A 64,344-nucleotide genomic window follows, 5' to 3' on the forward strand; every position below is an offset into this window, starting at 1 on the left:
TTGAGGTGTTCTTGTGCGTGGCTAACTTGTGCGGGTGAGAGAGTGATCTAAGATGCCGTCCTCTCGTCCTCTCCCCTTCTCTTCGTTCTCTGTCCTCTGTCCCTCTCTTTCTTTCTCGTCCCTTTCTATGGTGGTAGCTAGCCTTACTTATAGAGGCCCTGGTCCTCTTCCCAAATATCGAGCGGGAAGGGAGCCAACAACGGCGGGCTAATTTGAAGGGGGACAGCCAATACAAGCCATCCTGACAAAAGGTGGTCTGTGCCTGCGAAAGGCTATGGTGGTGACGCCGTCTTGGGCTCCACGATGACCTCCGTCTTGTCGTCCTTCTAGTCTTGGTATTATTGCACCAAAATGGCAACCTTTGCCTGATGCCTCGGTACTCCTCACCTGCGCTAGTTTCCTCAGCACCAAAGAGGAAACAAGGACGCTGCGCGCGCTGGCGCCCGCCTGGTGTCGATCGTCATGGCTCACGTCACGAGAGCCTCGTGAGGTTCACCTCGCCTTGATATCTCCGCTCCTCGTGAGCCTGCCTGACTAGGACGCCCCGGAGGAGGTCTCGTGTCGTCCGCCTCGCGAGGCTTGGACCCTTGCGAGGGTCTTGGGTGCCTTGTTGGTGAAGATGGGCCGTACGTCCTGCTGGCACGGCCACGCAACAAGCCGTAGGCAGGCAAGTCTGGGGACCCCCGTTCCCAGGACGCTGACAGTAGCCCCCGGGCCCAAGGTGCGCCCGGGCTTGGCTTCGTGACGAAGCCAAGGGCCATGCACGGAGCACCGCAGGCCCCCAAAGCCTGCGGCCTTGGTTGACGTGTGGCGGTTGATTGGTCGTGGGCATCTCCGCTTCCCCACGCTGCCTCGGCAACTACACGACTTAACGAGTCCCTGCGACATGCAAGGGAAACCATCATTACCTGCGGTCGTGGGAGGTGCTGGTTGGCCTTCTTTTGCTATAAATGGTTAGGGGGCGGAGCCCCCGTCGCCCATCTCTTCCTCGCTTGCTGCTTCTTCTTCCTCGCTCCACTCCTAGCTTCTTCTCCCTCGCTTTGTTGCTCGTTGTGCCACCAATGGTGCCATGAAGGAAGTTCTCTGCCGCCGAGAAGGGAAAGGCCCCTCGCGAGGAATCCAGCTCGTCGGAGCCCAGGTGCGGACGTGGCCGTCCGTGCAAGCACGCCGTGTCCCCTGTCGCGGCCCATTGTCGGAGTGGTGCCACGGCACGCGGATTGGGTCGTCCCAGCCACAGCGATCCAGCTAACGAGGGGAGGCGTGCTCTGGTGGCGCGGCCCCCCGTCCGCGCTTCCACACAGTGGAAGTGTCGCCGGAGTTTGTCGTCTGGTCGGAGAACCCGGCCGGCAACTGGCTCTAACTTCCGCGCTTCTTCGCCAACGAGCTACCGGCCACCGGTCTAGGCGGACTCTGGCTGCAGGCGGGTGGTTGCTGCAGCAAGGCCTCTTGGGTTGAAATCGCGACTTCCGCCACGGGCAACATAGCCCTGGCCCGCGGTTGGCAGACGTTCGCCCGCGCGCGGGGCTTGGGTCGATGGTGCGCCCTCCACTTCAATACGACGACGAATCGACCCTCTACGTGAGGGTGTTTGGGGAAGATGGTTGCCACGCCGGGTGCTGCCCCGAGGCGAACGATGGTGAGGAGGTGCTCGGCCTCTGGGACGGTCGCGGCGAGGATGGGGGCGGGCCTGCCCTCGGGGGCGGCTGCGTCTTGTCCCATTACAGCGGCTCTTCCTCTAGTGACAGCTCCAGCAGCAGTGGCCATGGCCAGCCGCCGCGCCCGCTTTGGAGGCGGCAGTGAGTCATCTCGTTGCCGCGCCCCCGTGAAGCGCGACGAAGGATCCGGCTAGGTTTGGGGTGCCGCTAGGGGCCTGCCTCCGCAGATTGCTGTGACGCTGCTTTTGTTTTACTCTTTTTCTTGCATCAAGAATGTAACCAGTTCGGGCCCAGGGGGCGTGTATTGAACTATGGTTCCTCGATTGTGGCACCTTGCGTGTTGTGTCGTTATTTCGTGCAAAGATAACATAACCTGGTATATCCGGGACGCCCTCTTCCTCATGAGGTGCTCATTTCCTCGTGCCCATCTTTCCTTGGTGGCCTGCACTTGCTGGGGAACTGCGAAAGCTCGTTAGGGAGTGTGTTTAAAAGATTTGCCGTTCGCCCTGGTCCTGGCCTGGCGCCTTGTATCGCGGTACCCGAGGGGCACGGACTAGGAGAGGCATGCCAGCTTCTGGGATCGAACGAGGGTGGCTTGCGAGAAGGCAGAGAAGGGAGAAAATGCTCGCGAGGGCACCTGCCCAGCCCCCTCACGAGGCATGCGAGAGAGAGAACGCGAGCTAACCCGAGCCAGAAAAACGCAGAGAGAAGCGAGAGGGTCAACTCAGCAAGGAATGCCAAAAGCAAATTTCGATTAAGGAAAAAGGGAGCCAAATACGAAAAGCAAATGAAAAGCCGCGTCCGGCACCTAATCTAGTCTTCAAATCTTCTCACCAACGCGGAGCTAAGTGTTGTCCACTAGGCGTGGGCGGGAGCCCCAGGGCCTGAGGCCGGCACCCCTGAGACTCCGGGGCGTGTACACCCCCAACTCATTATTACGTGAGAGTGTCACGGGCGGCGTTCTTCACAGGCTCTGGGCCTTTCTTCTCAGGCTCTGGGCCTTGGTTCACAGGCTCTGGGCCTTGCTTCTTAGGCTCTAGGCCTTGCTTTATGGGTAAAACCTCCGAAGGTGCTGGATGCTCCAGGCGTTTTAGACTGGTACTCCGTCTTGTGTCTCCAGGCGCACGGCACCAGGCATGTACACGTGGACGACCTTGAACGGGCCCTCCCACATTGGTGAAAGCTTATGCAGCCCTTTCCTGGAGAGGACCTGCCTCAGGACTAGGTCTCTCGTCTCGAGTGTCCCGGAGCGGATGTTGCGGCAGTGGTATCACCGCAGTGCTTGCTGGTACCTCGTCGCCCGCAGCGCAACTCCGCGGCGATGTTCCTCCACTAACATGAGGTCCATCCCCCGCGTGGCGTCCTGCTGTGTTTCGTCGAACGCCAGGACCCGTGCGGAGCGATGCTTGACCTCGTGAGGGAGGACCGCTTCAGCTCCGTAGACGAGGAATAATGGAGTCTCTCCCGTTGGCTTGGTGGCGGTGGTCAGGATGGACCACAGTACGGACTAGAGCTCATCATGCCAGCCCCTGCCGCAGGCCTCCAGCTTTTTCTTGAAGGTCCTGGTCTTGAGGCCCCTCAGGACCTCCGCGTTAGCACGTTTGGCCTGGCCATTGCTCCTGGGGCGGGCCACCGAAGCGTAGCAGATCTATGTTCCAAGGTTAGCACAGTAGGTTTTGAAGAGGTTACTAGTAAACTGTGAACCGTTATCTGTGATGATGCGGTTCGGGACCCCGAAGCGGCTCACGAAGCCCTTGATGAACTTGACAGCAGAGCCGGCTGGGATGGCACGGACGGCTTCCATTTCCGCCCACTTGGTGAACTTGTCGATGGTGACGTAGAGGTAACGGTAGCCCCCTGGCACCCGAGGGAACGGGCCTAGGATATCTAGCCCCCAGACCGCGAATGGCCATATGAGTGGGATTGTTTGAAGGCCCTGAGCAGGTTGATGGATTTTCTTGGCGTGGAATTGGCAGGCTTCGCAAGACTTCACCAGCTCGGCTGCGTCGTTGAGTGTCGTAGGCCAGTAGAATCCACTACGGAACACCTTGCCGACGAGGGTCCATGATGACGAGTGGTGTCTGCAGTCCCCGTCGTGTATGTCAATCAGCAATTCCCTTCCTTGGTCGCTGGATATGCAGTGCAGTGTGACATCGTTCGGTCGTTTCCTATATAACTCGCCGTCTTGGATACAGTATGCCATGGCATGCCGGGCCATGCGCTCCACCTCCTCTTCCTTTTCGGGGCAACGTTCCGTGCGTTAAGTACTCCTTGAATTCCTTGGTCCAGCATTCCTCCTGAGGTTTGAGTGCCAAGAGCAGCCGAGCTCCAGAGGTCGGTCCACAGGTCGGGGCTCCCGTGGCTGGAGGCTGGGGGAGCTCCTCCTGAGACTGGGTCATGCTTGAAAGAGGTGGCGCAGCTAATGGCTTGAAGAGCCGCTCCTCAAAGACGCCCGGCTCCTATGGTTGCCGCTTGGATGCTCTCCGGGCGATGTCTTCGGCTTCCTTGTTGGTGCCCTGAGGTACGTGCTGCAGCTCCAGGCATGAGAACTGCTTCTCCATCTTGCGCACCTCCGCAAGGTAGGCCTCCATATGCTCGTCCTTCGGCTCGTACACCTTGTTGGAGAAGTTGATGAGGAGTTGTGAGTCGCCTCTGACAGTGAGGCGCTTCACCCCTAGGGCCGCTGCAGCCTTCAGGCCAGCTATGAGGCCTTCGTACTCCGCGATGTTGTTGGAGACCTTCTCACCGTGCTGAAAGCAGAGTTGCACGGCGTAGTAGATCTTGTCCTGGGTGGGCGAGATTAGCACTGCTCCAGCCCCCGCACCCTGGTGTGCGAAGGCGCCATCCAAATGCATGACCCAACCCTCCGGAGCCTCACTTCCTGGGGAGGTGGACCGGTCTTCTCTTTCTTCTAGTGTCGGGGCATCCGTCCATTCTGCCACAAAATCAGCAAGTGCGGCCCCCTTGATGCCCTGGTGGCGCTGAACTCCAACTGGAATGCTTGCAACTCGATGTTCCACTCTGCGACCCTGCCGGCTGAGTTAGGGCTCCTGAGTATCCTTTCTAGTGGGTAGGCTGAGACGACCTTGATGGGGTGGCCCTGGAAGTAGTGTTGCAGCTTGCGGAGGCCACCAGGAATGCGAGCAGGAGCTTCTGGGGCATGGGGTTGCGTGCTCTTGTGTCCCGCAGCACGGTGCTGACAAAGTACACCAGGTGTTCGATGAGGGCTGGCATGCTATCGAGGCTCGGGTCCTGCGGAGATCGGGACATATCCTGAGGTGGGAGGGTCCCTGAGACCCTGGTGTCCTCAGGAGCTTCTGTGACGCCGCCCTGCTGAGCTTTACCTTCCACCGCTGGTGCCTTTGCTGCGCCTTCCTGACCCCGCGCTACTTCAGCCTTGGCCTGGCAGGGTGCACCCTTGACTTGGCGCTCCTCCCAAACCACCACCAATGCCGCGCTGGCGGAGTACGGGGTGGCAGCAAGGTAGAGTACCAGAGGCTCGAGGGGTCGCGGTGCCACCATCACTGGGGGGCTAGCGAGGTATTTCTTGAGGTCTTGGAAGGCCTGGTCGGCCTCCGGGTTCCACTCGAACGGGCCCTTCCTCTTCATGAGCTTGAAGAATGGTAAGGCGCGCTCTCCCAGTTTGGAGATGAAATGCCCCAACGCGGTCACCCGCCCAGCTAGCTTCTGCATCTCTTTGAGGGTCCGCGGCGGGCTCATGTCCTCGATAGCCTTAACCTTCTCCGGGTTCGCCTCGATCCCCCTATGGGATACAAGGAATCCTAGCAGCTTACCGGAGGGGACACCGAACACGCACTTCTCCGGGTTGAGCCTTAAGGTCACTTGGTGCAGGCTCTCGAAGGTCTCCTCCAAGTCTTTAATCAATGTCCTTGCCTCACGAGACTTGACCACTATATCATCGACGTAAGCCTCGGCGTTCCTCCCGAGCTGCCGCCCCAGAGCGATGTGCATCAACCGCTGAAAGGTTGCGCCCGCGTTGCGCAGTCCAAAGGGCATGCAGGGGTAGCAGTACACCCCACATGGTGTCAGGAAGGCCGTCTTCTCCACATCTTCCACTGCCATCTTGATTTGATGATACCCTGAGAACGCGTCCAGGAAGCACAACAGGTCGCACTCGGTGGTGGAGTCAGCAATCTGGTCGATGCGTGGGAGTGGGAATGAGTCTTGAGGGCAGGCTTTGTTAAGATTGGTGAAGTCGACGCACATCCGTTCCTTCCCGCCTTTTTTCGGCACCATGACAGGGTTCGCTAGCCATTCGGGGTACCGGACCTCTCGGATGGCACCTGCCGCTTCCAGCTTGCGTGTCTCTTGGACGATGAAGGCCTTCTTCTCAGTGGACTGCCGTCTCGCTCGTTGCTTCACGGGGCTAATGTTGGGGCATATACTTAGATGATGCTGGATCACCTCCCTTGGGACCCCTACCAGCTGATTTGGCTCTCACGCGAATATTTCCTTGTTCACGCGCAAGAACCTCACCAGAGCTTCTTCTTGTTCCCGGTCGAGACCGGCTCCTATGGTAAAGGTGGCTCCTGAAGGCCCGTCCTCGCTGACCGGTACCATCTTGGTTTCTGCCTTGTCTTGAGTGAATAGCTGCTTCTTCTTGGTGGGCGCGGCCTCCCTGGCCGCGGGGGCACCGGCGTCGGCGGGTTGTGCTGCTGCCGCAGTCTTGAAGGCGAGCCTGAGCGCCGTCACGGCTTCCTTAGTGTCCCCCTTGATGGTGAGGACGCCCTTGCTCCCTGGCATCTTCATGAGGTTGTAAGCCGGGTGAGTCGCCGCCATGAACTAAGCGAGAGCCGGGTACCCGAGGATGGCATTGTACGGGAGGCCGATGCGAGCGATGTCGAAGTCCACCAGCTCGGTGCGGTAGTTGTCGCGTGTGCCAAAAGTGACTGGGAGGCGGATCTGTCCCAGGGAGTAGGCAGCTCCACCACCCACTCCTGAGAAGGGCTTACTGGGGCCGAGCCGCTCGAGTGGCACATGGAGAAGGCTGAAGGCTCCACAGAAAGCAAGTTGAGGCCGGCACCGCCGTCGATGAGGGTCTTGGTGACGGCCATGTTGCAGATGGTGGGCGTGCAGAGCATCGGAAGCACTCCGAAGCCGGTAGTGGAGTCGGGGTGGTCTTCTGAGCCGAAGGTAAGGTCGGCCTTTGGCGCAACCCAACCCGGCAGAGCCCCTGGGCGCCTGGAGGTGGCCCCGATTCGGCGGATGAACGGCTTGGCATGGCGGTCCGACAGCGGTGCTTGAGAGCCGCCCAGCAGGGCCGCAACTACGTGGTGCACCGGCACCGCATAGCAAGCAGTGAAGAGGTCGCGGAGCTCCTCCCAAGATGCCACCATGGATCTGGGAAGGTTGAGCAGCCAGGCGCGTGGCTCGCCGGCGAGGGCCATGGGAAGCCAGTTGGCCATGACCTTGTCATCGCCCCTGACTTCGAGGACGGGCTCCTCATATGCCAGGAGGAAAGCTGACGGGTCCGCCGCGTCGTCGTAGCGCGGCGGCATCTCCGGCATGAACTTGGGCGGCCACTGCACCCACCGCAGGATGGGGGCCAGAGCTCGAAGCCCCCTGGCCCCGTCGTCGATGCTGACCGTCAGAGTCGGCGGTAGGGCGCCTGCCATGTGGGCGAAGCGCGGTGGCGACGCAGCACAGATCGGCGGAGGGGAAGCCGCGACGCACCCCCTATCTGGCGCGCCAAATGTCGAATGTGGGGTTCCGGCAAACCCTAAAGGTTCGAACACTAGGGTCTGCGCGAAGTCTTTCCCTCCTATCGATCTATGCCCTAGCTAGCTAAGATCTCACGGACGAACTCAACGAACTCGCAACATAGAAAGACACAAGATTTATATTGGTTCTGGCCACCGTTGTGGTCTAACACCCTACTCCAGTGTGGTGGTGGTGGATTGCCTCTTGGGCTGATGATGAACAATACAAGGGGAAGAATAGCCTCCCGAGGTTGAGGTGTTCTTGTGCGTGGCTAACTTGTGTGGGTGAGAGAGTGATCTAAGATGTCGTCCTCTCGTCCTCTCCCCTTCTCTTCGTTCTCTGTCCTCTGTCCCTCTCTTTCTTTCTCGTCCCTTTCTATGGTGGTGGCTAGCCCTACTTATAGAGGCCCTGGTCCTCTCCCCAAATATCAAGCGGGAAGGGAGCCAACAACGGCGGGCTAATTTGAAGGGGGACAGCCAGTACAAGCCATCCTGACAAAAGGTGGTCTGCGCTTGCGAAAGGCTCTGGTGGTGATGTCGTCTTGGGCTCCACGATGACCTCCGTCTTGCCGTCCTTCTGGTCTTGGTCTTATTGCACCAAAATGGCAACCTTTTCCTGATGCCTCGGTACTCCTCGCCTGCGCTAGTTTCCTCAGCACCAAAGAGGAAACAAGGACGCTGCGCGCGCTGGCGCCCGCCTGGTGTCGATCGTCATGGCTCACGTCACGAGAGCCTCGTGAGGTTCGCCTCGCCTTGATATTTCCGCTCCTCGTGAGCCTGCCTGACTAGGCCACCCCGGAGGAGGTCTCGTGTCGTCCGCCTCATGAGGCTTGGCCCCTCGCGAGGGTCTTGGGTGCCTTGTTGGTGAAGATGGACTGTACGGCCTGCTGGCTCAGCCACGAAATGGGCCGCAGGCAGGCAAGTCTGGGGACCCCCGTTCCCAGGATGCCGACACAAAGGAATATATTTTATTTAACTACAAAGTTTGTTGAAAAACATTGAGAACTGTAACCCCATCTCAATCCCAAATTAAAAGTTAACAACCCAACAAATTAATTAAGTAAAGTGATGAGATCAACATAGAAATTCAAGCACCAGATACTCAAGAATTCCAGAACCGGGGACACGGCTAACCATGATTAGTTTATACACACTGCATAGGTTTGCGCACTTTTCCCCACAAGACTCGATCTCCTCCGTTGAATTTTGTCGCACTGCATGATGTTTGAGAAATGGATGACCGAGACACAGTCTTTCCGAAGAGGTCACCTTAACCGATAGATTGGCCGATACACCTACATTCCCCTACATCTGCTAGCCCATCATGGAAAGGTTTCCCGCAACTTACTCAACTATGCCAGAGCCCATAGTGGCTTGTGGTTGCACACGGAAGTTTCCAACATGAATAACAGAATGATCCCTTTGAGCCTGGGTGGCGAACCATAGGAAAAATCACACGGATACCTTGGGATTCTCCTTTGGACAACACTGGATTTCCCTAGGTTCTCACAGACCAATCCACCTAGATGTGTGTTAAAATAGCCACCTTAAGTAAACCCTTAGTTCATAATAATACTCACAACTGTCATGAATCACTCAAACCAAACCACGTCTACGAGCATAGTATAGCAAAGTATAATAACCGTAACGTAGTAACTCCCAAGGTTTGAATAAAAGGGCAATAGGTACTACCTCAACAACTACTTCCCAGTACCCACATGTTAAACAGATCCTACTCATGTAATGTTTGAGGATTGTAACTAATGCAGAAAAAACTGGGTAATAAGAGATATGATCAAAGTGTTACTTGCCTTGCTGACGATCTAAAAACCCTAGTGACTCATAGTAGCATGCTTCGCACTCCGGAAACTCTATCGTGAACAAAGAATAGCATACATAAGCACTCAAGCATAAGATGCAAGGGTAAAACTTCAAGGGAAAAGATCCAAACTGGAAGTTCAACTGAAGAGCTTCGATTTGAAAAAAGAATCAACCGAATCGGAGCTATGAAACTCAAACAGCGATAAAAAAAGTTTAAATTCAAATATGCTTGCAACCAAATTTTAATTTGTCAAAATCATGTTCAAGTTGATTATCTAGAAAGAGGGAAACAAGATGAAGATTTTGGCATTGGTTTCACTGGATTTGGACGAAACGAGCAAAAAGTTGCGAAGGTTTGAAGATCAGGGACTAATCTGTGAGAAAAATATTCGTGGATAGGTCCCTGACCGAAAATAAAAGAAAAAGAAAAAACCTAACGAACAAACGTTCGCTACGAAACCCTAACGAATGAAAACGTTCACTACCGCAGATTAACGGACGAACGTCCACAAATTAGAACCGAACGTAAAACCGAGAAAAAACCCTAACCCTAAAAAATAAACTGGGAGAAAACCGTAAAAATTAACGCCGGATCGGTTTTTTCCGGTTAACCGGACTTGACCGGCGGCGGCAACGGCAACGGCAGCGGCACGGCGGCTCCGGCGAGACGGCGGGGCGGGGCGACGCGGGGCTGCAGGGCAAGGTAGCGGAGCGGCGGCGAGGCGGCGGAGCGGCGGCGAGGCGGCGGGGCGGCTCGGGTTGCAGGCGGCGGCGACTTGGCTCGGGGTCCCAAGGGGGGGGGCGGGGTTGGTATTTAAAGGGGGGGTGGCTGCCTTGGGCGAGGGGTGGCGCGACGGGAGTCCGCGCCGGACTCCCTCGGCGTCCGTGAGGCGGCGGGACTCCTCCCGCTCGGGAGGAAGGCGGTGGGGCGAGGTGGGCTGCGGCCCGGCTCGGCTTAGCCTTTGGCCCAATCGGGCGGCGAACTTTTTTTTATAAATAAATTTCGCCCAAAAGAAAAATCCTAATAAAATATAGAAAATTCTAATAATATCAAAAACAATTTTTTCCGTCTAAACCTAATATTTAGAACAAGGTGGACATTTTTCTGGCCTAAAAATGCAATTTTCAAAAATACATATTTTTTTGATTCAAATAAAATAGCGAATAAATTATAAATTTGATTTTAAAATTTCTTCTCCAATATTCCTTTCTTTTGAAGAAGTCATATTATCTTCTCTTATTTATTTTTATTATTGGAAATAATTGGAGAGAAATATTAAAATCAAATTGATCCTTTTTTAAAATTTGAGAAAAATTCAAATATGAAAATGAATGAAATCTCGAACTCTCTCCTTGGGTCCTTGAGTTGCTTAAGATTTCTAGGATTACAACCATAATGCAAATAAAATATGATATACATATGATGACCTATGTATAACATCCAAATTAAAAATTGGGATGTTACATAAAATTCCTTTAAATCAAAAATGCCCGTAGCTTTTATTATGGACTATACACAACACTCGTGGTGGGCATCCAACACTGCACCAGTGCGAGGACATGACGCATCAAGGCACAATGCTTACCAGGAGGAGCGTGCATAGAGATGACCAAAGATTCACATCGCGCCATGCAAGGGAGCGTTAGTGCAAACGTTCTCCCTTTAAAATATCAGTTTATAATATTGTCGAGCCAAGCCCAAACTCAGTTGAGCTTTCACTAGTAGAGAAATGGCTAGCCACAACTTTTGTTAGTGCGCGCCAATTTCAATCAACGCCACCACCAAAATTTTCAAATAGTAGTGGTGTTGGCATATTTGGTATGACATTACGAAGACTATAGTGGTGGCATTTGAATTTTTTTGAATGTCAGTTATTTGTGGGATCAACAACTGGTACAATGCGCCATATAGTAGTGATGTAGCATAACCAGAAACGGCGACACTATTAGGTTTTCATATGGCGTGATATGTGTTGATACCCCACCACTATATTATTTTGTAACATTTTTTACGTTGATTTTTTATAATTTTGAGTTGGTGGCGCCTATTGTAGACTCAAATTATATTATTTCTGTGTTGATTAGAAACTGCCACGCCATAGCTATTAGCTTTTATTTTTGAGTCTTTTATTATTTTATAACCTTTTATTACTTTGAGTCTTTTATTATTTCCCCGTCTTTTATTATACTGAGTCTTTTACATTTTGTGTATTTTTTGTCTTATTATTTTATAACCTTTTATTACTTTGAGTCTTTTATTATTTTCCCGTCTTTTATTATACTGAATCTTTTACATTTTGTGTATTTTTTGTCTTTTATTATTTTTAGTCTTTATTATTTTGTGTTTTTTATAATATTTTAGTTATTATTTTCAATTTTTTATTACCTTGAATCTTTTTATTACTTCGAGTCTTTTATTATTTTAAATTTTTATTACTTTCAACCTTTTATTATTTTGTATCTTCTGTTATTTTGAATTTATTTTTGGGCCTAGCCAACATTGCATCCCCGGTTCGGCCCAGCCCAATGTCGTCGGGTCGAAACATTGGTGGCCACAACCCCCTCCCCCACTCGATGCCTTTCTCTCTTGATCCCCTTTCTCGTCGCCTTTCTCTTTTGTCGATTCTGTTTTGCCGCCAGCTGTCGTTGGCCGATTTTGGTCATCTCCAGCGTCCTCCGGTGATGTGGTACACTTCTAGACCCCCCCTGCCATAGATCTATATCTCACATGTCACTAACGTTTCTCTGTGAGGTTTTGGCGACGACGACGGTTAGCGTTACAGCAATAGTGATGCTCGCAGGTGACGACGACGGAGAAGTGGGAACACGACGATGGTGAACTCACCTCCAATTCTCTGTGAGCACCTCAATATCTCTTATTTTTTGGTATGGCAGTGCCAAGATTAGTTAGGGTTCATGATTTGGCAGCTCTGGCAATTTTTGCAGCTCTCAATTCTGGTGTAGTAGAATTAGCTTGCCAATTTTGGCAGTTCCTAATTTTTGGCAGCTCATAATTAGTTATATGTCCTTGCCATTTTTGGCAACTCATAATTATCTTGTGTACATTACCCATGTGTGCCCAACTAGTGTACCAAAGCTTTGACACTGCCCATGTTTGCCAAATGTGTATGTTGCCCATGTTTGCCAAATGTGAACTGCAATTTATGTATATTGTCCAAAATGTTACCAAATCAGTGCCAAAACTTGTGTTAAAATAGTGCTTTGACACTGCGAGAAGAGTGCCAAAACTTTGAACTAGTTAAGTTAACAAAAAAATCGCTTGCCAAAGCTTTGACATTGCCAAAACAGGGCTGAAACTAGTGTTCAAACAGTGCCAATAACTAGTTCATACTCTAGTGACATTCATACTCTAGTGGCATTCATACCCTAGTTCTGATAACTAGCTACTGTAAAAACTTAACTAATTCATCCTAGGCATAAGTAGGATTCTTTTAGTTGTACTCTATTGGCATTCATACTAGTGTCAAAACTGAACTAGTTCATTCTCTAGTGGCATTCATACTCTATTAGCGTAAGTAGGATTCGTTTAGTTGTACTCTAGTGGCATTCATACTCTATTGGCATAAGTAAGATTCTTTTAGTTGTATTCAATTTCAAATATCACATTGTAAGCATATGTTGTCTAACTTGTTATCATTTTGTAGTTGTAGTCCATGAGTACCTACAACAGCCACTACCGGTCTTCTTGCAACATCGCGGCGTATGCGACGTCGACGGAGGCTAAAGGAGCACCAACCGCGTAAGATTACAAACACATCCATGGGTATTGCAAATACATGCATATATCTAACCATTCATGATGATTGCCAACACACATGCATATCTGAAGATTTCAAACATTTGACTTGGTGGGATATGTACCGTCTCCGACACCCATTGAGGAGAAGGTATGATGTGGACATGCCCAACCACGAGCTGATAGAGTATCACGAGAGTACAAATAAGGTCCCTCAAGGAGGTGAATGAGGTTCGAAGGAGGATAGGGATCAACTAATCAACGAGAAGGCTGACCTCTTTGATAACATGCTTAGGCTGGAGGAGTAGAGGGGTCAACTGGCTGGGGAGAGGGGTCAACTAAAGAAGGAGAGAAAGCTCCTCTGGGCAGAGAGGAATGAGCTGAAGATGGATAAAACACATTTCAGAAAAGAGGAAGAGAGCAGTAGGAACAAACTACGCCAGATGAAGTCAGTACTTGAACAAGAGATGTGATGACTTGGTTGAAGATGCGCATTTGTGAAGTTGGACTTGTTTAGTATTAGAACTACTAACTGTTGGAAAGTTGAATTGGTTAAGTTGATGAGTACCCATTTGTGGAGTTTAACTAGAAAAGCCTAGCTGCATTTTTTATAAGCGAAAAATCAATTTGCTGGCATTGGCCAACATGGCACGGCAGTGGTAACATATACTTACTAGTGGCATTGGACACGTGGCACACCATCAGTATCTAAAATACTGCTGACATGTGCTCCAACGCCACCAGTAAATTTTGCCACTGGCGCCATATTGGTGGCTTCGACCTCCCACGCCAGCAAGGCCAATCATGTCACGCCATAGCTAGGCTTTTCCGCACTAGTGTTTATCTGACTCACTTTTTTGTATCATCGATTTTTTTCCTATAGCACAAAGATACTTTGTTAAGTCGAGCTTGAGCTCAACAAACTTTTCTTTACTTCTCCCCATGAGCGAAAGTTGAACAGAGGTACTTTGTTAAGTCGAGCTTGAGCTCAACCAGGTTTTCTTTACTTCTACCCCTGAGTGAAATTGAACTTCATTCGTGATTGAACATTTTTTTTTGCAACTTTAATGAGCTTTCTTCAAGCCAAACTCGAGCCTAGGAACAAGCCTGAATGCCATTTCAGGCTTGCTCAAGGTTCGACATAGACACTACTAGGGAAAAGCCTAGCAGTAGCGCGGGTTTTAGGCCTATCAGTAACGCGGGGCGATGTGCTACTGATAAGGCGCTACAGCTAACGTATAGCAGTAGCATGCCTCTGCTGGGGCTACTGCTAAATCGACTTAGTAGTAGCGACTTCGCGGTGGAGCGCTACTGGTAATTACTAGTAGCGCTTCTCCCAGCCCGCGCTACTACTATTATTCCGTATTTTATTTCTTTTTTATTTCATATTGTATTCATACACCTCTATACAAGTTTTCATACAACAACAATTTGGAGATTGTTTTTACATCATAATGAGTTATTACATCATTGGGTGAAAGAACCATGGACTAGTTTCAAGTGGATGGACATCCACTTGAAACTAATCCGCGGTTCTTTCACGCAATGATATAATAAATATCATCATCATATCATTAACAACGTATCATCATAATACATCATTTTCATATAACACCTCCTCATGATCATCGTTTTGATCGATGAGACATCACATAGCAAGTTGGTCACTAATCATAATCACAACTACTCCTCATCATCAACTCTAACACATTGTACCACATAATAAACCTATTATACCTCATAGGACCTACTACATTCTCTTAGGACCTACTATATTCTCTAAGGTAAAATAGAAAAAAACAAGATAGCCCCTGGCTCTCCATTATGGAGAATGCAGATTATCCTGTCTCCAATTCTTGCCTTTCGCTTAATGTTGCTTCCAAGAACCTCCTTACGAATGTCCAAACATTTTTTCCACTCTTTGATTAGCATGTGTTCACCGGTTTCAGAAATCCGATATGCACAGGTGAGATCCGTAGGATGACCTGGCTGTAGGTTCAGAACTTCAAGGCGACCATTGTAATACATCAGATGGGGCACACAATCCATCGGGATTTTCTGTTGAAAAATTGAGTAATAACTTCGTAGTTAACAATGATGTACTAGTTTTAGAAGTATGTAAAAGATGAACGGATGTCGTAATAGTAAAAAATCTTACCAGGGTATCTCCATAGAAGTTATCGTGGTTCAACACGTGCACTAGTGGCACATATTCACCATAATTTGGAGGAGTTCGATAATAGGTATTGTAATTCTCAAAGAAAGTACAAAATGCGATCAGATGATTTTTTTCCTTATAAGTTAATTCGGAGCCATCAGTGTAGTGGGTTTTGTCTACCATCTTCTGCACATTATTTGAAGATTCAAAATAAGTTGTCAATGGAAATAAGTTGTCAACTATTTTGAACTAAACAATATAAATTAGTTAATAACTATGTTTGAGAAACTAACATTGAGGTAGAATCGGAAGCGTATCAACAAGGACCCAAATGTCCATATTGTTTTGCTTAATGTCAGGATCACCAAGATCCATGGTGACAATCATACCCTCATAAAAACCATACATTTTGCAAAGTGCTTCCCAGTTTTGGCAACCAAAATGGGTTACGCTCTGAGAATTGTACAGATTTACTTCAAAATCGATATCATGATGGGTCCTTAGGTGTATTTTCTTTGTTTGAAAATTTTCATGGTCTTCAAAACCCATCCTCTCCAAGACATAGCGTCTTGCATGGCATGGGATAAACTAGTCAAATTGTAAAAGATGAAAATTAGACGTTGAAATAGTTGAAGTCATGCTTAATTATGAAAAAAACACTTGTCATTGTTGCGTACCGTTTCAACATCGAAGGTCTCCTCGAACTTAATGCTGAAGCGCCGATCTTCGTCCAGCTCAACGAACATGTCGCACATACCTCAATCATCGTGGCACCAGCTACACTCCCCTGGGAGACTGTCGTCGTCCGAGTATGACATTTCCTACGTTCATAATTCAAAGATTAAACTTGTACAATTAAATATATGTACTAAAAAACCTAAATTAGATCATTATTTTTCGAGAAAATCCAGGACACTCGATATTTCCTACATATTCTAGCACAAGTCATGCCAGAATTCACAGCAAAATCCGGCATGACCTTTGCTAAAAAAGGACATATCGAGCGCCTGAAATTTACTGGAACGGAAATTAATCAACACTTCGGCAAAACATAGGCCACTTGGAGGTGTAAACTGAACATGAACGGCCACTTGGGCAACAACATATCCTATTTGAGCAAATATGACATGTTCAACTAGTTTTATTAATTCAACTAGTTCTTACTAAATATAAACTTACTATAAATAGAAAAAAACTAGTTCTTTCTAAAAGTAAAGTAGTTCAACTAGTTATATTGATTATCTTACTAAAAATACATTAGTTCTATTAATCGAACTAGTTCAACTAGTTTATTAATTTACTTACTAAAAATAAAATAGTTGCTTTAACTAAAAAAGTAAACTAGTTCTATTAATTTTCGTACCAAAAATAAAATAGTTGTATTAACTCAACTAGTTCAATTAAGCACTTACTATGAATAAAAATAAACTAGTTTTTACTAAAAATAAACTAGTTCAACTATTTATATTAATTTTCTTACTAATTCTATTAAACACTTACTAAAATTTAACCCTAACTAATTTGATGAACTCTAAAATTTAATCCTAATTAATTCGATGAACTCTAAAACTAATTCTACTTAACAACTACTATCATAATTAGCATCTAATTTGATGAACCCTAACTAATTAGATGAACTCTGAAATTTAACCCTAAGAACCCTAGCTAGGCAGAGGTAGGGGAGGAGGAGGAGGAGGGCGTGCTCACCTCTGGCGTCGGCGGAGTTAGGGAGAGGGGCACGCGGCGTCGAGGTTGGGGACGGGGTCGGGGCGGCGGGCGCACGGAGGAGGGCGGCGATGTAGGGGGGTGTCGAGGTCGGGGTCGGGGGCGGCGTCGAGGTCGCGGTCGGGGGCGGGGTGGCGTCGAAGGTGTGCGAAGAGCGACGGGTCGCGCACGGCGGCCGACGACGATGTAGGGCGGCGACAGCGGAGGAGTAGGGATTTTGGGGAAATGGTCGTGGGGAAGAACGAACCACGCGATTAATTAAGTTAAAAGTAGCAGTAGCGCGTTCCAGGAAGTGCGCTGCTGCTACGGTAGCTATAGCGCGTTTCCTAACAAGCGCTACTACTATTCCTTCTCTTTTTTATTTGCTTTCCATTTAATATTATTTTCATTAGCAGTAGTGCCTTTGTCCGTAAACGCGCTGCTACAAAACAAGTAGCGGTAGCGCGGTTCCACGTAGATCGCTACTACTATGTGTAGCCTATCGGCTAAGCCGTGGGAATTTTAGTAGTAGCGCTTTTGTACTCGGGTGCGCTACTGCTATAACTGTATCTGCAGCGCGCTTTTAAATACCGCGTTGCTGCTAATTAGCACCAGCGTGCGTTTTTATCCCGCGCTACTGCTAATGTTCTGTGTATAGGGTTTTCCCTAGTAGTGTAGTAGTGGGATCACATCTAGAATCCAAAGTCCATGATAGTGGGAATGAGGGAAACCTCGGCAGTTCCATAGAGTAAAAACATAATTGTTGATCATATTTACAGAGAGTTAATAATAGAACAAGAATTTACCCCTCTATACGAACATAGACCCTTTTTCTTGATCTACATCTAGAAGTAAAAGTCAAGATCAACAAGGTGAAAGAAATCCGCTCAGTCCACACCCCCTAGCTTCCAACATATGCTACTGAAGACGGTGACATCCCATGTCATGTGTCGTTCGAGAATGACCACTCAAGCTAGGCGATCCCTTAGACAAGGAAATAAAAGTTCTTTCCTAGGGCATTTATTATTGAGGTCCAATTTCTATGAATTAAAGGTATTCAAATCTATCATCGTAGGCCCAAAAGTATAGAAGGGTCATGCATCCATATATGAATTAGGGGAATCATATCATCACTGCATAAATTCTGATAAGTTGGGTTAAATTTTAACCAACTAGGGTTGTCACTGTTACTTTCAGCATAGAGTTGTGACATTATGAGCAGCGTGTGCATCAAACCAAGAAACAAACATGGTTGCTTATTTCACTACATATCTATTACAATAAGATACTACTCCCTCTGTTTCTAATTATAAGATGTTTCAGATATTGCAACATGGACTACATGCGGATTAAGATGAGTGAATATACACATTAAAACTAAAGGAAATATGCCCTAGAGGCAATAATACAGTTGTTATTTTATACTTCCTTATTCATGAAAAAGGTTTTCATGCTAGAATTGTATTGATCGGAAACTTAAATACATGTGTGAATACATAAACAAATACAGTGTCCCTAGTAAGCCTCTACTAAACTAGCTCGTTGATCAAAGATGGTTAAGGTTTTCTAACCATGGACATGAGTTGTCATTTGATAACGGGATCACATCATTAGGAGAATAATGTGATGGACAAGACCCATCTGTTAGCTTAGCATAATGATCGTTCAGTTTTATTGCTATTGCTTTCTTCACGTCAAATACATATTCTTTCGACTATGAGATTATGCAACTCCCGGATACCAGAGGAATACCATATGTGCTATCAAACGTCACAACGTAACTGGGTGATCATAAAGATGCTCTACAGGTATCTCCGAAGGTGTTTGTTGAGTTGGCATAGATCGAGATTAGGATTTGTCACTCCGAGTATCGAAGAGGTATCTCTGGGCCCTCTCGGTAATACACACCATAAGCTTGCAAGCAAACAACTAAGGAGTTGGTCACGAGGTGATGTATTACGGAACGAGTAAAGAGACTTGCCAGTAACGATATTGAACTAGGTATGAAGATACCGACGATCGAATCTCGGGCAAGTAACATACTGATGGACAAAGGGAATTACGTATGTTGTCATAACGGTTCGACCCATAAAGATCTTCATAGAATATGTAGCAGCCAATATGGGCATACAGGTTCTGCTATTGGTTATTGATCGGAGAGGTGTCTCGGTCATGTCTACATAGTTCTCGAACCTGTAGGGTCCGCACGCTTAACGTTCGTTGACGATATAATATTATATGAGTTATGTGATTTGGTGACCGATTATTGTTCGGAGTCCCGGATGAGATCACAGACATGACAAGGAGTCTCGAAATGGTCGAGAGGTAAAGATTGATATATAGGACGATGGTATTCAGACACCGGAAGTGTTCCGGAGGGTACCGGATACATATCAGATCACAGGAAGGGGTTCCGGGCACCCCCGACCAAAGATATGGGCCTTATGGGCCAAGAGGGGAAACACACCCCATATGGGCCGGCCAAGGTGGAGAAGGAAAGGGGAAGAAGGGAAGGAAAGAAAGGGAATGTGATTCCCCATTCGCCCTCTTTCCTTCCCCCTCTGATATATATGGCAGGGGGCGCACGGATTGGGAGGAGCCCAAGTAGGATTCGGTCCTACTTGGGGCGCCTCCTGGTCTCTCCCCTCCCCTTCCCACCTATATATATGGGGGGGGGGGGGGCTTAGCACACCCCAGATAATTATTTAACCGTGTGCGGCGCCCCCTTCACCGTTTACACCCTCGGTCATATTTTCGTAGTGCTTAGGCGAAGCCCTGCGAGGATCACTTCACATAACCGTCACCACGCCGTTGTGCTGACGGAACTCATCTACTACCTCGACGTCTTGCTGGATCAAGAAGGCGAGGGACGTCACCGAGCTGAACGTGTGCAGAACGCGAAGGTGGCGTGCGTTCGGTACTTGGTCGGTTGAAGCGCGAATAAGTTCGACTACATAAACCGCGTTGTGAAACGCTTCCGCTCACGGTCTATGAGGGTACGTAGACACACTCTCCCCCTCGTTGCTATGCATCTCCTTGATAGATCTTGCGTGTGCGTAGAATTTTTTTTATTTTCCATGCAACGTTACCCAACAAAAATGTGTCTAGATGCATACAAATATGAGAAAATAGAGAAAACGTAAAACATCTTATAGTTAGGAACGAAGGACCAATAAGAAAAAAGTGACCATCTTTTAAATGAGTTAAGCTAAATGACTTTTCCACAGATCAAGGGAAAGGTACGCATGTGATACCCATGACCCGCTGAAACTAGGAGACTGAAAGAATTTTCCGACAAAGAGGAACATGAAAAGATATATCTATCTGGCTAAGAAAGAACCGATAAACAGGCAATGTCAAAAACTCAATGACAAATCCTTCATTTTTTGTGAATACTCTAGAATTTTTTATTAGCTCACTGATATATACTCTATAATATTTCATTAATTTTGCAACAGAAAATTCAATTAGCTTCAGAGTCGTCGGCCATGATATTTGATGATACCATGAGATAGATATGAACACGTACAAATATTGCAATGCATCTACATGACATAAATAAATATGTGAAGACTTGCTTTTTTCTTTTAAAAACTACTTAATCTAGAATATTTTCCTAGAAAAATATATTTAAGGGTAGCCTTTCGAAAAGTAAAAACACCGTACATTATTTTTCCTTTGTAATGTATCCTCTAAATTTGATGTTATTTTGCATTATGCATGATATACATTAAAATTGTGGACTAAAACATTGTATCAAAATTATGTGGTTTATTTTGCAAAGAGTAGTAGAAAATAATATTGGGTCAAATTATAAGTCAAAGAATGAGTTATAATGAAATAAAAAAGTTTAGTACAAATAATTTTACCCATTCATTCTAACTTGTCATGGGGCGATTAATTATTTGTACTACTATTCATCGTTATTATGATTAGAAATTAATTAAACACAATACGATAATATCTCAAACTAACTCCAAAAGACTTAGTGATGTAATACAGATAAACAGAAGAACCGACGGTTTCGGCAAAACAATATAGCATACACATTTAATAAGAAAAATAGACACACAATTCATGACTGTTAACTATAGTACCGCTCAAACTGAAGTCTATGATTGGAAATGTATTGTGACACTCAATGTGAGTTTGATTATTTTGAAAAGAAACTAAAATAATAATATTTTCTAAATGGTGATTAACTTTTTGTCAAACTTATTTCCACTTCTACATTAGTGTACAATGATCTTCATAATCACTGAACTTTTCTCAACCTTTACAAACTTTATTCAATCCTGAACTCAAGCCTAGGATCAAGCTCAAATGCTAATCGGACTAAGTTGAGCTCATGTTGAGATTTTACGAGCTCGAGCTTGTTACAAAGCTATAACACCAATTTAATTTTGATTAAGCTTCCATCGATCTTGGTCAAAGCGTCAGTCGAAATGATCTCAGCCTCGCAACAAGCTCTAATGCAAATTTAGGCTCACTTGAGGTTCTTCAAGCTCGATCTTATCAACAAGCTCAAGTGTCAATTTAAGGCTTGCCAAAGCTTATAGCCAGGCATAATAATTAATTGCAGTTCAGTCTCACTCAAGGTTCTACCAACCTCAATGAAGTCGCTCTTGATTCTAGCAGCAAACTGGAGTGCCAGTTTAATCTCGATTGATCCAGTTGAGCGTGATCCTAGCAACAAGTTTGAATGCCCAATCGTTACTTGCTCGAGGTCTGCTCATGCTTCTACGAAGCTCAGTCTATCAGATCCTACCTCGAGCTCGAGTATTGATTAGAAAAATTGGAGTAGAAAACTTATGGACGTAGTTAATACTAACAATGAAATATGATTTACAGTAAATGGAATGATGTACAACAGACTATAATAAATGTTAGGAACTTGTTCTGTGGAAAGTTATATAATTATATTTGCACATGTCACATATAGTAATGTCTTAAATGAATATTTGTAATGACGCATTCCCACCATTTTTTTTAACGAAATCCTAAGATTTAAAATGCAATTTTGGCTAGCTTCATAAGAACGAGCTCATACGTGCACAATTGTTGCACTCTTGTTGAGGACATGTTTTCTAGAGAGAACGCAACTATGTGGACCGAAAGAGATATACGTTGTTCCCCGCAATAAAAAAGAGATATACGTGCACGGATCCACCCTCAGCGGCTCATACGTGCACAATTGTTGCACTCTTGTTGAGGACATGTTTGATTGGCATGAATTGCATCCACGGATCCAGCCTCAGCTATAAAAGCGTGCACGCACCCAACAAGAGAGTTCTGCATCCACTCTCAGCCATAGTGTTAGAGGATGCGAGGCGATATGGCTCAAGTACTCACCATCTTCTCCCCGGAAGTTCTGCTCTCACTCTTGCTCTGCTTCTTCGTACTACGCCGCTACTACTTGGCAAGACGATCTGCGAACAATTGCAGTGATCATGGCCGCCGTCTCCCGCCGTCGCCTCCGAAGCTCCCTCTCATAGGCCACCTGCACCTCGTCGGCCCCGACCCGCACATCTCCCTCGCCGAGCTCTCAAGGAAGCACGCCGGCCGCGACGGCCTCATGCTCCTCCGCCTCGGCCAGGTGCCCAACCTCGTCGTCTCCTCCCCGAGCGCCGCCGAGGCCGTCCTGCGCACGCACGACCACGTCTTCGCCTCCCGCCCGCCGTCCATCGTCGCCGGCGTCCTCCTCAGCGGCCCCTCCGACGTCGCCCTCACCCCCTACGGCGAGTACTGGCGGCAGGCCAGGAAGCTCGTTACCACCCACCTGCTGAGCGCCCGGAAGGTGCGCGCGCTCCAGGGCGGCCGCGAGGAGGAGGTGCGCCTTGTGGTGGCCAAACTCCGGGCGGCCGCGGCCGCCCGCTCTGCCGTCGACATGACCGAGCTGCTCGGCGGCTTCACCAACGACGTCGTATGCCGCGCCGTGTCCGGGAAGTTCTTCAGGGAGGAAGGCAGGAACGAGCTGTTCCGGGAGCTCATCGCCGGGAACGTGGCTGCGATAGGGGGGTTCAACCTGGAGGACTACTTCCCGAGCTTGGCCAAGGTAGGTCTTCTCCGGCGAGTGGTGCTCGGCAAGACGAGGAGGCTGAAGAAGAGATGGGACGAGTTGCTCGACAAGATCATAGACGACCACGCGACCAAATCACCATGGCTAGTAGGAGTACATCAGCATCAACCCAATGAGCAAGAGCAAAACCAACAAGATGAAGACAGAGACTTGGTAGATGTTCTCCTCTCTCTTCAACACGAGTACAATCTCACTAGAGACAACGTCAAGGCCATCTTGTTGGTAATTCGCTTAGCTTCCTGAACGTTTCCCTCTGAACTAAACACTACTCCCTCTTAAAAAAATATAAGAACGTTTAGAACAGAGGGAGTAATTTTTAATTATTTGATTAATATTTCTGATGGTTAATTTTCATTGATATATAATTCCAAATATGTAAACAGGACATGTTCTCTGCGGGCACAGACACGTCATCCATCGTCCTGGAGTTCGCCATGGCGGAGCTCATGCGGAAGCCACACCTCATGGCCAAACTCCAGGCCGACGTGAGGAGCAAGACACCCAAGACCCAGCAAACAGTCAAGGAGGACGATCTGGGCAACATGTCCTACCTCAAGGCTGTGGTGAAGGAGACGCTCCGGCTCCACCCACCGGCGCCGCTCCTCCTCCCACACCTCTCCATGGCCGAGTGCGACGACGTCAACGGCTACATGGTCCCGGCAGGGACACGCGTCATCATCAACGCGTGGGCTCTCTGCAGAGACACCGAGTCCTGGGGGATGAAGGCGGAGGAGTTCTGGCCGGAGAGGTTCATAGACGGGGCCAAAGCAGCTGCCGACTTCAAAGGGAGGGATTTCCAATTCCTGCCGTTTGGAGCCGGGCGGAGGATTTGCCCCGGGATGGGCTTTGGGCTCGCCACGGTCGAGGCCATGCTTGCCAACCTTGTTTATTGCTTCGACTGGGAGCTCCCCGATGGGATGCGGGAGGAGGACGTTGACATGGCCGACGTGTTTGGAGTGACGATGCGTCGGAAGGAGAAGCTTGTTCTTGTCCCAAGAATACCACAAGATGCAAACATATAGTGCATGCGCACCATTCCATACTATCAGTTAGTATAGCCGCAATAAAAATTTAGACCAACTCAAATATGAACATCTCCTAGTTATGCTTCTCTCCTACAGAATGTAAAAAACGCAGGAACTGTACTTTTTGCAGGAATTGTTTCTTTAGGAGAGATAAAGACACATGTTGCATTGGACTTCTCAAAAGAAGTGAAAACACAAGGTTTGAGCAAATGTTGAGAATCCTCCAACACTGGAAGGAAAAGGAAGGATTCCTATAGGATTTTTTAAAGCAAATCCTACAATCTATAGAGTACATAGGAAAGTTTTCCTATATGAATTCATTGTTACGAAATTCTTGTAAAGTTCTTTTGTTCTAAACTGGGCCTAAATCTAGGCCTCCTTTGGTCCTTCCAAACATGATCTAGTGGTCTGCATTGGAGGCTTAAGTGGGTTTACGACATAATGTGGAATAACGGCCATCATTACTAATGACCCAAACAGCCATGAATTAGTTGAGCTCAAGATTAAATAAGAGTGTAAAATTTTAGCAAAGAGAATACTATTGAACGCCAATCCCCGTATAGAACCAAAGAAAACAACTGTGCATTTTCCATGCATGAAGGCCTGAGGATGTCAAAATGATTAGGCAAGTAAACAATTTAGAAGTATGTTGCTAGCCAGCATGCCTTGATCTTGCATTGCCGCTTAAAACAAGGTATGGTGTCTTGTTGCGCGCTTGGGCCTCCCTCATCTTCTCCGCGGACATTAAAGGCGTGTCGGAAGATTTCATCCGCTTGGTTTTCAACTCATCCTGGTACTTCCTCTGCCGTTTCTCCTGCTTCGTCTTGCCAGGGCCCTTGCCATGGAATTTGCGTGAAAGCTCCCGAAATGCCTCCTTCATAGTCATCTGTGGACAAAATCATCAGGCTCTGAGAAATGTTATCATTGTGTGTCATCTATTATTATTCCTGATGACAAATGAATGCAGACAAAAAAACATTTGGATCTAGTACTTACCACTCGACCAAACTCATCAGTTCTCTCTATGTTAATTTCTTTTGGTCCATCCTTGATACCAACAGGCTTGCTTTTCTTCTTGTCACTGATTTTTTCACCACCCTCATCAAGTGTCCCTCTGTCCTTAAGAAGCCTCAGAGCACCAGCCAAACCTTTGCCAATTTCAGCTTCATGCAGAACCTCGTCCGGTTTGACTGCTGCATCTTCTCCATCCTTTACTTGGTCTTCAATTCCAGCTGTCATTTTCCTTGCCGCCGACCCGCTTTTGTCATCTTTTGACAGAGTGCCTGAAGACGCCGCACCGTCATCTTCGTCCGCAAACACGTCACGCGCTTCTCGCTTGCATGTTTCTACAAAACAAACGATACGCGACATCAGTACACTTGAGTTGTTAGTCAAGTCCTGTGCAGTCCCAATTCATACAGAAAGTAAATACGTCAAGCAGGTTACCTGCATTCAGTTGTAAGCCCAACACGAACTCATCCATCTCTGTGATAAGGATCTTACTCCGCGGAGCGTCGCCTCGGCCCTCATTTGCGATGGCCGGTCCTGCGACAGCCAGAGGACCGCAAGCCGCAGCGTGTTGCTGCTTCCTTGGAGCCTCCTCCCGGCCCTGGCGCAATGATTCTGACGCCTTTTCACCCATACCAAATTCAGTTATCCTCCCTGAAAATACGTACTATGACTTTAGGTTTCCGCTTAGGTTTTCCGCGATCGGATGGCGCCGACTGATTCTCCGAAGCGATGCAAAGGCAGAAGCAGAGCAAAACGAACAGCAGCCGAAGGAATCGGGCTAGGGTTTGCTTACCAACAGCAGAAGGGATCGCGTCGCCGGTTCGAGGAAGAAGGGTCTGGGTCGCGTCAGTGGGGATGGTAGTGCACGGTGTCGGTGTGGGGGAGGGTGGCTATGTGCGGGCAGAGGCGGCGACCCCCGCGCTGTCGCTGGCGCCGGCGAAGAGGATTTGTTGCGAGATCCGGCGAAGAAAGGCACGAACGACACTACGGGGGCGAAACCATTATATATATTTTTCTTGGCTTGAGAATTGCGAAACCGTTTATGTTTGCAACCGAACCGAAGTAGTGGCCCACGAGACGGTGAGATGGGCCGGCAGTGCGCCAGCTCTCGGCCTAACCAGGCCCGACCTAAGGCTGGTCCACCTGCTTAAAAAATTCCCTAAAAACTGTACGCCACATCGGATTTGAATTGTCGGGTGTGAATTCCATCAGGTTCATATTGCGTCTCACTGTCAAGTTTTGGTTAGAGGGATCAACAACCAAGATCGAGGGCCATACAAGGTCATGTCCATATATAGATCATCGGAGACCAGGCCGGGCCGGCAAAGTCCGAGGCCCTGTGCCAAACTCTAAAATAGGCCCCGGCACACTAGAGAAACTACATAACTATATAATAATATAAAGATCACAATTTTCTTGACCCTCAAAGTTATTTTCTGTCTTTGGCCATCTTTAGGGCTAGGAGCATTGTCATTATTATTATCATGTGCATGCTCTTGATCAAGTGACCGATTATCAGATGACACTTGTGGTTTTTTTTATATAATAAACTTATCTGTATCTTGTCTCGAGATCAAGTTAAAACCCCGAGTTTTTGTTTCTTCAAACGATTTTAACCAGAGTCTTGTTTTCTAAAAAAAAGACATGACTTAGATCTTGCAATACTACACACCTAATAGAAAGAACAAAACTAGCAATACAAGATTTTAGCGAAACTATATAGGGAACGAAATCGGAACAACTCAAAGTGAAGATCAAGGGCTCACGGAATCACCGGTTATCGGAGATGAATTGAAGCAAACCTTCCCTGTCTTCCTGTCCTGGTTGCCGTTCAAGCGTTCCTGGTCCTGTCGGCCTGCCGATCTGATCTGCCGTCTACGTCGCTGGGACGCTAGCCCTAGCCGCCACACGAAGAAACGGATGGAGGGACGGTTCGCTCACTCGGTCGCTCCTACTCTAGATTTTTTTTACATGGAACACCTAGCATTCCATTAGCTAGTGGACACGGCTGAATCGCCTGCCACAACACCCATTACATCCGGTGGAAAGTTGGTGAGCCACATTCGGTCACCACCTGGAGCCAACCTTGAACCTAGACTAGCCAGCAAATGGGCTAGTTCATTGCAAGAACGATGATTAAACAACACTTTATGCTGAATGAACCCCATCTCGAGAAGTATTTGGACTCTCTAAAAATGCTCCCGAGCTGGCTTCTACCTGACGAGTTAGAAACAATGACCTGTTGTAGAGGAAGGCAGTCCGTCATGAAGATTACCTGTCCCATGCTAAACCCTCAGCCATGTTGATTGCCTTCATGAGAGCCACAGCTTGAGCATGAATCACGACGGATATGTTTGAGAGATTGCCTGCAACAGCGCAGATCACATCACCGCTTGTGTCCCTGGAGATGCACCCCATCCTCCCTAGCCATGTGGATGGCTGGTAAGAGGCATCAAGGTTAATCATGACCCAATCAATCGGTGGCGCCTTCCACTTGTTGGGAGCAACTGACTGGACTTTGGCCGTGGTGGAGTTGTAATCGTGCCACTCAGCAGTGTTGGCAGAAATTTGGCTTGCAAACTATGAAGCAGATGCTATCCTCTAAATCGCTGTTTTTGTTTCCTGATGGAACTTGGTCACTGGCCCTGGCTGGGGCTGTTGTAGTACGCCAGACAAGTCGCGACTCAGGATACGCAAGCGCACCAGGACAGCGGCGGCCCAGAGAGGCAAAGTGGAAGATCTGTTGAGCAGAGGCGGCCCATCTATATAAAATAACAGAAGTCGTCTAAAAAATATAAATAAAAAGGCTACTACTAGTAATGCATACTAAATCTGAGGGCCCAAACAGATTGCCTTCATTTTCACCATGAACGGTGTGGTTTTAATGATGAATAAACTTATAGGGAATCGTCGATGCTAGTAGTGTGTCATGTACTCTATGGGCCACCCTACTTAGAAGTGATTTTAAGGAAGTATTCTTAAAATCTCAAGAAGTGATTTTAAGCTGTATAGAGAGGGCCTTCAACCTTTGATTGATAAAATCTTGAAAATGAATTCTTGGATGGAGAGTAAAGCTTTTATCTTATAGAGGCATGATCAGTCTTATTAAGTCTTGCCTTGCTAGCATTCCTATATATTTCCTATCCTTTTTCAGATTCACTAAATGGGCATTAGATCTTATCAACTCCCATATGGATACTTGTCCGTGGAATGACTTTGAGGGGCATAGGAAAATACATTTAGCTAACTAGTAGTTAATGTGTATGAACTGGATGTTTGGGGGCTTATTAGTATTCTTAACCCGCATGACCTCAACATTTTCCTCTTGGGCTCTTGGGTAAAAATACACAGGGCACGAGAGGGTAGGGTTCGGAGGAAATTGGTTGATCCCATATACCAACCTTAATTTCCTAAAAATTTATGTAGTGATGCTCTTTGGGCCTCCAACTTCGAGAAATGGGTTATGTGGGCAACAAAAGTAGTGAAGTTTGGGTCTAGATGGATATTGGGGGCGATAAGAGCAATAGATTTTGGGAAGATTCATGGTTTGTGTCATCCCCCCTTGTTGTTCAATATTGGGACCTCTACTGTGTCTATAGAGAACAATGCAAAACCATTCGTCATATTGGGGATGGTCAGACTCTTAAGCTAACCTTTAGGAGAAACTTTGATGAGCCAATGATGATACTTTGGTTTGAGCTTGAGGAAATTGCCGAGAGTATTTCCTATTCATACTCCAATGACTCTTTAATTTGGCAATATGAAAACTTTTGGCAAAACTCTTCTAGCTCTCTTTATGCAATCATAAATTATAGGGGTGTGGTTCCTGTTTTCCTCCCTCGGTTTGGAAGCTATTAATCCCACCTAGAATTCATGTAATTTTGTGGCTTACTTTCCAGAATAAGCTCATGACTAGGGAAAACCTCAAGAAGAGAAATCTCAAGTAGCCCGAAGACTATGTTTTTTGTTTTTGTGGTGAAACTATCCAATGTGTGTTCTTTGATACCATTGTAGCTAGGCAAGTTTCGACTAAAGTTAGTGAATTTTGACAGATCCCTGGGAAGCAACTTGGAGTTTGTTGCTTCTCTTTGGGCGTCTAGAAGAAAATTTGATGCTTTGAATAATATGTGTGTTGTTATTCTTTGGGCCCTGTGGAAACACATGAATTTGCTTTTAATGTTTTTCCCGGATCTCTATTAGTCATATTTGGTGGCTGGTTACAAGACTGATAAAAAATCGAGACTGGTCCTCATAGATCACATGTTGGATCAAGTGGAGTTGTTTTATATTCATGTGGTATGGATGATCAATATCCCTTTCCAGATAGAGTACGGGCGATACATATTCCGAGAGTGAATGTTTAACCGCTCGAGGCTCTCCCTGAAGTACATCATAGGAAAGGAGATGATGACTATGCAACAAACAAGGCTCGGCACATTGATGTTGTCTTAGCGAGCTCTAACTCCACTCTGGAGGTTGTTGTTGGAAGTATGTCGTAGAGGCAATAATATTGTATTATTATATTTATGTTTTCATAATTAAGAGTTTATATTCTACATTATAACTGCTATGATCCTGTAATATGTGATACGGTGGAAAGCCCATATGCATGTGTAGGACGATAGATAGTAAAATAAGATTCCTAGTCTCGCCTCTAAGACTAGCTCAAGTGTTGTTGGTGATCACATTTTCCGGATCTTAGGATATCGTTAAGTGTAACAATAGTCCTAAAAAACATTGAGAATATGATGTTAGAAGAACGATCATATTGAATCGTCCCGAATTTTGTTTGTTATACTTGGAGATGATATCGTCACAAGTCAATTGCTATAATACAGAGTGTTAATGCGTGTTTTAGTTCCTTAGACCATGAGAGTATCGTAGTCTCTTCTTACCGTACGGTGAGATTTGGGGTTGCTCAAACTCGGTGATCATAATGACAACTTACAGATTCATCAGAAAGTTTGATAAGGGACTCGATAGCTCGAGAGTGGAATTTGCTCCTCTAGAGATGGAGAGATATTCTTAGGGTCCTCTCGGTGTGATGACATCCATCATCATCTGGCCAGACACAGGTGGCAACATCACGGGGAAGCCGGAACATCGCCTTGGCTTGATTTTTTTTGTGTTTATCAATGTAATAATGCTTTCGGGTAAGAAATTGTTTTGTGGTCGATACATTATGTAGATGCTACTTTCTTTAGCTTTGTGGTTTGCTTCCTAAAGCTTAAGCTTCTATTTTTTAACCTTATAATTGGACATGATCTGCTCGGGCTTCTTTCTATGAATGGAGCCAGGGAGCTCTCCCTATTATTCTAAAAAAAATGGGCCACAAAGCTTTGCCTTTTTACCTTTGATTATTGAGTAATAAAACTTCCATAGTTAAGCTCAAAAGAAAAGAAAAAACAATGTGCCTTGTAGTCTGTAAGTACAAAAGTTCTCCCAAAAGAGCTTTATTGATGAAAATCTTCGATCTCTTCTATTGTAAATTTTTAATGCTATTATATTTACTCGCAAATGTTCCTATGTAGTGAAGTTTACGTAACTTCTAGTTTTATCACAACTCTTTATCCTTCGTATTTGTTCCAATTTATTCCATATAACTAGTTTTTAGTTAGGGCATCCTTGATTTGTCGGATTTATAAAATGACATAATAGGAAAAGCACAGGAAATAAGGTGGCGTGTCATCTTCAATACTATAGGATTAGCATAGGTGCTTCATTTGTGAGCAGAAAAAACCGTAGGATTCTTCACATGAGGTTGTAGTGGATGGAAATTTTCATGAAAAGTAGTGCAAATGAATACCATGAAAAAGTTACTATATATTATAATCATACAAACCAAACAACATACATGGAAAATATCCTAAAGACTAAAATTCTTTGAAATTTCTTTAGGATTCCTCTCAATCAAGGAGATCCTTAATTAGTGAAGTCATGACGATTAGTAAAAAAAGGTTTAAGCAATCTTATAATCTTTTAAACGCAATATAGACGTACCCACGCGTACATTCACTCACATGAACGCACAGGTTCAGCCTACCCTTATAAGCACCTTCGAGTCGACGTCATCTACCATTGAACAAATAACACTAAAATTCTAAAATGTATTCTGATAAATACAAACATCGAGACCACATGACACATGTGGTAAGCAACCCAAACAATTCAAAAATAAATTCAATAAAATACGAGCACCGAGACCAAATTTGATACTAAAAATTCGGGAGTATGTTTGGAACACAGTAAATACTTAGACACTCATACACACGCACATACACTCACCCTTGTGAATGGGTGCACGCACACCCTACCCCTATGAGCACCTTTGAGAGACTGACCCGACTCATCTTGAGATTGATGAAGTCGCCACACCTTCGTAGTCGACTGAAACGTCTCCTCCCACTTAATGCACATCGTTGGAAGGCCTGAAATAAATCCAGAAATGATGCGACCATCAATGTAAAGTTTATGACTTGAACTCTGGTGGACTGGTGATACGACTGTCCTTCTAACCATCCAACCACAGATTGATTCACACAAAAGAAGAATCGGGGAGTATGTTAGGCTCGGTCCGTTTCTAGATGACAACGGGAAGTGTGCCGTGCAAGATTCCCTAGCCTATTATTTTTCAGAGAAAATTCCTTGGCCTATTAATAATTCATTTTCCACCCGAAAAATCGTTCACGATCTGATACAATATGATCGTCGCACCCAATCAGACCAATCCAAACTGAAAACACTTGGAAAACGCTGGACCGTGTGCGCCATTTTTCTATCTTTTTCTCCAACGCAACCCGACAGTGTCCAGCGTGAATCCCCAGCACTCGCCAATCAATGCCACCTACCCTCACGTCATCACCATCACCAGCCAGCCATCCTCATCCTCCTTCAAGAAACCGGAAAAATCATCGCAAGAGCACCATGTCCAATGACGACGTGGCATGGCAAGATGGTTTATGTCATGTGTGTTTGATACGTCTTCAACGTATCTATAATTTTTGATTGTTCCATGCTATATTATCTACTGTTTTAGGCAATATTGGGCTTTATTATCCACTTTTATATTATTTTTTGGACTAACCTATTAACCGGAGGCCCAGCCCAAATTTGTTGTTTTATGCCTATTTCAGTGTTGTGAAGAAAAGGAATATCAGACGGAGTCGAAACGGAACGAAATCAACTGGAGAAGTTATTTTTGGAAGGAAACACACATGATGGACTTGGACCCCACGTCAGAAGATACGGGAGCTGCCCACGAGGGTGGGGGCGCGCCCACCCCCCTAGGGTGCGCCCCCTGCCTCGTGGGGCCCCCGTGGCTCCCCTGACGTGCTCCTTCTGCCTATATAACTCCATATACCCTAAAACTTCCAGAACGCAAGATAGATCGGGAGTTCCGCCGCCAGAAGCCTCCGTAGCCACCAAAAGTCAATCGGGACCCTGTTCCGACACCCTGCCGGAGAGGGAACCCTCACCGGTGGCCATCTTAATCATCCCGGTTCTCTCCATGACGAGGAGGGAGTAGTTCTCCCTCGGGGCTGAGGGTATGTACCAGTAGCTATGTGTTTAATCTCTCTCTCTCTCTCTCGTGTTCTTGAGATGATACAAGCTTGATGTATCGCGAGCTTTGCTATTATATTTGGATCCTATGATGTTTCTTCCCCCCTCTTCTCTCTTGTAATGAATCCAGTTTCCCCTTTGAAGTAATCTTATCGGATTGAGTCTTTAAAGACTTGAGAACACTTGATGTATGTCTTGCCGTGGATATCTGTGGTGACAATGGGATACCACGTGCCACTTGATGTATGTTAAGGTGACCAACTTGCGGGTTTCGTGACATTGGGAACCTATGCATAGGGGTTGGCACACGTTTTCGTCGTGATTCTCCGGTAGAAACTTTGGGGCACTCTTTGAGGTTCTATGTGTTGGTTGAATAGATGAATCTGAGATTGTGTGATGCATATCGTATAATCATACCCACGGATACTTGAGGTGGCATTGGAGTATCTAGGTGACATTAGGGTTTTGATTGATTTGTATCTTAAGGTGTTATTCTAGTACGAACTCTAGGTCTTTATGTGACACTTATAGGAATAGCCCACCGGATTATTGGAAAGAATAACTTTGAGGTGGTTTCGTACCCTACCATAATCTCTTCATTCGGTCTCCGCTATTAGTGACTTTGGAGTGACTCTTTGTTGCATGTTGAGGGATAGTTTTATGATTCAATCATGTTAGTATTGTTGAGGGAACTTACACTAGCGAAAGTATGAACCCTAGGCCTTGTTTCCACACATTGCAATACCGTTTACGCTCACTTTTATCACTTGCTACCTTGCTCTTTTTATTATTTCAGATTACAAAAACTATTATCTACTATCCATATACCACTTGTATCACCATCTCTTCGCCGAACTAGTGCACCTATAAAATTTACCATTGTATTGGGTGTGTTGGGGACACAAGAGACTCTTTGTTATTTGGTTGTAGGGTTGCTTGAGAGAGACCATCTTCATCCTACGCCTCCTACGAATTGATAAACCTTAGGTCATCCACTTGAGGGCTTGTTCAGTTGAGGTGGATTTGAAGGGGGTTGAGGGGGAATTAATCCCCTGCAAGCCAAAATCCCTGCAAATCCCCTCCAATCCACCTGGGGTTGGGATTAACCGAACAAAGCCTGAGGGAAATTTGCTACTGTCCTACAAACCTCTGCACTTGGAGGCCCAACAACGTCTACAAGAAAAAGGTTGTGTAGTAGACATCAAGCTCTTTTCTGGCGCCGTTGCCGGGGAGGTTAGCGCTTGAAGGTATATCTTTAGATCTTGCAATTGAGTTTGTTAGTTTCTTGTTTTATCACTAGTTTAGTTTATAAAAGAAAACTATAAAAAATGGAATTGAGTTTGTCTCATACGCTTCACCTTTTTAATATATTTCATGAGTATGATGGAAAGGATAATTGTGCTAAAGTGCTAGAAGAAGAAATCTATAAAATGTTTGGCACTAAATATTTGAATGATGAGCATGATTGCAATGTTGTTAGTATGAATTCCTTGAATATCCATGATGCTAATGATATGCAAATCCACAAGCTTGGGGAAGCTATGTTTGATGAAGATGATATTTTTTGTCCCCCAAGTTTTGATGAGCAAATTTATTATGATGAAAGCATGCCTCCTATCTATGATGATTATTGTGATGACACGTATGCTTTAAAGAACAATAATAACCATGAAATTTGTTATCTTGATCTTAATTTTGAATCACATGATAGTTATTTTGTTGAGTTTGCTCCCACTATTATTTATGAGAAGAATTTTGCTTGTGTGGAGAGTAGTAAATTTTCTATGCTTGTAGATCATGAAAATAATGCTTTAGGTGCTGGTTATATTGTTGAATTCATTCATGATGCTATTGAAAATTATTACGAGGGAGGAACATATGAAGGAAATATGCCCTAGAGGCAATAATAATGTTATTATTTATTTCCTTATATCATGATAAATGTTTATTATTCATGATACAATTGTATTAACCGGAAACATAATACATGTGTGAATACATAGACAAACAGAGTGTCACTAGTATGCCTCTACTTGACTAGCTCGTTGATCAAAGATGGTTATGTTTCCTAACCATAGACATGAGTTGTCATTTGATTAATGGTATCACATCATTAGGAGAATGATGTGATTGACTTGACCCATTCTGTTAGCTTAGCACTCGATTGTTTAGTATGTTGCTATTGCTTTCTTCATGACTTATACATGTTCCTATGACTATGAGATTATGCAACTCCCGTTTATCAGAGGAATACTTTGTGTGCTACCAAACGTCACAACATAACTGGGTGATTATAAAGGTGCTCTACAGGTGTCTCCGAAGGTACTTGTTGGGTTGGCGTATTTCGAGATTAGGATTTGTCACTCCGATTATCGGAGAGGTATCTCTGGGCCCACTCGATAATACACATCACTTAAGCCTTGCAAGCATTGCAACTAATGAGTTAGTTGCGGGATGAGGTATTACGGAATGAGTAAAGAGACTTGCCGGTAACGAGATTGAACTAGGTATTGAGATACCGACGATCGAATCTCGGGCAAGTAACATACCGGTGACAAAGGGAACAACGTATGTTGTTATGCGGTTTGACCGATAAAGATCTTCGTAGAATATATGGGAGCCAATATGAGCATCCAGGTTCCGCTATTGGTTATTGACCGGAGACCTGTCTCGGTCATGTCTACATAGTTCTCGAACCCGTAGGGTCCGCACGCTTAAAGTTCGATGACGGTTATATTATGAGTTTATGTGTTTTGATGTATCGAAGGAGTTCGGAGTCCCGGATGAGATCGGGGACATGACGAGGAGTCTCAAAATGGTCGAGACGTAAAGATTGATATATTGGATGACTATATTCGGACTTCGGAAAGGTTCCGAGTGATCTGGGTATTTTTTCGGAATACCCGAGAGTTACGGGAATTCGCCGGGGAGTATATGGGCCTTATTGGGCCATACGGGAATAGAGGAGAGAGGCCAAAAGGAAGGAGGCCTGCGCCCCCCCCCCCTCTGGTCCGAATTGGACAAGGGGTGCAGCCCCCTTTTCCTTCTCCCTCTCCTCCTCTTTCCTTCTCTCCTACTCCAACAAGGAAAGGAGGAGTCCTACTCCCGGTAGGAGTAGGACTCCCCCCTTGGCGCGCCCTCCTCCTAGGCCGGCCGCCTCCCCCCTTGCTCCTTTATATACAGGGGCAGGGGGGCACCTCTAGACACACAAGTTGATCAAGTTGATCGTCTCTTAGCCGTGTGCGGTGCCCCCCTCCATCATAGTCCACCTCGATAATACTATAGCGGTGCTCAGGCGAACCCCTGCGTCGGTAGAACATCAACATCGTCACCACGCCTTCGTGCTGACGAAACTCTCCCTCAACACTCGGTTGGATCGGAGTTCGAGGGACGTCATCGGGCTGAACGTGTGTTGAACTCGGAGGTGTCGTACGTTTGGTACTTGATCGGTCAGATCGTGAAGATGTACGACTACATCAACCACGTTGTGCTAATGCTTCCGCTTACGGTCTACAAGGGTACATGGACAACACTCTCCCCTCTCGTTGCTATGCATCATCATGATCTTGCGTGTGCGTAGGAAATTTTTTGAAATTACTACGTTCCCCAACAGTGGCATCCGAGCCAGGTTTTATGCGTTGATGTAATATGCACGAGTAGAACACAAGTGAGTTGTGGGCAATATAAGTCATACTGCTTACCAGCATGTCACACTTTGGTTCGGCGGTATTGTTGGATGAAGCGGCCCGGACCGACATTACGCGTACGCTTACGCGAGACTGGTTCTACCGACGTGCTTTGCATATAGGTGGCTGGCGGGTGTCAGTTTCTCCAACTTTAGTTGAACCAAGTGTGGCTATGCCCGGCCCTTGCGAAGGTTAAAACAGCACCAACTTGACAAACTATAGTTGTGGTTTTGATGCGTAGGTAAGAACGGTTCTTGCAAAGCCCGTAGCATCCACGTAAAACTTGCAACAACAAAGTAGAGGACGTCTAACTTGTTTTTGCAGGGCATGTTGTGATGTGATATGGTCAAGACATGATGCTAAATTTTATTGTATGAGATGATCATGTTTTGTAACCGAGTTATCGGCAACTGGCAGGAGCCATATGGTTGTCGCTTTATTGTATGCAATGCAATCGCCCTGTAATGCTTTACTTTATCACTAAGCGGTAGCGATAGTCGTAGAAGCATAAGATTGGTGAAACAACAACGATGCTACGATGGAGATCAAGGTGTCGCGCCGGTGACGATGGTGATCATGGAGGTGCTTCGGAGATGGAGATCACAAGCACAAGATGATGATGGCCATATCATATCACTTATATTGATTGCATGTGATGTTTATCTTTTATGCATCTTATCTTGCTTTGATTGACAGTAGCATTATAAGATGATCCCTCACTAAATTATCAAAGTATAAGTGTTCTCCCTGAGTATGCACCGTTGCGAAAGTTCTTCGTGCTGAGACACCACATGATGATCGGGTGTGATAGGCTCTACGTTCAAATACAACAGGTGCAAAACAGTTGCACATGCGGAATACTCAGGTTAAACTTGACGAGCCTAGCATATAACAGATATGGCCTCGGAACACGGAGACCGAAAGGTCGAGCGTGAATCATATAGTAGATATGATCAACATAGTGATGTTCACCATTGAAACTACTCCATCTCACGTGATGATCGGACATGGTTTAGTTGATTTGGATCACGTGATCACTTAGAGGATTAGAGGGATGTCTATCTAAGTGGGAGTTCTTAAGTAATATGATTAATTAAACTTTAATTTATCATGAACTTAGTCCTAGTAGTATTAGCATATCTATGTTGTAGATCAATTACTCGCGATATTGCTCCCCGTTTAATTTTTTATATATTCTTAGAGAAAACTATGTTGAAAAATGTTAGTAGCAATGATGCGGATTGGATCCGTGATCTGAGGATTAACCTCATTGCTGCATAGAAGAATTATGTCCTTGATGCACCGCTAGGTGACAAGACCTATTGCAGGAGCAGATGCAGACGTTATGAACGTTTGGCTAGCTCAATATGATGACTACTTGATAGTTTAGTGCACCATGCTTAACGGCTTAGAATCGGGATTTCAAAGATGTTTTGAACGTCATGGACCATATGAGATGTTCTAGGAGTTGAAGTTAAATATTTCAAGCAAATACCCGAGTTGAGAGATATGAAGTCTCCAACAAGTTCTATAGCTAAAAGATGGAGGAGAATAGCTCAAGCAGTGACCATATGCTCAGATTGTCTGGGTACTACAATCGCTTGAATCAAGTGGGAATTAATCTTACAGATAAGATAGTGATTGACAGATTTCTCTAGTCACCATCACCAAGTTACTAGAACTTCGTGATGAACTATAGTATGCAAGGGATGACGAAAACGATTCCCGAGCTCTTCATGATGTTGAAATCGACAAAGGTAGAAATCAAGAAACAACATCAAGTGTTGATGATTGACAAGAACACTAGTTTCAAGAAAAGGGTAAAGGGAAAGAAAGGGAACTTCAAGTAGAATGACAAGCAAGTTGTCACTCCCGTGAAGAAGCCGAAGCCCAAAGCCTGAAACTGAGTGCTTCTACTTCAAAGGAAATGATCACTGGAAGCGGAAATTCCCTGAATATTTGGTGGATAAGAAAGAAGGCAAAGTGAACAAAGGGTATATTTGATATACAGGTTATTGATGTGTGCCTTACTAGTGTTTATAGTAGCCCCTGAGTATTTGATACTTGTTCGGTTGCTAAAATTAGCAACTCGAAACAGGAGTTACAGAATGAACAAAGACTAGTTAAGGGTGAAGTGACGATGTGTGTTGGAATTGGTTCCAAGATTGATATGATCATCATCACACACTCCCTATACTTTCGGGATTAGTGTTGAACCTAAATAAGTGTTATTTGGTGTTTACATTGAGCATAAATATGATTTGATCATGTTTATTGCAATACGGTTATTCATTTAAGTTAGAGAACAATTGTTGTTCTGTTTACATGAATAGAACCTTCGATGTTCATACACACCAACAAAAATGGTTTGTTGGATCTCGATCGTAGTGATACACATATTCATAATATTCAAGCCAAAAGGATGCAAAGTTAATGATGATAGTGCAATTTATTTGTGGCACTGCCGTTTAGGTCATATTGGTGTAGAGTGCATGAAGAAAATCCATGCTGATGGGCTTTTGGAATCACTTGATTATGAATCAGTTGATGCTTGCGAACCATGCCTCATGGGCGAGATGACTAAGACTCCGTTCTCTGGAACAATGGAGCGGGCAACAGATTTGTTGGAAATCATACATACTGGTGTATGTGGTCCGATGAATATTGAAGCTCATGACAGGTATCATTATTTTCTGATCTTCACATATGATTTGAGCAGATATGAGTATATCTACTTGATGAAACAAAAGTCTAAAATATTTGAAAAGTTCATATAATTTCAGAGTGAAGTGGAAAATCATCGTAACAAGAAAATAAAGTTTCTACGATCTGATCGTGGAGGAGAATATTTGAGTTACGAGTTTGGCCTTCAGTTAAAACAATGTGAAATAGTTTCACTACTCACGCCACCTGGAACACCACAGTGTAATGGTGTATCCAAACGTCGTAACCGTACTTTATTAGATATGGTGCGATCTATGATGTCTCTTACCGATTTACCACTATCGTTTTGGGGTTATGCATTAGAGACAGTTGCATTCACGTTAAATAGGCCACCATCAAAATTCGTTGAGACGACACAGTATGAACTATGGTTTGGCAAGAAACCAAAGTTGTCGTTTCTTAAAGTTTGGAGTTGCGATGCTTATGTGAAAAAGTTTCATCTTGATAAGCTCAAACCCAAGTTCGAGAAGTGTGTCTTCGTAGGATACCCAAAAGTAACTGTTGGGTACACCTTCTATCACAGATCCGAAGGCAAGACATTTGTTGCTGAGAATGGATCCTTTCTGGAGAAGGAGTTTCTCTCGAAAGAAGTGAGTGGGAGGAAAGTAGAACTTGATGAGGTAATTGTACCTGCTCCCTTATTGGAAAGTAATTCATCACAGAAATCTGTTCCTGTGACTCCTACACCAATTAGTGAGGAAGCTAATGATGATGATCATGTAACTTCAGATCAAGTTACTACCAAACCTCGTAGGTAAACCAGAGTGAGATCCACACCAGTGTGGTACGGTAATCCTGTTCTAGAGGTCATGTTACTTGACCATGACGAACCTACGAACTATGAGGAAGCGATGATGAGCCCAGATTCCGCGAAATGGCTTGAGGCCATGAAATCTGAGATGAGATCCATGTATGAGAACAAAGTATGGACTTTGATTGACTTGCCCATTGATCGGCGAGCCATTGAGATTAAATGGATCTTCAAGAGGAAGACGGACGTTGATAGTAGTGTTACTATCTACAAAGCTAGAATTGTCGCAAAAAGGTTTTCGACAAGTTCAAGGTGTTGACTACGATGAGAATTTCTCACTCGTATCTATGCTTAAGTCTGTCCGAATCATGTTAGCAATTGCCGCATTTTATGAAATATGGCAAATGGATAAACAAAACTGCATTCCTTAATGGATTTATTAAAGAAGAGTTGTATATGATGCAACCAGAAGGTTTTGTCAATCCTAAAGGTGCTAACAAAATATGCAAGCTCCAGCGATCCATCTATGGACTGGTGCAAGCATCTCGGAGTTGGAATATACACTTTGATAAGTTGACCAAAGCATATAGTTTTATACAGACTTGCGGTGAAGCCTGTATTTACAAGAAAGTGAGTGGGAGCACTACAGCATTTCTGATAAGTATATGTGAATGACATATTGTTGATCGGAAATAATGTCGAACTATTCTGCAAAGCATAAAGGAGTGTTTGAAAGGAGTTTTTCAAAGAAATACCTCGGTGAAGCTGCTTACCTATTGAGCATAAAGATCTATAGAGATAGATCAAGACGCTTGATAAGTTTTTCCAATGAGTACATACCTTGACAAGATTTTGAAGTAGTTCAAAATGGAACAGTCAAAGAAGGAGTTCTTGCCTGTGTTACAAGGTGTGAAATTGAGTAAGACTCAAAACCCGACCATGGCAGAAGATAGAGAGAGAATGAAAGTCATTCCCTATGCCTCAGCCATAGGTTCTATAAAGTATGGCATGCGGTGTACCAGACCTATTGTATACTCTACCCTGAGTTTGACAAGAGAGTACAATAGTGATCTAAGAATAGATCACTGCACATTGGTCAAAATTATCCTTAGTGGAATAAGGATATGTTTCTCGATTATGGAGGTGACAAAAGATTCGTCGTAAAGGGTTACGTCAATGCAAGTTTTGACACTAATCCAGATGACTCAAAGTCTCAATCTGGATAAATATTAAAAGTGGGAGCAATTAGCTAGAGTAGCTCCGTGCAGAGCATTGTTGACATGGAAATTTGCAAAATACTTACGGATCTGAACGTGGCAGACACGTTGACTAAACTTCTCTCACAAGCAAAACATGATCACACTTAGTACTCTTTGGGTATTAATCACATAGCGATGTGAACTAGATTATTGACTCTAGTAAACCCTTTGGGTATTGGTCACATGTCGGTGTGAACTATGGGTGTTAATCACATGATGATGTGAACTATTGGTATTAAATCACATGGCGATGTGAACTAGATTATTGACTCTCGTGCAAATGGGAGACTGAAGGAAATATGCCCTAGAGGCAATAATAAAGTTATTATTTATTTCTTGTATCATGATAAATGTTTATTATTCATGCTAGAATTGTATTAACCAGAAACACAATACATGTGTGAATACATAGACAAACAGAGTGTCACTAGTATGCCTCTACTTGACTAGCTCGTTGATCAAAGATGGTTATGTTTCCTAACCATAGACATGAGTTGTCATTTGATTAACGGGATCACATCATTAGGAGAATGATGTGATTGACTTGACCCATTCCATTAGCTTAGCACCCGATCGTTTAGTATGTTGCTATTGCTTTCTTCATGACTTATACATGTTCCTATGACTATGAGATTATGCAACTCCCGTTTACCGGAGGAACACTTTGTGTGCTACCAAACGTCACAACATAACTGGGTGATTATAAAGGTGCTCTACAGGTGTCTCCGAAGGTACTTGTTGGGTTGGCGTATTTCGAGATTAGGATTTGTCACTCCGATTGTCGGAGAGGTATCTCTGGGCCCTCTCGGTAATGCACATCACTTAAGCCTTGCAAGCATTGTAACTAATGAGTTAGTTGCAGGATGATGTATTATGGAACGAGTAAAGAGACTTGCCGGTAACAAGATTGAACTAGTTATTGAGATACCGACGATCGAATCTCGGGCAAGTAACATACCGATGACAAAGCGAACAACGTATGTTGTTATGCGGTTTGACCGATAAAGATCTTCGTATAATATGTGGGATCCAATATGAGCATCTAGGTTCCGCTATTGGTTATTGACCGGAGACGTGTCTCGGTCATGTCTACATAGTTCTCGAATCCGTAGGGTCCGCACGCTTAAAGTTCGATGACGGTTATATTATGAGTTTATGTGTTTTGATGTACCGAAGGAGTTCGGAGTCCCGGATGAGATCGGGGACATGACGAGGAGTCTCAAAATGGTTGATACGTAAAGATCGATATATTGGACGACTATATTCGGACTTCGGAAAGGTTTCGAGTGATCCGGGTATTTTTCGGAGTACCACAGAGTTACGGGAATTCGCCGGGGAGTATATAGGCCTTATGAAGGAAATATGCCCTAGAGGAAATAATAAAGTTATTATTTATTTCCTTATATCATGATAAATGTTTATTATTCATGCTAGAATTGTATTAACCGGAAACATAATACATGTGTGAATACATAGACAAACAGAGTGTCACTAGTATGCCTCTACTTGACTAGCTCGTTAATCAAAGATGGTTATGTTTCCTAACCATGGACAAAGAGTTGTTATTTGATTAACAGGATCACATCATTAGGTGAATGATCTGATTGACATGACCCATTCCATTAGCTTAGCACCCGATCGTTTAGTATGTTGCTATTGCTTTCTTGGTGACTTATACATGTTCCTATGACTATGAGATTATGCAACTCCCGTTTGCCGGAGGAACACTTTGTGTGCTACCAAACGTCACAACATAACTGGGTGATTATAAAGGTGCTCTACAGGTGTCTCCAAAGGTACATGTTGGGTGGGCGTATTTCGAGATTAGGATTTGTCACTCCGATTGTCGGAGAGGTATCTCTGGGCCCTCATGGTAATCACATCACATAAAGCCTTGCAATCATTGCAACAAATGAGTTAGTTGTGAGATGATGTATTACGGAACGAGTAAAGAGACTTGCCGGTAACGAGATTGAACTAGGTATTGAGATACCGACGATCAAATCTCGGGCAAGTAACATACCGATGACAAAGGGAACAACGTATGTTGTTATGCGGTCTGGCCGATAAAGATCTTCGTAGAATATGTAGGAGCCGATATGGGCATCCAGGTCCCGCTATTGGTTATTGACCGGAGACGTGTCTCGGTCATGTCTACATTGTTCTCGAACCCGTAGGGTCCGCACGCTTAAGGTTTCGATGACAGTTATATTATGAGTTTATGAGTTTTGATGTACCGAAGGAGTTTGGAGTCCCGAATGAGATCGGGGACATGACGAGGAGTCTCGAAATGGTCGAGACGTAAAGATCGATATATTGGACGACTATATTCGGACATCGGAAAGGTTCTGAGTGATTCGGGTATTTTTCGGAGTACCCGGGAGTTACGGGAATACGGGAAAGAGTATTGGGCCTTAATGGGCTTTAGAAGGAGCCAGGAGGTGGCGCGCGCCCCTCCCAAGCCCAGTCCGAATTGGACAAGGGGTTTGGGGCGCGGCCCCCCTCTCCCTTCCTTCTCCACTTCCCTCCTTTCCCCCCTTCTCCTAGTTGGACTAGGAAAGAAGGAGTCCTACTCCCGGTGGGAGTAGGACTCCCCTTGGCGCGCCCTCCTCCTAGGGCCGGCCTCCTCCTCCCTTGCTCCTTTATATACAGGGGCAGAGGGGCACCCTAGAGACACAAGTTGATCCACGTGATCATATTCTTAGCCGTGTGCGGTGCCCCCTTCCACCATAGTCCTCGATAATATTGTAGCGGTGCTTAGGCAAAGCCCTGCGACAGTAGAACATCAAGATCGTCACCACGCCGTCGTGCTGACGGAACTCTTCCCCGACACTTTGCTGGATCGGAGTCCGGGGATCGTCATCGAGCTGAACGTGTGCTAGAACTCGGAGGTGTCGTAGTTTCGGTGCTTGATCGGTCGGGCCGTGGAGACGTACGACTACATCATCCAAGTTAACGCTTCCGTTTTCGATCTACAAGGGTACGTAGATCACACTCTCCCCCTCTCGTTGCTATGCATCACCATGATATTGCGTGTGCGTAGGAAATTTTTTGAAATTACTACGAAACCCAACAGTGGCATCCGAGCCTAGGTTTTATATGTTGATGTTATATGCACGAGTAGAACACAAGTGAGTCATGGGCGATATAAGTCATACTGCTTACCAGCATGTCATACTTTGGTTCGGCGGTATTGTTGGACGAAGCGGCCCGGACCGACATTACGCTTACGCGAGACCGGTTCTCCCGACGTGCTTTGCACATAGGTGGCTAGCGGGTGACAGTTTCTCCAACTTTAGTTGAACCGAGTGTGGCTACGCTCGGTCCTTGCGAAGGTTAAAACAGCACCAACTTGACAAACTATCGTTGTGGTTTTGATGCGTAGGTAAGATTGGTTCTTGCTTAAGCCTGTAGCAGCCACGTAAAACTTGCAACAACAAAGTAGAGCCCGTCTAACTTGTTTTTGCAGGGCATGTTGTGATGTGATATGGTCAAGACATGATGCTAAATTTTATTGTATGAGATGATCATGTTTTGTAATCGAGTTATCGGCAACTGGCAGGAGCCATATGGTTGTCGCTTTATTGTATGCAATGCAATCGCGCGGTAATGCTTTACTTTATCACTAAGCGGTAGCGATAGTCGTGGAAGCATAAGATTGGCGAGACGACAACATTGCTACGATGGAGATCAAGGTGTCGCGCCGATGACGATGGTGATCACGACGGTGCTTCGAAGATGGAGATCACAAGCACAAGATGATGATGGTCATATCATATCACTTATATTGATTGCATGTGATGTTTATCTTTTATGCATCTTATCTTGCTTAGATTGACGGTAGCATTATAAGATGATCTCTCACTAATTATCAAGAAGTGTTCTCCCTGAGTATGCACCGTTGCGAAAGTTCTTCGTGCTGAGACACCACGTGATGATCGGGTGTGATAGGCTCTACGTTCAAATACAACGGGTGCAAAACAGTTGCACACGCGGAATACTCAGGTTATACTTGACGAGCCAAGCATATACAGATATGGCCTCGGAACACGGAGACCGAAAGGTCGAGCGTGAATCATATAGTAGATATGATCAACATAGTGATATTCACCAATGAAACTACTCCTTCTCACGTGATGATCGGACATGGTTTAGTCGATTTGGATCACGTAATCACTTAGAGGATTAGAGGGGTGTCTATCTAAGTGGGAGTTCTCAAGTAATATGATTAATTGAACTTAAATTTATCATGAACTTAGTCCTGGTAGTATTTTGCAAATTATGTTGTAGATCAATAGCTCGCGTTGTTGCTTCCCTGTGTTTATTTTGATATATTCCTAGAGAAAATTGTGTTGAAAGATGTTAGTAGCAACGATGCGGATTGGATCCGTGATCTGAGATTTATCCTCATTGCTGCACAGAAGAATTATGTCCTTGATGCACCACTAGGTGACGGACCTATTGCAGGAGCAGATGCAGACGTTATGAACGTTTGGCTAGCTCAATATGATGACTACTTGATAGTTTAGTGCACCGTGCTTAATGGCTTAGAATTGGGACTTCAAAGACGTTTTGAACATCATGGAGCATATGAGATGTTCCAGGAATTGAAGTTAATATTTCAAGCAAATACCCGAGTTGAGAGATATGAAGTCTCCAACAAGTTCTATAGCTAAAAGATGGAGGACAATCGCTCAACTAGTGAGCATGTGCCCAGATTGTCTGAGTACTACAATCGCTTGAATCAAGTGGGAGTTTATCTTCCAGATAAGATAGTGATTGACAGAATTCTCTAGTCACCATCACCAAGTTAGTAGAACTTCGTGATGAACTATGATATGCAAGGGAAAACGGAAACGATTCCCAAGCTCTTCGTAATGCGGAAATTGACGAAGGTAGAAATCGAGAAAAACATCAAGTGTTGATGGTAGACAAGACCACTAGTTTCAAGAAAAAGGCAGAGGGAAGAAGGGGAACTTCAAGAAGAACAGCAAGCAAGTTGCTGCTCAAGTGAAGAAGCCCAAGTCTGGTCCTAAGCCTGAGACTAAGTGTTTCTACTGCAAAGGGACTGGTCACTGGAAGCGGAACTACCCCAAGTGATTGGCAGATAAGAAGGATGGCAAAGTGAACATAAGTATATTTGATATACATGTTATTGATGTGTACTTTACTAGTGTTTATAGCAACCCCTCAGTATTTGATACTAGTTCAGTTGCTAAGATTAGTAAGTCAAAATGGGAGTTGCAGAATAAACAGAGACTAGTTAAGGGTGAAGTGACGATGTGTGTTGGAAGTGGTTCCAAGATTGATATGATCATCATCGCACACTCCCTATACTTTCGAGATTAGTGTCGAACCTGAATAAGTGTTATTTGGTGTTTGCGTTAAGCATGAATATGATTTGATCATGTTTATTGTAATACGGTTATTCATTTAAGTAAGAGAATAAATTGTTGTTCTGTTTACATGAATAAAACCTTATATGGTTACACACCCAATGAAAATAGTTCATTGGATCTCGATCGTAGTGATACACATAATCATAATATTGAAACCAAAAAGATGCAAAGTTAATAATGATAGTGCAACTTATTTGTAGCACTGCCGTTTAGGTCATATTGGTGTAAAGCGCATGAAGAAACTCCATGCTAATGGGATTTTGGAATCACTTGATTATGAATCACTTGATACTTGCGAACCATGCCTCATGGGCAAGATGACTAAGACTCCGTTCTCCGGAGCGAGCAACTAACTTATTGGAAATAATACATACTGATGTATGCGGTCCGATGAGTGTTAAGGCTCACGGCAAGTATCGTTATTTTCTGAACTTCATAGATGATTTGAGCAGATATGGGTATATCTACTTGATGAAACATAAGTCTGAAACATTTGAAAAGTTCAAAGAATTTCAGAGTGAAGTGGAAAATCATCGTGACAAGAAAATAAAGTTTCTACGGTCTGATCGCGGAGACAAATATTTGAGTTACGAGTTTGGTCTTCAATTAGAACAATGTGGAATAGTTTCACAAACTCATGCCACATGGAACACCACATCATAATGGTGTGTCCGAACGTCATAATCGTACTTTATTGGATATAGTGCAATCTATGATGTCTCTTACCGATCTACCACTATCATTTTGTGGTTATGCATTAGAGACAGCTGCATTCATGTTAAAAGGGCACCATCTAAATCTGTTGAGACGACACCGTATGAACTGTGGTTTGGCAAGAAATCAAAGTTGTCGTTTCTTAAAGTTTGGGGTTGCAAAGCTTATGTGAAAAAGTTTCATCCTGATAAGCTCAAACCCAAATCGGAAAAGTGTGTCTTCATAGGATACCCAAAAAGTTATTGTTGGGTACACCTTCTATCACAGATCCAAAGGCAAGACATTCATTGCTAAGAATGGATCCTTTCTAGAGAAGGAGGTTCTCTCGAAAGAAGTGAGTGGGAGGAAAGTAGAACTTGATAAGGTAATTGTACCTTCTCCCGCATTGGAAAGTAGTTCATCACAGAAATTTGTTCCTGTGACTACTACACCAATTAGTGAGGAAGCTAATGATGATGATCATGTAACTTCAGATCAAGTTACTACCGAATCTCGTAGGGAAACCAGAGTGAGATCCGCACCAGAGTGGTACGGTAATCCTGTTCTGGAGGTCATGCTACTTGACCATGACGAACCTACGAACTATGAAGAAGCGATGGTGAGCCTAGATTCCGCAAAATGGCTTGATGCCATGAAATCTGAGGTGGGATCCATGTATGAGAACAAAGTATGGACTTTGGTTGACTTTCCCGATGATCGGCAAGCAATTGAGAATAAATGGATCTTCAAGAGGAAGACGGACGCTGATAGTAGTGTTACTATCCACAAAGCTAGAATTGTCGCAAAAGGTTTTCGACAAGTTCAAGGTGTTGACTACGATGAGAGTTTCTCACTCGTATCTATGCTTAAGTCTGTCCGAATCATGTTAGCAATTGCCGCATTTTATGAAATCTGGCAAATGGATAAACAAAACTGCATTCCTTAATAGATTTATTAAAGAAGAGTTGTATATGATACAACCAGAACGTTTTGTCAATCCTAAAGGTGCTAACAAAATATGCAAGCTCCAGCGATCCATCTATGGACTGGTGCAAGCATCTCGGAGTTGGAATATACGCTTTGATAAGTTGATCAAAGCATATAGTTTTATACAGACTTGCGATGAAGCCTGTATTTACAAGAAAGTGAGTGGGAGCACTACAACATTTCTGATAAGTATATGTGAATGACATATTGTTGATCGGAAATAATGTAGAATTATTCTGCAAAGCATAAAGGAGTGTTTGAAAGGAATTTTCCAAAGAAAGACCTCGGTGAAGCTGATGACATATTGAACATCAAGATCTATAGAGATAGAACAAGACGCTTGATAAGTTTTTTTCAATGAGTACATACCTTGACAAGATTTTGAAGTAGTTCAAAATAGAACAGTCAAAGAAAGAGTTCTTGTCTGTGTTACAAGGTGTGAAATTGAGTAAGACTCAAAACCCGACCACGACAGAAGATAGAAAGAGAATGAAAGTCATTCCCTATGCCTCAGCCATAGGTTCTATAAAGTATGCCATGCTATGTACCAGATCTATTGTATACCCTACACTGATTTTGGCAAGGTAGTACAATAGTGATCTAGGAGTAGATCACTGGACAGCGGTCAAAATTATCCTTAGTGGAATAAGGATATGTTTCTCGATTATGGAGGTGACAAAAAGGTTCGTCGTAAAGGGTTACGTCGATGCAAGTTTTGACACTAATCCAGATGACTCTAAGTCTCAATCTGGATACATATTGAAAGTGGGAGCAATTAGCTAGAGTAGCTCTGTGCAGAGCATTGTTGACATAGAAATTTGCAAAATACATACGGATCTGAATGTGGCAGACCCGTTGACTAAACTTCTCTCACAAGAAAAACATGATCACACCTTAGTAAACCCTTTGGGTGTTGGTCACACGAAGATGTGAACTAATCACATAAAGATGTGAACTATTAGTGTTAAATCACATGGTGATGTGAACTAGATTATTGACTCTAGTGCAAGTGGGAGACTGAAGGAAATATGCCCTAGAGGCAATAATAAAGTTATTATTTATTTCCTTATATCATGATAAATGTTTAGTATTCATGCTAGAATTGTATTAACCGGAAACATAATACATGTGTGAATACATAGACAAACAGAGTGTCACTAGTATGCCTCTACTTGACTAGCTCGTTAATCAAAGATGGTTATGTTTCCTAACCATGGACAAATAGTTGTTATTTGATTAATGGGATCACATCATTAGGTGAATGATCTGATTGACATGACCCATTCCATTAGCTTAGCACCCGATCGTTTAGTATGTTGCTATTGCTTTCTTCATGACTTATACATGTTCCTATGACTATGAGATTATGCAACTCCCGTTTGCCGGAGGAACACTTTGTGTGCTACCAAACGTCGTGCTCTACAGGTGTCTCCAAAGGTATATGTTGGGTTGGCGTATTTCGAAATTAGGATTTGTCACTCCGATTGTCAGAGAGGTATCTCTGGGCCCTCTCGGTAATGCACATCACATAAAGCCTTGCAAGCATTGCAACTAATGAGTTAGTTGTGAGATGATGTATTACGGAACGAGTAAAGAGACTTGCCGGTAACGAGATTGAACTAGGTATTGAGATACCGACGATCGGATCTCGGGCAAGTAACATACCGATGACAAAGGGAACAACGTATGTTGTTATGCGGTCTGACCGATAAAGATCTTCGTAGAATATGTAGGAGCCGATATGGGCATCTAGGTCCCGCTATTGGTTATTGACCAGAGACATGTCTCGGTCATGTCTACATTGTTCTCGAACCCGTAGGGTCCGCACGCTTAAGGTTTCGATGACAGTTATATTATGAGTTTATGAGTTTTGATGTACCGAAGGAATTCGGAGTCCCGGATGAGATCGGGGACATGACGAGGAGTCTCAAAATGGTCGAGACATAAAGATCAATATATTGGACGACTATATTCGGACATCGGAAAGGTTCCGAGTGATTCGGATATTTTTCGGAGTACCGGGGAGTTACGGGAATACGGGGAAGAGTATTGGGCCTTAATGGGATTTAGTGGGAAGGAGCCAGGAGGTGGCGCGCGCCCCTCCCAAGCCCAGTCCGAATTGGACAAGGGGTTTGGGGCGCGGCCCCCCTCTCCCTTCCTTCTCCACTTCCCTCCTTTCCCCCCTTCTCCTAGTTGGACTAGGAAAGAAGGAGTCCTACTCCCGGTGGGAGTAGGACTCCCCTTGGCGCGCCCTCCTCCTAGGGCCGGCCTCCTCCTCCCTTGCTCCTTTATATACGGGGGCCGAGGGGCACCCTAGAGACACAAGTTGATCCACATGATCATATTCTTAGCCGTGTGCGGTGCCCCCTTCCACCATAGTCCTCGATAATATTGTAGCGGTGCTTAGGCGAAGCCCTGCGATAGTAGAACATCAAGATCGTCACCACGCCATCGTGCTGACGGAACTCTTCCCCGACACTTTGATGGATCGGAGTCCGGGGATCATCATCGAGCTGAACGTGTGCTAGAACTCGGAGGTGCCGTAGTTTCGGTGCTTGATCGGTCGGGACGTGGAGACGTACGACTACATCATCCAAGTTAATGCTTCCGTTGTCGATCTACAAGGGTACATAGATCACACTCTCCCCCTCTCGTTGCTATGCATCACCATGATCTTGCGTGTCCGTAGGAAATTTTTTGAAATTACTACGAAACCCAACACCTTATTGGCCCATACGGGAATAGAGGAGAGAGGCCAAAAGGAAGGAGGCCTGCGCCCCCCCTCTGGTCAGAATTGGACAAGGGGTGCAGCCCCCTTTTCCTTCTCCCTCTCCTCCTCTTTCCTTCTCTCCTACTCCAACAAGGAAAGGAGGAGTCCTACTCCCGGTAGGAGTAGGACTCCCCCCTTGGCGCGCCCTCCTCCTAGGCCGACCGCCTCCCCCCTTGCTCCTTTATATACAAGGGCAGGGGCACCTCTAGACACACAAGTTGATCAAGTTGATCGTCTCTTAGCCGTGTGCGGTGCCCCCCTCCACCATAGTCCACCTCGATAATACTGTAGCGGTTCTTAGGCGAAGCCCTGCGTCGGTAGAACATCAACATCGTCACCACGCCGTCATGCTGACGAAACTCTCCCGCAACACTTGGCTGGATCGGAGTTCGAGGGATGTCATCGGGCTGAACGTGTGCTGAACTCAGAGGTGTCGTACGTTCGGTACTTGATCGGTCGGATCGTGAAGATGTACGACTACATCAACCGCGTTGTGCTAACGCTTCCGCTTACAGTCTACAAGAGTACGTGGACAACACTCTCCCCTCTCGTTGCTATGCATCACCATGATCTTGCGTGTGCGTAGGAATTTTTTTGAAATTACTACGTTACCCGACAACATATGCTTGTAGGAATTGCAATAATACCAAGTTTCCTCTATATGTGCTTAAAATTTTGAAGTTATGCTTGTTTTACCTTCCTATGCAAGTTGATTCTTGTTCCCATAAGTTGTTTGCTCACAAAATCCCTATGCATAGGAAGCATGTTAGACTTAAATGCGCTAGTCATATTTTTATGATGCTCTCGTTATGTTTCAATTCTTATCTTTTATGTGAGTATAATTGAAATCATCATGCCTAGCTAGGGGCATTAAACGATAGCGCTTGTTGGGAAGCAACCCAATTTTGTTTTTGTTCCTTGCTTTTTGCTCATGTTTAATAATAAATAATTCATCTAGCCTCTGTTTAGATGTGGTTTTATTGTTTTAATTAGTGCTTGTGCCAAGTAGAACCTTTGGGAAGACTTGGGGAAAGTCTTGTTGATCATGCTGTAAAAAACAGAAACTTTAGCGCTCACAAGAATTTATGCCATTTTTATTTGGAGAGTGATATTTAGTTAATTGTTTTTTCAGATGATTAATAGATAAATTCCTCATGTCCAGAAATTTATTTGATAATTTTATGAGTTCCAGAAGTATACGTTTGATCCAAATTACTACAGACTGTTCTGTTTTTGACAGATTCTGTTTTTCATGTGTTGTTTACTTATTTTGATGAATCTATGAGTAGTATCGGAGGGTATGAACCATAGAGAACTTGTAATACAGTAGATATTACACCAATATGCATTTAGAATGAGTTCATTACAGTACCTTGAAGTGGTGATTTATTTTTTTTATACTAACGGAGCTCATGAGTTTTCTACTTTAAGTTTTGTGTTGTGAAGTTTTCAAGTTTTGGGTAAGGATTCGATGGACTATGGAATAAGGAGTGGAAAGAGCCTAAGCTTGGGGATGCCCAAGGCACCCCAAGGTAATATTCAAGGACAACCAAGAGCCTAAGCTTGGGGATGCCCCGGAAGGCATCCCTTCTTTCGTCTTCGTTCATCGGTAGCTTTACTTGGAGCTATATTTTTATTCACCACATGATATGTGTTTTTCTTGGAGCGTCAATTTATTTTGTTAGGATTTGCTTTATGTTATTTAGAACAATGTTTTACATATTTTATTTCAATAAAAGTGGCATTGATAGCCTTTACTATGCCTATTTTAGAAGTCCACATGTTGCTGTTTGAAAACAGAAAGTTTACCGCTGTTGCAATAATTCCATAGAAAATTCAGAATGTGATAAAATGTTGAAACCTTTTTCATATTAATCTCTGATAAATTTACTACAGTGGGAATTTTCTTTCATATTTTTGGATCTAGGGAAGTATGGATGTTGCTGCATTCTTTACAGACTATCCTGTTTAGGCAGATTGCTGTTATGTTTGCATTGTTTGCATATGTTTGCTTCTTTAATGATTCTATTTGAGGATAGGACTATTAAATATGCAGAGGCATTTAGTAAGCAATGTTGAATAATAATTTTAGTGATTGGCTACAGTAGAGTATGATAAGGTTTTTGCAATGGTTTATACTAACTTATCTCATGAGTCCTTGTTGAGTTTTGTGTGGATGAAGCTTTTGAGATTTAGGGAGACCGCGATATGAGAGGAATTAAGGAGACACAAAAGCTCAAGCTTGGGGATGCCCAAGGCATCCCAAGGTAATATTTCAAGAAGTCTCAAGCATCTAAGCTTGGGGATGCCCCGGTTGGCATCCCACCTTTCTTCTTCAACAATTATCGGTTAGTATTGGTTGATCCTAAGTTTTTGCTTCTTCACATGATGTTTGCTATTCTTAGATGTCATTTTCTTTTGCTTTGCTTGCTGTTTGAATAAAATACCAAGATCTGAAATTATTAAATGTTAGAGAGTCTTCACATAGTTGCATAATTATTCGACTACTCATTGATCTTCACTTATATCTTTCGGAGTAGTTTGTCATTTGCTCTAGTGCTTCACTTATATCTTTTAGAGCATGGTCGTAGTTTTATTTTGAAGAAATAGATGAACTCTCATGCTTCACTTATATTATTTTGAGAGTCTTAAATAGCATGGTAATTTTATTAAAATCCTAATATGCTAGGTATTCAAGAATAATAAAATTCTCTTATGAGTGTGTTGAATACTATGAGAAGTTTGATACTTGATAATTGTTTTGAGATATGGAGATGGTGATATTAGAGTCATGCTAGTTGAGTGGTTATGAATTTTAGAAATACTTGTATTGAAGTTTGTGATTCCCATAGCATGCACGTATGGTGAACCGTTATATGATGAAGTTGGAGCATGATTTATTTATTGATTGTCTTCCTTACGAGTGGCGGTCGGGGACGAGCGATGGTCTTTTCCTACCAATCTATCCCCCTAGGAGCATGCGCGTAGTACTTTGTTTCGATAACTAATAGATTTTTGCAATAAGTATGTGAGTTCTTTATGACTAATGTTGAGTCCATGGATTATACGCACTCTCACCCTTCCACCATTGCTAGCCTCTCTAGTACCGCGCAACTTTCGCCGGTACCATAAACCCACCATATACCTTCCTCAAAACAGCCACCATACCTACCTATTATGGAATTTCCATAGCCATTCCGAGATATATTGCCATGCAACTTTCCACCGTTCCATTTATTATGACACGTTTCATCATTGTCATATTGGTTAGCATGATCATGTAGTTGACATCGTATTTGTGGCAAAGCCACCATTGATAATGCTTTCATACATGTCACTCATGAGTCATTGCATATCCCGGTACACCGCCGGAGGCATTCATATAGAGTCATATCTTGTTCTAAGTATCGAGTTGTAATTCTTGAGTTGTAAGTAAATAAAAGTGTCATGATCATCATTATTAGAGCATTGTCCCAGTGAGGAAAGGATGATGGAGACTATGATTCCCCCACAAGTCGGGATGAGACTCCGGACGAAAAATAAATAAAAGAGGCCAAAGAAGCCCAAATAAAAAAAGAAAAGATGCCAAAGAAGCCCCCCAAAAAAGAGTCCATAAAAAGAGAAAAGGCCCAAATAAAAAATAAAATAAAAAAAATGAGAGAAAAAGAGAGAAGGGACAATGCTACTATCCTTTTACCACACTTGTGCTTCAAAGTAGCACCATGATCTTCATGATAGAGAGTCTCCTATGTTGTCACTTTCATATACTAGTGGGAATCTTTCATTATAGAACTTGGCTTGTATATTCCAATGATGGGCTTCATCAAAATTCCCTAGGTCTTCATGAGCAAGCGAGTTGGATGCACACCCACTAGTTTCTTTTGTTGAGCTTTCATACATTTTTGCTCTAGTGCATCCGTTGCATGGCAATCCCTACTCACTCACATTGATATCTATTGATGGGCATCTCCATAGCCCGTTGATACGCCTAGTCGATGTGAGACTATCTTCTCCCTTTTTGTCTTCTCCACAACCAGCATTCTATTCCACCTATAGTGTTATATCCATGGCTCACGCTCATGTATTCGTGAAGATTGAAAAAGTTTGAGAACATCAAAAGTATGAAACAATTGCTTGGCTTTTCATCGGGGTTGTGCATTATTTAAATACTTTGTGTGGTGAAGATGGAGCATAGCCAGACTATATGATTTTGTAGGGATAACTTTCTTTGGCCATGTTATTTTGAGAAGACATAATTGCTTTGTTAGTATGCTTGAAGTATTATTATATTTATGTCAATATAAACTTTTGTCTTGAATCTTTCTAATCTGAATATTCATACCACAATTAAGAAGATTTATATTGAAATTATGCCAGGTAGCACTCCGCATCAAAAATTCTCTTTTTATCATTTACCTACTCGAGGACGAGCAGGAATTAAGCTTGGGGATGCTTGATACGTCTCCAACGTATCTATAATTTTTGATTGCTCCATGCTATATTATCTACTGTTTTGGGCAATATTGGGCTTTATTATCCACTTTTATATTATTTTTGGGACTAACCTATTAACCGGAGGCCCAGCCCAGATTTGTTGTTTTATGCCTATTTCAGTGTTTTGAAGAAAAGGAATATCAGACGGAGTCGAAACGGAACGAAATCAACTGAAGAAGTTATTTTTGGAAGGAAACACACATGATGGACTTGGACCCCACGTCAGAAGATACGGGAGCTGCCCACGAGGGTGGGGGCGCGCCCACCCCCCTAGGGTGCGCCCCCTGCCTCGTGGGGCCCCCGTGGCTCCCCTGACGTGCTCCTTCTGCCTATATAACTCCATATACCCTAAAACTTCCAGAACGCAAGATAGATCGGGAGTTCCGCCGCCAGAAGCCTCCGTAGCCACCAAAAGTCAATCGGGACCGTGTTTTGGCACCCTGACGGAGGGGGGAACCCTCACCGGTGGCCATCTTCATCATCCCGGTGCTCTCCATGATGAGGAGGGAGTAGTTTTCCCTCGGGGCTGAGGGTATGTACCAGTAGCTATGTGTTTGATCTCTCTCTCTCTCTCGTGTTCTTGAGATGATACAATCTTGATGTATCGCGAGCTTTGCTATTATATTTGGATCCTATGATGTTTATTCCCCCCTCTTCTCTCTTGTAGTGAATCGAGTTTCTCCTTTGAAGTAATCTTATCGGATTGAGTCTTTAAAAACTTGAGAACACTTGATGTATGTCTTGCCGTGGATATCTGTGATGACAATGGGATACCACGTGCCACTTGATGTATGTTAAGGTGACCAACTTGCGGGTTTCGTGACATTGGGAACCTATGCATAGGGGTTGGCACACGTTTTCGTCGTGATTCTCCGGTAGAAACTTTGGGGCACTCTTTGAGGTTCTATGTGTTGGTTGAATAGATGAATCTAAGATTGTGTGATGCATATCATATAATCATACCCACGGATACTTGAGGTGACATTGGAGTATCTAGTTGACATTAGGGTTTTGATTGATTTGTATCTTAAGGTGTTATTCTAGTACGAACTCTAGGGTTGTTTGTGACACTTATAGGAATAGCCCACCGGATTATTGGAAAGAATAACTTTGAGGTGGTTTCGTACCCTACCATAATCTCTTCATTTGTTCTCCGCTATTAGTGACTTTGGAGTGACTTTTTGTTGCATGTTGAGGGATAGTTTTATGATCCAATTATGTTAGTATTCTTGAGGAAACTTACACTAGCGAAAGTATGAACCCTAGGCCTTGTTTCCACACATTGCAATACCGTTTACGCTCACTTTTATCACTTGCTACTTTGCTGTTTTTATTATTTCAGATTACAAAAACTATTATCTACTATCCATATACCACTTGTATCACCATCTCTTCGCCGAACTAGTGCACCTATACAATTTACCATTGTATTGGGTGTGTTGGGGACACAAGAGACTCTTTGTTATTTGGTTGCAGGGTTGCTTGAGAGAGACCATCTTCATCCTACGCCTCCTACGGATTGATAAACCTTAGGTCATCCACTTGAGGGAAATTTGCTACTGTCCTACAAATCTCTGCACTTGGAGGCCCAACAACATCTACAAGAAGAAGATTGTGTGGTAGACATCAGTCTTGAACATTGTGTGTATGTTTGATGAGAAAGTGTGTTGAATTTGAGCTTGTGGACCAATGAACTATGTAATAATTAACTATTGAATTTCATCTTGTGGAGTATTTACGTTTTATTTGTTTTAGATTAATTTGACATGAGTTTAATATTATTTATTTTGGATTTATCGTGTTGAAGATGCTTTAAAGTCTGTAGCCGAAGAGGGCCAAAAATGTAGGGCGCCAACTTACATCATTTGTTACAACAGAATGTTTTTTGGTGCCCAAAGATCTTCTCTCTCCTGGCCTGAAACCAATGGCAAAAAAATTACATCGTCATCTGTTGAAGATACTCTCAGACTAATCTAAAAAAACCTCTACACGAAGTCGGATTTGAATCTACACCAGGTTCATATTGCGTCTCACTATCAAGTTGTGGTTAGAGGGATCAACAACCAAGATCAAGGAGTCGAGGACCATACAACGTCATCACTAAAGATCGAACATGGGGGACTCATGTCGAAAGAGGTCCGATTTCACCATGAATTCTACAAGTTCATTGAAGAAGCTCGTAGAGCATCATTAATGACGCAAGGATGCAAACGGAACCGGCTAGCAGGCAATATCATAATACAAATATAATGTTAGTTTTAGACAAATGACGAGAAAATTTTAAGCTAATTGATCAGTTTCGCGGGACGAAGTGGGCTGTTGTTTGCACCCCTAAGATGCCAATAGGCATCATGTATTATACGGGCCACCAAGCTTTATTGTTTACATTTGATTATTGAGTAATAAAACATTGTTATTTGAGTTCAAAAGAAAAAACTATGTGCCACGGAGATGTAGTTACGTAAGTGTAAAAGTTTCCCTAAAAGACCTTTACTTATGGACATGAATATCTTCGGTCCCTTCTATTTTGAGAATTTGGTGTTGAAATCGTTACTCAAGGCATGTACGGTGGTACTATCTTAGGAGTGCCACATAGAAAGAAAAGTTGAGGTGAAGGAGAGAAAAACAATAAGAAAAGGCTCGTCTTCTCTTAATTAAGACATGTTTTCTTAGCAATAATTGTCTCACCATATATTTAGGGATATCTAATTCTTACAGATAGGACTAACAAATAATCCATTGTACATCATTTTTTTATTGTCTTATCAACCACTGTACTCTTCTAAAAAAAACAACCATTGTACATGCCCTCACAATTCACAAATGATTCTATGCAGTGAAGTTTATGGTAACATCTGGTTTATCATAACTTTTATCCTTCATATTTGTTTGAGGATTTTAGTTGGTGCCTCTTTGATTAGAAAGATTTGTTAAACATAAAAATAGGAAAAACAAAAAAATAGTGTGGCATGTCATCCTATAGAATTAGTATGGACTTTTAATCGTTGAAGAAAAACATAGCGGTATTCACATGAGGTTGGAGTGGACTAAAATTTACTATTGTACTAGTACAAATGAATTCTAAGAAGAAAAAAATACTATGTATTATAATCCTACGAATCAAACAATCCACATAAAAAATCATAAATATTAGAATTCTCTGAAATTACTTTATTATTCTTTTGAATCAAAGAGGTCCTTAATTTGTTAGGTCATATGGATTAGTGGAAAAAGCTGAAGTAATATTAACTTTTGAACCATACAAATATTGATGTTCGTGTACACTCATCCGTATGAGCGCACACACACGTTGTATGCCCGAGTCGACCTCAGCTACCACCGGACAAATAGCACTAAATTTCTAAAATAAATTCAGATAACAAAGGGAAGTGTGCCGTGCGTGATTCCCTAGCCTATTATTTTTGAAGAGAAAATTATCTGGCCTATGAATAATCCATTTTCCACCGGAAAAATCGTTGACGATCTGATACGATATGATCCTCCCACCCAATCAGACGAATCCAAACCAGAAACACTTGGAAATCCTGAACCGCGTGCGCCAATTTTCTATCATTTTGCCGAGGCAACCCGAGTACCCGACAGCGTCCAGCCTCCAGCGCCAGTCCCCGCCACCTCCCACCTACCGTCCCGTCATCATCATCCATCCTCATCCACCTCCAAGAACCCGGCAGAATCATCGCGAGAGCACCATGTCCAATCACGACGTGGCCTATCGTCGTTTTGATTGATCTTATTAAGCTGCAGCTCGGGGATTGGCTCGCTGTTAGTCTGTCGGACCATCCCTCCATGGCGCCGGAAGTGAAGGTGCCGCTGCTGGAGGGGAGGGGCGCCACGCCCGCGCAGACGCTGGGGAACATCGTCGTCTCCATCGTAGGCACCGGGGTGCTCGGCCTGCCCTACGCCTTCCGTACCGCCGGGTGGCTCGCCGGGGCCCTCGGCGTCGCCGGCGCCGGCGCCGCTACCTTCTACTGCATGCTCCTCCTGGTCAGTACGCACTTGCTCCGTCTCCAGTCCAGTACATCCAGCCCCCTGTTTCAGTATCAATTCTTGGATTTCTTATAGGATTCAACAAGCTTCACTCAATCTTAGTATGCTGTGGTTCATTATTCAGCTTGATCTTCTCAGACGATTAGTTTTATCAAGATTAGTCACGCATTCGCAGTTGAATTTAGCTGCTGTTTGGTCTGAAGCTGGATTGCAGGGACAAGCTGCGGGAGCAAGAAACAGAGGAGAACGGGCTCGGAGATGAGCAGAGCCGCCATGGCGATGGCGGCAACTACACCTACGGGGACCTGGGCGAGCGATGCTTCGGCCCCGTCGGCAGGCACTTCACGGAGGCCATCATCGTCCTCTGCCAGACCGGCGGCACCGTGGCGTACCTCGTCTTCATCGGCCAGAACATCAGTTCGGTGCTCCCCGCGCTCTCGCCGGCCACCGTCGTCCTGGCTCTCCTGCTGCCAGTCGAGGTCGCGCTCTCCTTCGTGCGCTCCCTCTCCGCGCTCGCACCCTTCAGCATACTCGCCGACGCCTGCACTGTGCTGGCTGTCGCCGCCGTGGTCAAGGAGGACGTCCAGGTCCTGGTCGAGCGCGGGCAGCCATTCGCCGGTCGGAGCGCGTTCGCCGGGCTCTGGGGCGTCCCGTTCGCCTGCGGCGTCGCCGTGTTCTGCTTCGAGGGGTTCTGCCTCACGCTGGCGCTGGAGGCGTCCATGTCGAACAGAGCCAAGTTCCGGTCGGTGCTCCTCCAGGCCATTGCCGGGGTCACGGTCGTGTACGTCGGATTCGGCGTCTGCGGCTACCTCGCCTACGGTGACGCCACCCGGGACATCGTGACCCTCAACCTCCCGAGCAACTGGTCCACCGCCGCCGTCAAGGTGGTGCTGTGCGTCGCGCTGGCGCTCACGTTCGCGGTGATGATGCACCCGATCCATGAGATCGTGGAGTCGCGGCTGCTGGCGCCGGGCGGGTGGGTGCGGAGGCGCGGCCGCTTCGTGGAGCGGGCGGCGCTGCACCTGAGCCGCGTCGCGGTGGTGGCGACGCTGGCCGCGATAGCGTGCTTCGTGCCGGCGTTCGGGGAGTTCGCGGCGTTCGTCGGGAGCACGGTGTGCGCGCTGCTCTCCTTCGTGCTGCCGGCGCTCTTCCACCTCCGCGTCGTGGGGCCGACGGCGAGCACGTGGGCGCGCGCGGTGGACTACTTTTTCTTGCTCTCCGGCCTCGTGTTTGCCGGTCATGGGATGTACACAGTCTTGTCACCCCAGTGACAATTGAAAATGTTCATCAGTTTAGAACAGCGCGCGCACACACACAAAAGAGAGTAAATTGCCATCGAAATTAGTCAAGAAAAACCTGCAAAACCAAAGAGCAGAGGTTAGCGCATCTCCGACGCCCACCTCCAAAACGGACACGGCATTCATCACTGTCCCTATTTTTCGTCCTCAAGTCCACAAGACATAAAATAATGGCATATCAAATTTTCGATGAGTGAAAATATTCAAATGCGACACTACATCAAATGCAAACATTACAATTACAATCCAACTAAGTTCAAGCTTGAATTCAACTCGCACATATGTCCTAGTTGTCCCTTTTAAGCGCTCATAGATACTCAATCAGATCTTTCTTAAACTACTCATGTGTTGTTTGATGTTGAATTTGTTAATGCATTTGGACAAACTCATCAAATGTGACCGAATTCTGAAAAAGGAAGTCGGATAGGATCACCAATGTTCTCAAATTTCAGACCTCCAACATCATATTAACCCTCTTCCTCCACGATCATATTGTGCATGCTCACACAATATCTCATCACCTCCCACAAGGTCTTGGGATCCCATATTTTTGCATGCCCTCAAACAACTGCAAGCGGGCTTGTACCACTCCAAATGCCCTCTCCGGAGTCTTTCTAGCTTTTTCTTCTCTTTGGACAAAGTGAGCTCTTGTCTGAACAATTAGCTCAGAGGTAGTCTTGACGAAGGTCTCCCACGGAGGATAGATATGTCAACCAGATAGTAGCACATATTGTAGTCATGCTCATTAACAGCATAGTCGCATGGAGGAGCTTGTCCTTTAGGCAATCTAGCAAACAATGGTGACCGCTGCAGCACATTGATGTCATGGTCAGACCCGAACATGCCAAAGAAAGCGTGTCGAATCCAGAGCTCCTATGACACTGCTTCAAAAATGATGATGTGCTTATCATGGCCCTGATATTACCCATGTAGAGCATATGGGCGGTTCTTCCATCTCCAGTGCATGCAATCAAGGGATCCGAGGACACCTCGCCACCCTCTTGCTTCCAACATCGGGGTATGCGATAGGTGGTTCCCTCAAGTACTAAGGTCCAAACATCTCAGTCACCACAATAGAAATCACCATGGTGTCTCCACATGTGCTACCAGACATCTGAATGTACTCGTCCCATGGATCTGTGGTCGTGCCATAGGCAAGCATCCTCAATGCATTTGTGCACTTCTGGTAACCAGATAATCCAATTCCTCCTACACATCCTACTTCATGATGAAGTAGTCATCGTAGGCCCGGACGCCATTGTTGAGGCGATCGAACACATTTTTCTGCATTTGAAAGCGCCGCAAAAATTATCCACGAATAGTGCAGCAGGTGCAAAGTAGTCGTCCAATGGCGTCAAATGCCCTTGTGCCATGTTCTGATTCAGCACTCGATGACCCTTGATCGATCCCTTGAAATTGAAAGCATGCTCTTCTACACGCTCATCATCTGCAAGGACCACCTACGTCATTGCCGCTTCATCCGCATACTTATCCTCATCGGACGACTCAATGTAGTTCTCGTACAAGTACTCCATGTCCGAATCCATTGCTTCAAAGAGGAGAGAAAATTGTCAAAATTTTAGCACGGGCGTTTCACTAAACACTTGTCAGATGTGGAGACCCCCACAGATGGTATTCGCAGGTGCTTGTGCGGTGGACGAACGAGAACTGGAATGGCGGTGTAAGCAAAGCGGCGTGACAACTGGATGGAGCGGCGGAGGTACAACAAGGGTTTGGCGGGCGTCCAGGGTGGTAAAGCAACAACGTCATCCAAGGAGGAAGCAGATGTAGAGCAAAGTAGAGCAAGGGAGAAGGGCCAGAAATACAGGCTCCAGGTGTGGTTTTGGATCGGACAGGGTTATCAGAATCCTGCATGGCGGAGGTCCGGACTCCCGCAAAGCCCCCTAGTTTCCTTTCGGTTTGTGGGAAAACAGACCCGTGGACGTATACGGGTCCGCGTTGAATGGCAAATTGAGTCCAGATAGCTCGATCCGGACATATGCGAGCGATTTGAGGGCCCGCTTTAAAAATGCCCTTAGTACATGAATCTTGATGAGATCCCAACAACATATCTGGGCTTGAACAGTTCTTAACTTTGAGATGTAAAAATGTTGACTCCTGAAGAAGAAATTGCCACTATATCACCTTGCCATTTTGATCACCTTGATTAGCCTATTCATGCTTCATCGTCAAATTTCTCTTTCGATGTGTTGACCATTCATAAGATGATCACTGCTTGTTCCTCCATAGTGTTCCTGGGCGTAGTAACAAATTGTTGTGTAGCATGTTCCCCAACAGACAAAATAATGATCAGGGTTTCTTGCTCTATAACTATTTAGCACTCATTTGGACTTTGTCTAACATCTATTTAGCAAATAAATGCATTATTGAACAAATGAGGTTTGAAATATGAGTGATAGCGGGTCTGGGGTGCACGCAAAAATTGAATTAAGTCCCTGGTTGATGATAGTGGAGTGGTGCAACAAAACAACGCCACTATGGCAGGCATGGTTACGGACTACTTCACTAATTTGTTTACTGCAGATATGGCGTTGTGTGCAGACCAAGTGGTAGATTTGATTAACTCCCGTGTCACTGTAATACGAATGATAGCCCGCGTGCATAGTTTTTGTATAAGGAGATTGCGGGTGCGCTCTTGCAGATTGGCCCTCTCAAAGCCCACGGACCGGATGGCTTTCCAGCGCACATGTTTCATACGAACTGGGTTGTTATGAAGGACCATGTGGCTGCTGCTATGAAGTAGTTTTTCTACACATATTATGAGAGAAGGTGTGAACAATATTGCGATTGTGCTCGTACAAAAAATTGATAACTCGGTAAAACTTGATATTTTCCAGCCTATAAGTTTTGCAATGTCATTTATAAGGTGGTGTCCAAGTGTTTAGTTAATAGGTAGAGACCAATTCTTGATGAGATCATATCGCCTGAACAGAGCGCCTTTGTACCAGGAAGAATGATAACTGGTAATGTTTTGGTTGCATTTGAGTGCATACATTGTATTTAGTAGGAAAATGACCCAGCAAGGAGTTTTTATGCCTATAAGTTGAACCTCTCAAAAGTGTAAGACAGGGTGGATTGGGTATTCTTGAAGCGGATGATGCAAAAGTTGGCTATCGCTGACTGATGGGTGAAATGAATTATGACTTGTTCACCTTGGTTAAACAAAGTGCCAAATTAAATGGCACCCACTTGGATTCGCTCACACTGTCCCGTGGGCTACAGGAAGGTGGTCCCTTATCCCTCTCTTTTGCTCCTCTTTATTGTTGATGGTATGTATACCCTGTTAAAGGATGGCGAGGAGAAAGGAAAATTCACGTCTGATGTCTACTACACAATCTTCTTCTTGTACACGTTGTTGGGCCTCCAAGTGCATAGGTTTGTAGGACAGTAGCAAATTTCCCTCAAGTGGATGGCCTAAGGTTTATCAATCCATAAGAGGCGTAGGATGAAGATGGTCTCTCTCAAGCAACCCTGCAACCAAATAACAAAGAGTCTCTTGTGTCCCCAACACACCCAATAAAATGGTAAACTTTATAGGTGCACTAGTTCGGCGAAGAGATGGTGATACAAGTGGTATATGGATGATAGATAAATGTTTTTGTAATCTGAAAATATAAAAACAGCAAGGTAACTAATGATAAAAGTGAGCACAAATGGTATTGCAATGCTAGGAAACAAGGCCTAGGGTTCGTACTTTCACTAGTGCAAGCCCTCTCAACAATAATAACATAATTGGATCACATAACTATCCCTCAACATGCAAC

The 64,344-nt window shown here is 44.7% G+C and overlaps 3 protein-coding genes across 4 annotated transcripts; 2 read left to right on the forward strand and 1 right to left on the reverse strand.

Moving 5' to 3' along the window:
• The first annotated feature begins 22,032 nt into the window (after positions 1–22,032).
• Positions 22,033–24,192, forward strand: LOC123108188 (indole-2-monooxygenase). Of its 2 annotated transcripts, none has more exons than XM_044530023.1 (2): positions 22,033–23,116; positions 23,278–24,192. In XM_044530023.1, exons 1-2 carry the CDS (start codon positions 22,139–22,141, stop codon positions 23,914–23,916), a joined length of 1,617 nt encoding a protein of 538 aa, XP_044385958.1. In that variant the 5' UTR covers positions 22,033–22,138; the 3' UTR covers positions 23,917–24,192. The 2 variants fall into 2 exon arrangements, with proteins under 2 accessions (XP_044385958.1, XP_044385959.1); XM_044530024.1 differs by having other exon boundaries at positions 22,096–23,047; positions 23,278–24,092.
• A 230-nt stretch (positions 24,193–24,422) lies between these two features.
• Positions 24,423–25,930, reverse strand: LOC123108189 (SART-1 family protein DOT2). The gene is made up of 4 exons (XM_044530025.1): positions 25,724–25,930; positions 25,366–25,581; positions 24,916–25,265; positions 24,423–24,805 (listed from the first exon to the last, which is right to left on the reverse strand). Exons 2-4 carry the CDS (start codon positions 25,559–25,561, stop codon positions 24,572–24,574), a joined length of 780 nt encoding a protein of 259 aa, XP_044385960.1. The 5' UTR covers positions 25,562–25,581; positions 25,724–25,930; the 3' UTR covers positions 24,423–24,571.
• Positions 25,931–58,799: 32,869 nt separating this feature from the next.
• LOC123105631 (amino acid transporter ANT1) lies at positions 58,800–60,554 on the forward strand. The gene is made up of 2 exons (XM_044527726.1): positions 58,800–59,258; positions 59,465–60,554. The coding sequence occupies exons 1-2, from the start codon at positions 59,061–59,063 to the stop codon at positions 60,530–60,532; spliced, it is 1,266 nt and encodes a 421-aa protein (XP_044383661.1). The 5' UTR covers positions 58,800–59,060; the 3' UTR covers positions 60,533–60,554.
• Positions 60,555–64,344: the final 3,790 nt, after the last annotated feature.

Source organism: Triticum aestivum, chromosome 5A (genome assembly GCF_018294505.1).
Source record: "Triticum aestivum cultivar Chinese Spring chromosome 5A, IWGSC CS RefSeq v2.1, whole genome shotgun sequence".
In the NCBI taxonomy this organism is placed as follows: Eukaryota; Viridiplantae; Streptophyta; class Magnoliopsida; order Poales; family Poaceae; genus Triticum; species Triticum aestivum.

Coding starts and splice junctions, on each gene's coding strand:
- LOC123105631 (XM_044527726.1), top strand. CDS start 59,061: ATGGCGCCGGAAGTGAAGGTGCCGCTGCTGGAGGGGAGGGGCGCCACG. Junction 59,259..59,464: donor TCTACTGCATGCTCCTCCTG/GTCAGTACGCAC, acceptor TTTGGTCTGAAG/CTGGATTGCAGGGACAAGCT.
- LOC123108188 (XM_044530023.1), top strand. CDS start 22,139: ATGCGAGGCGATATGGCTCAAGTACTCACCATCTTCTCCCCGGAAGTT. Junction 23,117..23,277: donor ACGTCAAGGCCATCTTGTTG/GTAATTCGCTTA, acceptor ATATGTAAACAG/GACATGTTCTCTGCGGGCAC.
- LOC123108189 (XM_044530025.1), bottom strand. CDS start 25,561: ATGGGTGAAAAGGCGTCAGAATCATTGCGCCAGGGCCGGGAGGAGGCT. Junction 25,266..25,365: donor GGGCTTACAACTGAATGCAG/GTAACCTGCTTG, acceptor TTTGTTTTGTAG/AAACATGCAAGCGAGAAGCG. Junction 24,806..24,915: donor CTGATGAGTTTGGTCGAGTG/GTAAGTACTAGA, acceptor TTTTGTCCACAG/ATGACTATGAAGGAGGCATT.